General features: G+C 34.8%; 2 protein-coding genes across 2 annotated transcripts; both read left to right on the top strand.

Moving 5' to 3' along the window:
- The first annotated feature begins 49,080 nt into the window (after nucleotides 1-49,080).
- LOC124368375 lies at nucleotides 49,081-50,268 on the top strand. The gene has a single exon (XM_046825661.1). The coding sequence runs from the start codon at nucleotides 49,081-49,083 to the stop codon at nucleotides 50,266-50,268; it is 1,188 nt and encodes a 395-aa protein (XP_046681617.1).
- Nucleotides 50,269-53,662: 3,394 nt separating this feature from the next.
- LOC124368374 lies at nucleotides 53,663-54,872 on the top strand. The gene is made up of 3 exons (XM_046825659.1): nucleotides 53,663-53,692; nucleotides 53,875-54,249; nucleotides 54,333-54,872. Exons 1-3 carry the CDS (start codon nucleotides 53,663-53,665, stop codon nucleotides 54,843-54,845), a joined length of 918 nt encoding a protein of 305 aa, XP_046681615.1. The 3' UTR covers nucleotides 54,846-54,872.
- The last annotated feature ends 17,217 nt before the right edge of the window (nucleotides 54,873-72,089 follow it).

Below are 72,089 nucleotides of genomic sequence, written 5' to 3'. Positions count from 1 at the left end.
TTTTCTAACTTGTTACCAAACTCATTCCTTAAACTATCAAAATTGACATTATTTCGAATAATTTTATCTACATTTTGAATACTTTCTGTTTTAATTTGTGTTCCAAATACATAAAAAATATTTGATGAATCCATATTTATTAAGTAATAATTTGTTAACAACTTCTTTAAAATCTTTACCATCAGTCAACTCATTCAAAACCAAAACACATAAATGACCACAAATTGGGGGATCTTTATAGTCTTGAATTTGAGAATCATTATAATAAAGGTTAGATTTTTTCAAATATTGGATCAATTCTCTCGGTGGTTTATCCTCAATTCTTCCATACGAATCAAAACCTGCATTCTTATCATTTTCATAATAGCAAATCCAATGCGTTCCACTTCCCATAATCGAGTCTAAATTCACAATTCCACATTCAAATTTCTTAACCTTTTCAGGTACCTAATGCATCTCTCATGAAAATTCCTCTAAAATGTTTAATATTTTTTCAGATTTCTTCCAATTCCCTGAATGTGAATGGTTTGATTTCAAATTTTTTTTATGTTTAATTTCACGTAATTCAAAGTTTTTTCATCTAATCCAGATCCTGTAACATCTTCTAACTCTTTATCTAACCAATTTAAAATGTTTCGAACAATAGGAATCACGTCTTTTTTAACGATTGGAGCAGCTTTTCGAACATAAGGAACAACATTTTTAACAACTGGAATATTTTCTCCAAAATCTAATAAAACTTTCAAAAGTCCACCATTTTTGAGCTCTTTCAACTGGTTATAAGGAAATTCTATTCTGGTTTCTTTATTGTTTTTCGAGTGTATTGTATTGTATATTTGTTAAAAATATCTTATCTTTGCCATTTTCTAGTTGATCTATTTTAAATTAAATACTAACAGGTATTTTCTTCTTAAAAGCGGATTTTATTTTCTCTTTCTGAGTTTTACTGAAATTTACGTTCACCTCCATTTATATAGATAAAATTTCAAGTTCTCTTCGATTCCAATTCCTAGTTTTCTTTTTAAAATCATTGCTCCAACTGTTTGAAGTGCAGCAAATCTTTCACATAAACTAGCATCTTTTGATAAAAATCTAGCCATTGCCTTATCTTTTAAATTTTTATCTGCAATATGCCTAAAATTTGTGTCTTTATGTTTTGCATAAAAACTTTGTGGTCCATTGCAGCTTGATCTACTTTTTCACACCAGAATCTCCTCGTTTTAGTCTTTTTTCAAGCTTTTTCCCAGGCCCCAGATATTTATAGCCTGGTACGTGTAATTCAAAAGATAAATTGTTGATAAAATCATTCAAAAGCCCACTACCTTCAATCATAGATGAACTTATTGCGGGCAAAATTCGTTTTAAATATTTAATTCCATCAGGTTTTTCAATCATTTCATCAAGTTTATTCGAAATAAATCTTTAATTGCATTCTATTCATTAAAAAATTGTTATTTCCAGCCTTTTCCTGAGCATAAATATAATTAATAATTCCATCAAGTTTTGTCAAATCATCGATATATCTGTATTCAATCTTATTATCACTGTACTTTCTTACAGCAGATCCTTCGATTCGTTTTTCACAAATTGGTTTAATTAAATTCATATATCTTTTACCTCTACTTGATTTAGGCTTTTTAGTTGATGGATCATTATTTTTGTAAATTGAATCAGATTTCCATAAAATTTCAGTACACTTTTTCAAATCTTCTTCAGAATATAAATCGTCTTTTGCCTGTTTGTCTTTATTGTCTGTTAATAATCTCCACAATCCTTGAGTACCATCATACGTTTTTTTCATTAATAATTAATATCATTATGTTCAAAATTAACGGGTAAATTTCCAATCATAAAACTTCTTTTTTCTATCCCAATACAAACCAAATTTATCATCCTTTGCTCTAGGAAGGATTTTTTTTAACAATTACACCAATTATTTTATCCGTTGTCCCAGGACTTATTGGTTCAACTATTGTAGAATCTTCAATGATTCAGGGTCTAAATGGTGTAGAACATGGTAGTTTTGGCAATTCAAACTCTTCAGATTCTGGAATCGAAATATCAGCAAATTTTCGCACAACTGAAAATAAATCCATCATATTTTTATTTTGATTTAAAACATTTTCAATTTTACCTTTAACACTTTTAATTCCAAAAGTTAAAGGTTGATTAATTTTTTGAAGAAATAATTGTGCTTTTTCATCCAGTCTCATCTGTTCTTTAAATTCTTTTCGATTTGATCAAGTTTTTTTTGCTTCTTTAAAAGTTACGTTCGCCATTTATTTAGAACAAATATGAAACGTGAATGTTGAAAGTAAAAACGTGAACAGATTTACCGTTTTTCAGTTATCTTCATAATGTAAATAATAAGTAAAGATAATGTAAAAATAATTATAAAAAATATTTTATCGATTAAATTTGTCAGACCACAGAGCATTTATATTAGACAATTTATTCAAATATTTACCATGTTTAGGCTTCAAAGTTAGATTAATTGTTAAAAATCCGTAGTCTTCTTTCCAAATTTTATCACATAACTCATTAAAGTGGTTAAAAATCATATCAGATCCCACATAATTGTTGTAAATCTTTCTCGAATAGTGATAATCTTGCTTAAAAACACACAACATATTCAAATTATTTCTAATAACCTGTTTATCAATCTTTGAAAAGCATTGAGAAAGATAGATACAAGATATGTTTTGGTGACGAGACATTACGAAATATTCTTTAATAACATCCTGATTTTCTAAAATACAATCATCAAAAACGATCAAAGAATTGGGTTTACATTTGCTTAACGGAACAATATCCTCAGAAGCATTATAAAAATGTGATATTTTTTGCTTAAGTTCTTCTAAATATTTTCAAATCTTTCTTGCAATTTTTGTATGCGTCTTGTTCCATACAAATTTGAATAAGGAATCAACCTATTGTAGATAAAATTCAATAATAAAGTTGTCTTTCTACATACACTTGAACCAACAATTAACAATCTAATAGGTTGATCTTTCCTGTTTTCTTCAAACGTTTGTAGTTTTATTTGATCTTTTTGTTTTAAAAATTTCTCCATTTAAATAGCGAAAATGAAACTATTCAAATTGACTTCAGAAAGCTCTAAATTAGTTTTAAACTTAGAACATCCTATTCATTTAGACGAAGAATCAAATTATTTTATTGGTTTAAGTGGTTTTTATTCTGATAATTTTGTAATAAATTAATATTACACTAATGTAAAAGTTCTCCATATTGTATAGGATTTAGTGAAAAGAACATAACAAAATATTATGGTTTAAACAAATAATATTATACCTTCGATCAAATAAAAAAATTTCTTTAAAAATTATCTAAAAACATTCAAACAATCAGATAAATCTTTAAACTTTGACGAAAACAGCTTTGAAATTAAAAAAAAATATCTCTTTAACAAAATTCAAATAAAATCACCAGTAAGAATAATGTTTTCAGCAATTATAGTAGATATATTGGGGTTTGTTCAAGAAACTATTAAGCCAAATCAGGTATATTGAGGAAATAAAACGCCAAAAAGACTCTGAAGGAAATTTATTGAATAATGAGAGTAAAACAACAATTTATTTAAGATTGCAAGTTACTAATTAAACTAGAAAACTCTAAGCAAACTATGATAAATAATGTCGATAAAGACGAAAAAAATGCATTTAAATGTATAAATTACAAGAGTCTGTCCCATAGACTCTTTCAAAATCTTCATCCTGACACTATATTCGTTAATGAATCTGGACTTTATACTATTACTAGTTAAACTTTTGTCTATTTAAATGGAGTCAATTGTGGGTCTACTCAATAATCAACTCAAATTCAATAACAAACATATCTTTACGATTGTTGACGAAAATAATTCTTAATACATTGAGAAATACCTCCACGAATGCCTTTTTCAATCATCAAATACATATTATAATCGTGTATTACTTGCAGCTCGATTTTAGTTAATTTTAGCATAGCGTCCCATGCGAGACTTGGAGCAGTCAGATAATGTGCCGGATCAAGTTTATAGCAATTTAAGCAAATATTTCTGAAATTTTCAAATATACCAGCGAGTAATAGTACATCCTGGATATTGTACAAATCATAGTAATTTCCTAGATTTATTGTTTTATTTGTTCCAGACTATTAAGTAGTGTTGAAAATCCTTCACAGATATGTTCTCATCTGTCAAAAGTGAATAGAAATATTCAATTTTCAGGTCTTCTGTGTAATCAAGTTTTTCAATACTATCGATAAATTCGTATGGAAATATGCCTTTTCCAGACAATATTTTAAAAATCTCGTCTTCGTCATTTGGCAATCTTTCTAGAATTTCAATAAATATTCTTCCATCTTGTATGAAATGATTTGTATGCTTGAAGTCACCTTTCTTGAGGTTTTTAATTAATTTTTCAATAGACGATGCCATGAATCTAAACGTGTCTGAAAGAAAACTTAAAAAACTTTCTAGGTTTATCATTGTCAAACTCATAGCCATATCCAGAATGTACAGAATAATTTATATATTTTTCATCTGTGTTTGCGATCAAATCAACATTACCATATTGTTTAGCCAATTCTTTTATGTATAAATGAGTATCTTAATTTGACATATTGTTACAGAAATCCGGAATATTTTGTGGAAGTTTGAGATTCAGATTAAAACATAAATGAGCTGCGCCTCGAAATTTGCCGGTTAAATGACAATGATCTCTTACTTTTAATCTTTTTTCACCATCAAAACCTTCTGTTTCACAAATATGAGAAACGTTTGAATTTTGATATGAAATTTCTTCTTCTTCATTTAATTTCATAGGCTTCATGTTCTTTGAACTACATTTTTTAGCTATATACTACGATAATTTATTGAGTTCTTCAAACAATTGTTTTGGAACATTTCGCAAATCTTCTTCATTTTTGGCTCGATAACATATAGGTTTGTACATGCAATTGGTCACATTTGACACCAAATATAGAGTAAAACCATAAGGAATGTGTTTCTGAATCTTGTTTGTAGTCGATCTTTGTTGATTGTTCTTAAATGTCGAAATTTTCTCTAATATGCTCTCAAAACCCATATAAATAACGTACGGATGGCTAAACTTCTTTTGATAATTAGTAAAGTAAGTTGTTTGTCCTGGAAATGGCATAATTGGCTTACAAACTACATGTTGCTTGCAAATTTCTAAATGATCTGTTAAATCTCCAGATTTGTAGAAATGGCTTAAACATCTTGTGAGCATTTTTTGATAATTGAGAACTCGCTAATCTACTTAAATCTGTTATCAAAGCATAATGGGATTTATCATCTTGTTTAAAATACAATAAGACAATGTTTAACTCAGCATCATATTTTTCAGAAATTTGTAACGGAACAACCTTAAAATTTTCATCAAAACTGTAGACATTTATAGACATTTTAGGATACTTATACTTGGAATTGTAACTTCGTTTTTCAAATAACTGTATATCTTTTAAAGACATCGGATACACAAAGCCCGAAAATATCTCGTCATTTACAAATTTGTTAATATTGTTTTGATCTTTCGCAGTCTCTTTCAGGTTTTTCAATAGCGCATCGGATGGAATAAATAAAGCAATAGTCATCTTTATTTTTAATATTTAAACAAGCTTTTTTATCTTTGATTTTCTTTGGTAAATCGATATATGATCCTGCGTTCATCATTTCGTGTGCTCAAAACTAATTGTTTGCAGCTTTGAAATGTCCATCCAGAACCCTTATTTGGATGATCTGTTTGTTCACGATGTGTTAATTTATTAAATTGTTTGGTGATAAAATCGTTTACATCGAAGATTTTGTCTGCTTTTATAGTGAAATACATTGGACATGTTTGTGGTTCACTGTTCACTAAAGTTCGTTCATATTCACATTCCAAAGAGAGTTAACCCTTCATATTTTTAAAATTTTCTTGACATTTTTCTATTAAACTTTTAATTTCTGGCTGCATAATGGAAATATATTTGTAAATTTACATGGAATTATCGTTTAAATTTGTTAAAATGTATTGCTTGAAAAGACCGTGTATAGGGGATAAAACTTCGACATCAATGATATTTTTTTATTTTTGTTAAGAGTTTCGCCTATTCCTTCGATCATTTCAGACTTAGTTTTATCGTTTGTTTCAATGGATAGTTTTTCGGCGATTGAATAAATTTTTTCATCATTAAATAGCTCGAAATTTTTTTTTCCTTCTTAAAATTTCTCTTTAATTCTCTTAATTTTTCTATATTATACATGTTTTGGTGATCATCAATTTGATTTGCTCTAGCTCTAGTCCTCAAATAATTCAATTCTTTCTCATAAATGCCTTGGTTTTTTAGATGAATTTTAGAATTATAATGGTGATCATAATTATGTTTTAGGATTTCTTTCTTACTAAACGGACATGTTATTTTTTCGCGCTTCATTTATATAGGAAAAATTTTAATTAGAGATTTTCTAAATTCCAATTCTATAGTGAATTTTCGAGAAATATCGTTCAATTTAGCGACTATTAAGCTAAAACTTCGCAATAATTAGAGATAATTCGGTTAGATTTTTCAGGATTGTTAAAAAAAACTGTAGTACCAGTTTGTATGTACCTTAAAAAGATGATAATTTGAATGATATTTCTCGAAAAATCACTATAAAAATTGGAATTTCGAAAATCTCTAATTAAAATTTTTTCCTTTATAAATATAGCTACTAAAGGAATTAAATGAAGTTGTCGAACTAAGATTTAAAAAATAATATAAATTAATTGATTTAGAAGAAAATAAAAAATACAAAATTGTGACATTAGAGAAAATGAAAGATAAATTCGGGCTTACGATAATAGCAGAATTGGAAGATTTCAAAGTACATTTGCCAAATAGATTTTTGATTGTTTTGGATGAAAAAAGATTAAGGAATTTAATAAAAATGATAAATTACACTTGATTGTTACGGGTAAAACGATAATAAAAGACAAAGAATGTGTTACGATTAACTTTGTAGAATAAAGATTAAGATTTCGAAGATTTTACATTGATTCTAAAGAGATTTAACAACATGAGTAATAGATATTAAAACTGCTTAAGAAAGTAGAAGCAAACGGCTATATATTCGGTAATGTTTCATTCGTGATTTACTGTTTGATTTTACAGATTCGTTTATTGTCCTATAAACAGTATTTTCCATTGATTTTCGGTCGGCTCCAAAAGTGCGCTACATATATATATATATTATATATATATATATATATATATATATATATATATATATATATCACAAAAAAGGTATCTCAAAAAGGGTTGGACGTACATAAAATTACTTCGGACAAAAATTGAGAGAATTTTCCGTTGTACAATTTCTCTAACCACCTTCAAAGTCATTTAGCGTAAGGGAAACGAGATATTTGCAAAAAACTGATTTTCGTGAACTTTGACCTTAAATATCTAAAGACGCGTACATGTGATTATATAAGACTTTTGAGGTAAGTTTTATACCATCAAAATAAATACGTTTGCAAATGTTTAGCTTATTATCTTTCATTCCGAGGTTGCATCCTTATTTTGCCTTATTTTACTGAGTTATTCGGTTCATGAGAAACACACTGAATTAAAAACCTAGAAATAGAACTCAAACCAAGAACAAAAGACATAATCAAAATAAAATTTTAACAAATAAATGCCATAGGCAACAAGATTCCAATCAGCTGTATTTAGAATGTTTACATAGAAGTAAAAAGTTTGTTATAAGAAGGAAAAGAGAATCATCTTAGGTTCAACCCATCTGTTTGCCTTGATTTTAAAATTATTTGATGTGCGATTTCAACATTTCTTAAATTAATAAGATTAGTATTTTAATTGTGATTTGGCTCTAATGGTAAACTCCTTTTAGGCTGAAGCAATTTTCTAATTTATTTCGATTGTGTTGAATCGCATGAGCAGATAATGGTCTCTCATAATTTTGATGAATTAGATCAAATCGATGATTGGTCATTCTCACTCTTAATGGAGTGATGGTTTTTCCAATATAGTCTTTGGGACATAATTTACAGGTTAGTTGATAAATTATGATTTTGTAGTGAAATCAATGTTACCTTTAATAGGATATTCTTTTTCAGTTGTACTACTTTTAAATGATTTAGAATTTATTATTAACATGTTACAAATGCCGCATCTTGGCTTGTTACAAGGATTGCACACGTCACATTTGTTGTTATTACTTTTTGGATTGCATTCATAGTTTAATTTCGATCTAAAGAGAATGTTTTGTTAATTTGGAGGTTTTTAAAAAATTACTTTTGGGGGCTTAGAAAATAAATTTATATTTTATTTTTAGTTTTTTTATTAGGGAAGATTCAAAAATAGGAAAAGAATTTTGCTGATTTTATGAAGGCCAGGAAAATATTGGGTGATAAATTTAGTATCATTAGGATTAACAGCACTGGAATTGTTTTTATGTGCTTTGATTTTTCTATCAACAAGATGTTTTGGATACCCCCTTTCAAAATGCCTTCAAAGTAAAGGAACTGCTATGGGCACACGGATGGCGCCTTCTTACGCCAATTTTTTTATGGAACTATTAGAAAAGTATTTTTTAATTTAGAGAGCAAATATTAGTTTGGATGGTATAAGAAAGAAAAAACTCATTAGTTGTTTAGAATGATTTAATTAGTTCAAGAGGAGGGATTCCGACCTTTTTTATAGTATCTGGTATTGTAGGTATGAGAAGTTAGATGTAAAATGTTATATTAAAAAAAGATTTATTGAATTTTTAGAACATAAATTCATGAGAATCAGAGTAACGTTTGATTCAACTTTAAAAGCATCAAAAAAAGAAAATATTTGTGGTAAGTATCAGGCAGAATATAATGGTATTTTGTGAGCTAATGCTACATTATAGCTTCAGCTGTCCATAATATTGGCGGTACATCCAGATGGTGTCAAGCTACGGATATTGTCTCGTGATTGACTAACAAGCAATAACCAACAAATGTGGCGACCCTTCTGTATCCTCCACAGTAAGTAGCTCATAACACCTGCAATATCACGTGGGTGTAAACTGGTTCACCTTAAAAAAACCGCTATATTTTAGGTTGGTTTTTCTTTACGTATCCATTTAGTTTGACATATAAATGTTGTAATGACATCCATTGTGCAAAATAAAAATAAGTTTACGAAGTTAATAAGATTTTTGCATGTTATATAAGTTTACAAGAAACTATGTAGGGAAATAATAATGTGGAGTTTCATAGATATAAAATAAAATATCGAGGAGGGTTTTAGGTAATAATTTGTTAATTTGGGTTTTGCGTTGTCACGAAGGGTATACAAGTTTTACTAGGAAATGTGCAATTTACTAAAAGATTTCATGGTCACTAATGTTCATATTATAGGTATACAGGGTGATTGAAAAGTAAGTGGCATCCCCTCTTAACTCTTTTGTTACCTTAGATATATAAAATCTTTTTTGCGTCAATCACTAGGTAAATAGAGCTACACTAATAATGATGGTTTTCAAATTTTTTACCCTTAATGGAAAGGAAGGTAGGGGGCGACTCAAAATGTTCAAATATCACTTATAGTCTTGTAACATATAATTTTAAAGGTCTTGGTTAATGAATACAAATTACACTTAAAGAATCGACAGCTGTTCACTCTACATAAAATAGCAGCCCCAATCGGATAATGTTGAAAAGTAATTTGCATCAACTGCATACCTTGTTGCAATCATTCAGAATAAGACGTGAAAGGCTACAAGATCAATAATTCTTTAAAAACAGAGGGAACTTTCTTAGAGAAAACATTTTTCCAACTCATTTATATTGTTATACCTTTTACATTTATTATTTTTAAATTTATTAAAATGAAAATAAAACTATTACAAATTAAAATGTTTATTAAAATTAGTTATAAGTACTGGATACTGAATAGTTTTAGTAAATATTAAATTGTATAAGTTATCATCACTTCCATACCTCAACTGTTAGTTTGTGGTCCGTAGACCATGCAGTAATACATTATTTGTTCAAACATGTTTATGTCATTTAGAAATGTTTCATTACGAAAACTGTACACACTATTTATTGCCGTTACTTAAGTAAATAAACTTGTTTTAAGAAAGCAAGGAAAAGGCACACTCATTTATTAAAAAGTCCAAAATAAACTATATGTAATCTTAATTAATGTGTATTATTTGTTTAAGCATAATATAATTTTTATTTGTAAAAAATAGTTTTCTTCAGTTACTTATTTAGTTATGCAATTTAAGTGTGGGTAAATTATATTAGAAAGGTGTTAGTACCGAATGGACGAATCACATGGGGTTGTATATCGCTGAGGTCGTCGTAATGAATACTAGATTTACAAAGTTTCCTTACATGTTTAACTGTGGCAAATAAATATAAAGCATCGCTTCTAGATGTTAAAAATAAAATAATGTATTGCCATGTTGCTGCCAAATAAAACATCAATCAAGGTAAGTTACTTTACTATGTACAACATTACTTTATATTACAATCAAAATTAGATATCTCGCATTAATGGGCTAATTTATAATATGAGAATATAAAGTTTACTTACAGAAAGGCACGCGAGATGTTGCTCGGCAGCAGGAACGGCAGCTACAAAGTTCAGGAGAGAAAAAATTAATACGCGTGTCCATAATCATCAGGCTATTAAACCACGAAAAATTTAGTTCCAAGAACAGGAGTTAACTTATATTCACCAGTAACTAGTAACAGGGTTGCTAAAATATGTATTATATAAAATACTACTAAATAACGGTACAAGATATCAAATGTACTTGAACTACTGTTTTAATAATGGTATGTTTTATTCGTATATCAAAAATGAGAGAGACACACAGAATTTTAATTACACCTAGATCGAAGGTTAACATAGAAGAACCAAAGATACCATTTTTGCATCAAATTATCCTCAGGCATTTATGTATTGAAGTCATTAGCCAAGTATTACCCAACTCAGGTTCTAATAATGGATTATTATGACTTGATTTACCCCTATCTTACCTACGGAGTGGTTTAGTTGGTGGTCTGTGGAAACAACCATTAAATGAGAGTGTTCAAATTGCAGAAGCAAGCGATTCGAATAATCGCTCATTAGAATTTCAGAGAGTCGTGCAGAGAAACTTTCAAAAGGTTGCAGCTGTGCAACCTAATGTGCAAACACTTGTTGATACTTGCAACACTTGTTGCAACCTAATGTGCAAACACTTGTTTGAACGTTTTTTGGCATTATATAATGTAACTGAGTTCCTAAAATTAGACTGGGAGATTGATTTCGGGTGGATAATTGGCAGAGGATGTAAGATGCATGAATGTTGTTGAATTGAGGGTAGAATGAGCAAAAAATAATATCGACGTTTGCTATAAATCATGCCTTTGCAATAAATATTTATTGATGGATTCAATTAACAAACTATGATAGGGAATATAAAGACCATGATAATCCATCTGAACGATCTCCTAACATTCTTCATCGGTCAAAGTAAATCTATTATCACGAGCAAGATTAATGAATCTATATTTCCCTAGGTCATTACCTACCAACCAAAAGTGCGATAAGAACCGCGAAAGACCCTACCAGTTGAGTGTGGGCTCGCGCTATAGTTGGATCTGTAATACATTTTGTTAGTTATACAAATATTGTAACAACTGTGGAACATTAAAATATAGCACGTGACGTGACAATATGACCTGACGTAACTAGATGTCAACTGACCAGACTTGAGCTGACCGAAACTGACCTAAGCGAACATAACGTAACTTGACTTAACCTAACAAAAACTAACCTAACGTAACCTAACCTACTCATAATCTAACCTAACTTAATCCAACAAAAGTAATCTAACCTTAACTACCATACCCTACCCTAACGTAACCTAACTTAACCTAAAATATCCTAACATAACATCAACCAATCAACATACCCTAACCCTACCTATCCTGACCTCATCTAATCTAACCTAAACTAAGCTTACCTAAATTAGCCTAACGTAGCCCAAAGCAACAAAACCGAAATGATACAGTACAATTATTACAGTAAATCATTTTAACTTTTCTTATTGTTATAGCATAAATGTAAATTGCAAAATATAAATAAAATTTGATAAAATTAAAATAAACATTAATATAAAACTTTCGTGTTTGATCAGAATATAGATTAGTAGTTTATAGGAATACAACAACTGTTTTATGTGCTTTACATTGTAGCTCCCACTCAACTCCTGCAGTATCTTCACTTTAACTTCAACATCACTCAAGTGAATTTTTTAGTTATGATTTTTTTTAGTTTATCTGACATTCTGATAATAGTATCTGCAGCTTAAAAACATCAGTCAAAGACTTTAGTTTCTTGTTATGGCCAACATAATCATTTTCAGATACTTACATAAATAGTTTGGTTGTGAGTGATCTAAGAAGAGTCGATATCATTTTACTGATTATTCTTTCTCAACGTGATTTCAATGGGTATTGTTTGTTAGATTTCATTAACTTCGTTTGTAATCGTTGATTGTTGCTCTACAAAAAAATTTTATAATTTAGAATATTTTGTTTACAATTGTTTTGAATGGAAAAAACACGGTCAAGTTGTTGAAATGTATGAAAGTACAATAAGTAATGCAACAAGTAGGACTAAAACGCAGGTAACAAAATATTCCTGAAAAACGTTTAACAAATTAAGTTTGAGGAAGAAAATAAATCCGTAATTACAGTATTAAAACCCTCCATGAAATCATTGAAACCGAAGCAGGTATATTTAACTGTATAAGGAACGGTCCAGTAAACACTTTGAGACAATCAACCACACAGTTAGAGCACTGAGTGGACTGACAGACACTGTGTGTAACCCTGGATTTGTAAACTACTCCTGTGTTTGAGGTCGCTCTGACACAGCTTTACCTGTTCCTATAATGGAGGTGGGATATTCTCTTCTCATGTGGTTTTCTCTGATTTATTAGTAGGAACGATTTTCTGATAAATAATGTAACTTGAATCTAACTTCTATACTAATTACCCTGAATATTGGATTTTATATATTTTTACAATGTTTTATATAGGACCGAGTATTTTTCTTTAGCTGTTGTAGTACATTTGTATTAAATATAAATAAATGTATGTATATATGTATATATATATATATATATATATATATATATATATATAAGTAGATAATAATATGGGGTTCCTGGCGCACTTTCGGAGCCGACCGAAAAGCAATGTAAAATACTGTTCAATGTACCATAAAGGAAGCTGAGAAATAACACAGCAAATCTCAATGAAAAATTAACCGAATCTACAGTCGTTCGTCTCCAAAAGCGATCCAGGATCGGAACATTACTATCTACTCTGAGGAATGAAAAATTAACCAAATCTATAGCTGTTTGCTTCTACTTTCTTAAGCTGTTGGAAACTAATCTGATTTGTAAAATGTTGTCAAATCTGCTACGAATAAAGGATTTATCTTAATAAAATTTAATCAATTTAAAACATTTTTACTAAAAACATACTTTAATAAAAAACTTTTCTACTAAATAGTCACCAAACAACATGAACTCACCAAAGTCTCTACAATTTCTAGCATTAAAACAGTGCAACAAAGATGAATTCAGTGAATTGCCGGTTTATTTTCAACAACAGTTGATACCGTCTTCGATACTTTCCTTAAATGAAACAGAATTAAAAGAACTTGTAGAGTCTTTTGCAGAAAGAACGAAAACTGCACACGTGTACACACAAAAAACGAAAAAAATAAGGGATTATATATTTAATATAATTACGAAAGATATTGAAAAGAAAGTAAAAAATAAACAAACAGAGAGTTTTCATCGTTTTTTTTATGAAATTTTTCCCATATTATACGTCCTTTCAAGATAATCAAGACTTAATTGATGAATTTCTTAGGAATTTTTGTAAGTATCAAGATTTATCAACACAATTCATTAAAGAGCATTATAGAATTTTTCTTATAGAATATAGCCACATTTTGTGTGAAACAAAAGGTATTACTGTAGATAATATTCCATGTGATTCCTATGAAGAAAGACACCAACTATGGTTATCAAAACAGTACTATGACGTGGGGAGGGACTGCAAGTTTTAGAGCACAACCGAAAAGAAACATCTGGACAAAAAAAAGTAACCACACATTACTGAACTAACATGTTTTTCTTCTTTCCAAACAGCTGCTGATGATCAAAGCTGAAAAAAAACATATGGGAATGGGAGAAAAAAAGTAACTCTCATATGGAAGAATATTGATTTATTTTCAGTTAGGAAACAAACTCAAGGTCTCAGCGTTCCTAGTGGTAACGCATACGTCATGAAATTATTATGAAGTTAGTCGAGGTCACCGCGTTCCTAGTGGTAAACGCCTACGTCATAGTTAGTGAAACAAACAGTCGAGGTCACCGCGTTCCTAGTGGTAACGCCTACGTCATAGTTAGTGAAACAAACTCCCACAATGTTCATCACTCTTTCTTCCAAAATTCTTCATACTCTTTTTCTTTCAACATATTTGTAACATCCTTATGAATTCTCCACATTTTACCAATGTCTTTAACAATTCTGTAAAGTTTTAAAATATTCCGATGAATAATATAGAAAATACGATGATTTTTACTGAATTTCTTTAATATCGTTCTTAATCACATCATAGGCTAAAAATTTCTCAGAAACCACAACCACATAACAAATCGCGTTTGTAACAGCTTTTTGAAAATCCATATTGATAATTATATCGTTCTTTGAACCAGAAATATTTGTCAAACTCTTTGTTGTATCAATGACATAAATAGGTCTATTCGCTAAAAATTCTTTAGGATTGTAATACATTTCCTTATTATTACAGTAAACTTTCTTAAAATCTTGATACATCTGATACATGATTCTGAAAAGACCTCCTGAAATGTTTAAGTTTTGTAATTCATCTGGATAATAAGAACCGTTCAATTTTACTCTGATATTTTTACATTCAAACTATCAAACTTTGAAGGATTTTTCTCTTGATTATTCTGTCTATCTGTTTGAAAACCTATGATAACGAACTTGGGATTGAAGATATTTCTATAAATATTTGTGATATCGAACGAATAAGTTGTTCCGGAAATACCTTTTTGTTCAATACATTGCCAATCTAGAAAATTAAACATAATGTTTTGACTTTTTGTAATTTCATCAATCAACCTAATTTTACTCGTGGTTTTATAATCAATCATTGGAACTCTAATAAAAAAATCTGTAATTGTTATTTTTCCATCAACAGGCATAACATTTCCAGTTGCAGTCTTCAGAATCACATCATCGTCTTCTGCTCTTATAAAACTTAGATAAAATCCTCCTTTATAGATCGGAATAGTAACATTTTCAAAAAATCCTAATCCAAAATCAGATAAATTTCCAGCTGCTTCAAAAACACCAAATTTAAAATCTGATTCAAAGCCATTAGAAGTTTGAGAAATAACATCACTTTTTGAATACGAATTAGTTCCTTTAATTGTGCTTAATTGGCCACAGTTTTCGACTTCTTCTATCAATTTATTGTGTTTTCTTACTTCAATCTTAGAAAATAAAAACGGTATAAAATTATCGATTAATCTAACATTATCAGTTCCAAGATATGCTTGACCATCTTGTTTTGTTAAAGTTCCAGAAATATAAAACTGGAAGTTAGACGAGCAAAAGTTATCTCCAAAATCAATATTAAACTCAGTTCTTTTATTCGGTTCATTCAAATGTTGTTTACTAATTGGATAGAAATTTTTAAACTCCGCCCTTTCAATATCACTAGCATATTTTCTGTAGTCCGCCATTTAATAAGAGAAAATTTAGAAATTTTAAACATCATGTATAAGAAAGATATCATTTTTTCATCGATCTAATGTACGTTTTTATAAGAAAAGATATAAATTTTAGTAAAATAATTAAAAAGATTAGAGTCATTTTTAATGATCTACTTCGTCATATTCAGGATTCTCTTCCTTAAATTTTGCGATCTCGGTCACATATTTCAATAAAATTTGCACAGGATAGTAACCGCTATCTATAATATTGTTCCAATCAACTGTATCTTTATTTTCATCCAAAAACTTTATACTCAAGTGTTGATAGAGACAAAGAACAGACATATGATCTTTTAATTGATAATGTATATTTTCTTGAATGAACTCTGGGGACAGAGTTTGATATTTTGCAACGTTATATACCAATTCAATTTGTTTACGTATAATCTCATCATATCTTCGGATAATTCATATTTTTGAGAAATGTCATCCCAATGTTCTTTTTTCAAATCTCTTTCGTGTTGCATGATAAAAAGATCGAAAGCACTGTAATGTCCCGCCATCTCTATTTATTAGGAAAAAATTTCAAATCAAGTTTTTATAAATTGGCTCTTTTTAGCGTTACATTCAGCACATTTTCCAGAAACTCTTTTAAGTCCATTGATGTTTGCATAGTATTTTATATCATTTGTTTCAGTTTTTGCCTTACACCTCACACAATATATGAGCGCCATTTATTTAGGGAAAATTTAAAATGAATCATCATAACCGCCTAATCTATTAAATCTGTTATCAATGTTTTCAAAAGATTTATTAACATGTTCTTTAAATTTATTAAAGTTTTCTTCTATTTTATTTACTTTATCGAGATATAAAGAGTATTGATCATCTATTCTTTTAAGTAATTCATTATTATGTGTTACTTTCTCATTGAAACGTGTACCAAAATTTTCAAAAAAGTTTACTTTCTCATTGAAATGTGTATCAAAATTTTCCAGAATTTTTGTAACTACTTCACTAACTAATTCATTAACATTATTTTTATATGTATTAAAGTTTTCTTCTAGTTTATTTACTTTATCGAGTAATTCACCAACATCGTCTACTGATCTTTTACTTCTTTCATCAAGTTTTTTCATAGACTTCTGTTGTAAAATCTTTAACATGCTGTTTATGATTCTCATAATTTTGTTTTAGTTCATTAAACATTTTAATAGGATCTTCTAATTGAATCATTACAACAACATCAAATGGATTAATTCCTTTACTAACACTGCTAATTCTTTTTCCTTTAAAATCTAAGGCATTTTTAACATTCGGATCATGTAAATCAACAATATCGATGTTTTCTGATAATTTTAGAGGTTTTAAAATTTGTTCTTTAACAACAACATCATGTTTGTCAATACCAGGTCGAACACCGACAATTCTTTTTTTATTAGCCAAACTAACATAATTCTTTTCAACTTTGATCGCTTCAGTAATTTTATCAGCTTTTTCGATATGAGACATTAAATTGGTAAATAATTTTTTTACACCATCATCAACTTCTTTTTCCAATGTTTTTATTTTATCAGTAACTTCATTTGAACTCATGAAATTTGCAAGTTTGTTATCATATTCTGCTTTAAAATCTTCAATCTCGACAGCAAACATATCTGAATCTGGAAGGTTTTGTAATAAATTTTCTAACTTGTTATCAAACTCATTTCTCAAACTATCAAAATTCAAACTATTATCTACATTTTGAATAATTTGTGTTCCAAATACGTCAAAAATATTTTGTGAATCCATATTTATTAAGTAATAATTTGTTAACAACTTCTTTAAAATCTTTACCATCACTCAGTTCATTCAACACAAAAAATACATAAATGACCACAAATTGGGGGATCTTTATAGTCTTGAATCTGAGAATCATTGTAGTAGACGCTTGATTTTTTCAAATATTTAATCAATTCTATAGGTGGTTTGTCCTCAATTCTTCCATACGAATCAAAATAACATGCATTCTTATCATTTTTATAATAACAAATCCAATGCGTTCCACTTCCCATAATCGAGTCTAAATTCACAATTCCACATTCAAATTTCTTAACTATTTCAGGTAATGTATCTCTCATGAAGATTCCTCTAAAATGTTTAATATTTTTGCAGATTTCTCCCAATTCCCCGAATGTTAAAGGTTAAAATTTTTTTTTCAATGTTTGATTTCACGTAATTCAAAGTTTTTTCATCTAATCCAGATCCTGTAACATCTTCCAACTCTTTATCTAACCAATTTAAAATGTTTCGAACAATAGGAATCACATCCTTTTTAACGATTGGAGCAGCTTTACGAACATAAGGAACAACATTTTTAACAACTGGAATATTTTCTCCAAAATCTAATAAATCTTTCAAAAGTCCACCATTTTTAAGTTCTTTCAACTGATTATAAGAAAATTCTATTCTGGTTCCTTTATTGTTTTTCTTATGTTTTTCGAGTTTATTGTATTGTCTATTTGTTAAAAATATCTTATCTTCGCCATTTTTTAGTTGATATATTTTAAATTGAATACTAACGGGTATTTTCTTCTTAAAAGCGGATTTTATTTTTTCTTTCTGATTTTTGCTGAAGTTTACGTTCACCTCCATTTATATAGTTAAAATTTCAAGTTCTCTTCGATTCCCATTCCTAGTTTTCTCTTCAAAAACATTGCTCCAGCTGTTGGAAGCGCAACAAATCTTTCACCTAAACTAGCATCTTTTGATAAAAATCTATCCATTGCCTTATCTTGCAAAACTTTATCTGCTATATGTCTGGAATTTGTGTCTCTATGTTTTGCATAAAAAATATCGTGTTCCATAGCAGCTTGATCTAATTTATTTATACCAGTATCTCCTCTTTTTAGTCTTTTTTCGAGTTTTGTGCCGGGCCCCAGATACTGATAAGTTGGTACGTGTAATTCAAAAGGTAAATTGTTGATAAAATCATTCAAAAGTCCGCTACCTTCAATCATAGATGAACTTATTGCCGGCAAAACTCGTTTTAAATATTTAATTCCATCAGGTTTTTCAATCATTTCATCAAGTTTGTTCGAAATAAAATCTTTAATCGCTTTCTTTTCGTTCAAAAAATTGTTGTTTCCAGCCTTTTCTTGAGCATAAATATAATTTATAATTCCATCGAGTTTTGTCAAATCGTCGATATATCTGTACTCAATCTTATTATCACTGTATTTTCTTATACCAGATCCTTCGATTCGTTTTTCCCAAATTGGTTTAATTAATTTAATATATTTTTTACCTCTACTTGACTTAGGCTTCTTAGTTGATGGATCATTATTTTTGTAAATTGAGTCAGATTCCCATAAAATTTCTGTATACTTTTTCAAATCTTCTTCAGAATATAAATTATCTTTTGGAGCGTCATAGTCTGTTAATAATATCCATAAACCTTGAGTTCCTTTATATGTTTTTTTCATTAATAATGATATCATTATGCTCAAAATTAACGGGTAAATTTCCAATCATAAAACTTTTCTTTTTTTATCCCAATACAAACCAAATTTATCATCTTTTACTCTAGGAAGGAATTTTTTACCAATTTCACCAATTATTATATCCGTTGTTCCAGGACTTATTGGTTCAACTATGGTAGAGTCTTCAATGATTCGAGGTCTAAATGGTGTTGAAGATGGTAATTTTGGCAATTCAAACTCTTCCACTTCAGATTCTGGAATTGAAATATCGGCAAATTGTCGTACAACTGGAACCAAATTCATCAAATTTTGATTATCGCTTAAAACGATTTCAATTTTACCTTCAACATTTTTAATTGCAAAAGTTACAGGTTGATTGATTTTTTGAATAAATTCTTGTTCTTTTTCATCAATTCGAATCTGTTCTTTAAATTCTTTGATTAATTTCTTTTCGATTTGATCAAGTTTTTTCGCTTCTTCAGAAGTTACGTTCACCATTTAATTAGAAAAATTTTGAAACGTGAACGTGGAACGTAAAACGTGAACACGAAACGTAAAACGTGAACGTGGAACGTAAAAACGTGAACACGAAACGTAAAAACATGACCGTGGAACGTAAAAACGTGAACAAGAACCGTAAAAACATGAACGTGAAAGGTAAACACGAACGTGAAACATGAACGTGGAACATAAAACGTGAACACGAACCGTAAAACATGAATGTGAAACGTGAACACGAAACGTAAAACATGTACGTGGAACGTAAAACGTGAACACGAACCGTGAAACACGAACGTGAATCGTAAACACGAACGTGAAACATGAACGTGAACAGATTTACCGTTTTTCTGTTATTTTCATAATGTAAATAAAAATTAAAGATAATATAAAAATAGTTGTAACAAATATTTTATCAAGTAGACCACTGAGCAGCATTTATATTAGAAAATTTATTCAAATATTTTCCATTTTTAGGCTTCAAAGTTAGATTAATAGTTAAAAAACCGTAGTCTTCCTTCCAAATTTTATCACATAGCTCATTAAATTGGTTTAAAACTCATATCAGATCCCACATAATTGTTATAAATCTTTCTCGAATAGTGATCATCTTGCTTAAAAATACACAACATATTCAGATTATTTCTTATAACTTGTTTATCAACCTTTGAAAAGCATTGAGAAAGATAGATACAGGATATATTTTTGTGACGAGACATTACGAAATATTCCTTGATAACGTCTTGATTTTCCAAAATACAATCATCAAAAACGATTAAAGAATTCGGTTTACATTCGCTTAATGGAACTATGTCCTCGGAAGCATTATAAAAATGTGATATTTTTTTGTTTAAGTTTTTCTCAATATTTTCAAATCTTTCTTGTAATTTTTTATAGGCGTCTTGTTCTAAAGATTTACTAAAAACATACAAATTGGAATAAGGAATCAACCTATTGTAGATAAAATTCAATAATAAAGTTGTTTTTCCACATCCACTTGAACCAACAATTAACAATCTGATTGGTTGATCTTTCTTACTTTCTTCAAACGTTTGAAGTTTTATCTGATCTTTTTGCTTTAAAAATTTCTCCATTTAAATAGCGAAAATGAAGCTGTTCAAGTTGACTTCAGAAAGCTCTCAATTATTTTTAAACTTGGAACATCCTATACACTTAGAGGAAGAATCAAATTATTTTATCGGTTTAAGCGGTTTTTATTCTGACAATTTTGTAATAAATATTAGTGAAAGTTCTCCTTATTGTATAGGATTTAGTGAGAAGAACATAACAAAATATTATGGTTTAAACAAAGGATATTATACTTTCGATCAAATTAAAAATTCCCTTAAAAATTATCTGAAAACATTCAAACAATCAGATAAATCTTTAAACTTTGACGAAAACAAGTTTGAAATGCAAAAAAAATTATCTCTCTAATAAAATTCAAATAAAATCACCAGTAAGAATAATGTTTTCAGCAATTATTGTAGATTTATTAGGGTTTGTTCAAGAAACTATTGAGCCAAATCAGGTATATTTAGGAAATAAAACGCCAAAATTTAGACCGTTCGATGTAATTGAAGTACATTGTAATCTCGTTGAACCTAGTTTTGAAAATCATACCGAACATCTTCACAAAGAATCTGAAATTTTGTACACATTTTTCCCAAATGTTGCTTATGGATCAAAAATCAGTGAAAAACCGAATGAAATCGATTATATTCCAATTAGAAAAAATAATAACAGAATTCAAAAAAATCTCTCTAACTATACAAGACTCTGAGGGAAATTTATTAAATAATGAGAGTAAAACAACAATATATTTAAGATTGAAGAAAGAATGATGAATCAGACGAGCTATTGAATAGCTTACCTTCAAACTTTCAAAAAGACACCGTTTTTATCAATGAATCTGGACTTTACACTCAAAATAAAAATTACTAGTTAAATTTATTTTCTATCTAAATGGAGACAGTTGTAGATCTAATAAATAATCAACTCAAATTCAATAATACAGAAATTTTTACGATTGTTGACGAAAATAACGAAATTTGGTTCAAAGCAAAAGATGTTGCAGAAATTTTAGAATATGAAAATACGAGACAAGCTATCATAAATAATGTCGATAATGACGATAAAACAACTTTTGAATGTATAAATTACAGGAGTCTATCCCATAGACCCCGAGAAAATATTCAAAAACATACTATTTTCGTTAATGAATCTGGTTTATATTCTTTAATTTTGAGATCTAATAAGCCAGAATCGAAATTGTTTAAAAAGTGGGTTACAAAAGAAGTTTTGCCAAGTATTCGTAAATTTGGTGAGTACAAACTTGAAAACAAGATTAAATATTTGGAGGACGAAGTTAAAACACTTGCAAATTAAAGATGAAATAAAAACGGAAATAATCGCAAAACAAAGTGTAAAAATTGACTTAATGAAACCAGACCTTGTTTGTAAAGATTTTGCTAAGAAAAAACACCATGTTTTTGTATTAATTAAGAAGAATCACATGTGGGAATATCCTTATTACGTTATCAGAGCTCAAAAGAGAGAAATACCGAAAAGATTGAAAGAACTTGAAATTGATTACCCAGAAATGGAAATTTTATTAAGACAAGGAGATCCAAATAGTATAAATCTCTACAACCAAATGAAAGAATCTTTGAATATTTTATACAACGGAAATCATTTTACTACAAATATGGCAGAATCTCGACTGATTTATAGAATATCTAAATTACACGATGAAAATGTTTCTAAATTTTACTAAAAACTCTCAATTTATTATATTTTGTTTGTAAATGTTTAGCATAACTAGGTAACCATCGTAGAATTTTTTTTTCATATTCACAAGGCATTTCGTTTTTATAACTTTCGCTGAAAATTTTTTTAGCACAATCTTTGCAAAAAGCATCTTTTCTATCATTACTATACTGCCAGTTATTAAATTCAGAAATATTTTTAATTTCTTTACAAAAGTAACACTTTTTCTCTTCTAAAGTTAATTTGTTCATTTTATCATATAATTCCTTACAATAACAGTCTTTTCTATTCTTTTCCTTATAAAATTCTTGACACTTTGTACATTTCTTTTGAGACTCCATTTATATAGAAAAAATTATTACACGATGAAAATGTTACTAAATTTTATTAAAAACTCTTGACTTATGATATTTTGTTTGTAAATGTTTAGCATAACTAGGTAACCATTGAAGAACTCTTCCACATTCGCAATGAGTCGGTTTATTTTGACTTTCTCGGAAAATTCTTATAGCACAATCCTTACAAAAAGCTTGTTTTTTATCTTTACTATAATGCCAGTTGTGAAATTCTGAAATATTCTTAATTTCTTTACAAACGCAACATTTTTTCTCTTCTAACGTTAATTTTTCTATTTTTTCGTATAATTCTCTCTCATATTTACTACGGCAATCCTTACACATAGACCCTAATCCTTCTTTTTTATTCTTATTTTTATAAAAAGCTTCAAAATCTTTAAATTCTTGACACTGTGTACATTTCTTTTGAGACTCCATTTATATAGAAAAAATTACAGCTTTGACTTTCTCAATTCATATTCATAGAAATTTCCGGTTATTTCTTCATTATTTAAATCTTTTATACTATAAGTTACAGGATCTGTGTTATTAATTTGATAAATTACAAATATTTCTCTTGACCAATTGTTCTTATATTTGTTCGAAAATGTTTGTTTTTTACTAACAATTCTTACATGATCATTGACTTTAAATTTAGTTTTCGTGTGAATTTCTGGTGGAACATACTTAAAAACCGACTCTAATAACTCTTTTTCTGCATCTTTATCTACGTCTTTAGGCTTCATTTTGATTGTGCTATGAACAGTATCGTTATATTTCTTTACGATTACTTGAAGAATATCGATCCATTTAAAGTTTTTAGTAATCTCAAAAAGAACCTTCATTCTTTCATTTTGAGTTCTGTTATATATCTCTACAATACTTGATTTCTCTTCGTTTTCAGTATGATAAATCTTAATGTTGTATTTTCTCAAAACTTCGTTAAATTCTTTATTTTTAAACTCTAAACCCTTATCTGTATGAAGTAGATTTGGTGGTTTGTGATTGATCTTTATCGCGTCTTTTACTATATCTTCGAAGGATTTTGAAACATCTTTACCGTTTTTTCTTTTGATAGCTCTTGACCAAGCATATTTTGAGAAAGTATCAATAACATTTAACATATACTTGAATCCATCATTTTGATCCGAATAGTTAGACATTATTACTAAATCTGCTGCCCATAAATCGTCAATTCCTAAAGTTATAATTTTTCTCTTTTTAAACTTTTTTCGTACTGGTGCATGAATTTCTCTAGCTTCAATCTCTATTTCTTCTTTATTCTTCAATTCTTTCTTTACTTGTTTTTCATAAGGATTCTTTATAAATTTACTCTTATTTGTCTTACATTTTGAACATTTTGCTGCAATTCTATACAATCCGTTTTGAGTTTGAACAATCTTAGAATCTATATCTTTCGTTTTCTTTTTAAACTTGTGACAGTGAATTAAATCATCTTCCATTTACATATCAAAGTTTCCAAGTTTGTTTAACTCTTCTAAAATATCTGTTTTAATTTCGCCTTTATATCCATACGGTACTGTATCGATCTTATTTTCTAGGAAAATTCTCTTATCATCTTTAGCGTTCAGTGCTAACTTGTTTTATAGTGACGGTGTACAACTCATGTTTGTAGCTTTTGATTACTGTCATCTCCCTAAATTCTTCTTTATCTTCGAACAAACATTTCTTCAAGTTTTCGATATTTATTGTTTTATTTACAACGCTTCTCTTAATCCCTTTGCATCTTACTGGATGTTTGTCTAGATATTTGTACGAGTACATTTTCGATCTCAATCCACAAAATTCTTCTAAGATTTCGCCATTTAGCTCGTCTTTAAATTTTCCAATAACTTTCTTGTTTTTAGTAGCAAAACAGTCGTGATCTTTTGGAAAATCGCTTGTATCAAAGTCATCTATATTTTCTTTAATAATTTTGTAAGGATCACGTTTCAATTCTAGAAAATAACTGTCTGTATCCATGTAACACAGATTCAAATCTGGATCAAAACTCTTTAATTTTTTCATAATAAAATTTATACATTAACAACTTTGACAAATCAAGTACTGAAAACCCTATGTAAATCGGCTTGTTAAATTTTACTTTCTGTTTGTACATGTGACTCGCTATACAGTTGTCGTCAAAGATAGTGAAGCTTTTGAAGTTCGTTTTCTTGGCCTGTTTCATTGAAAATTCTTCATTTCCTAGTCTAATATCGCATCTATTTCGCACATTTTCCATACTTTTTCCAAAAACTGAGTTGTTCATCAGCTTATAAAAATCCTTCTCAAAGTCACTTGTAGCTTTGGTCCTCATATTAGTATTAAAATCAATGTACTCTTTCATAAAAGGCTTCTGATCGAATGCAATAACTCTATTCACATGTTTCAAAATCATACCTTGTTCCAAATAGAACTTCAAATTTCTCGAATGAACAACGTATTCAGTTTTATCCAGTAGAGTTGTGCAAAGTTTGTTTTTAAAATGTTCTGGAGCAAGAGGTAAATCCTTGTGATGTTCGTGTAAATTCGTTGGATATCCAAGATCAACTTCGAGAATATAGCCATAATCTTCGTCGCCAGTGAGTTCCAAAATTGTTTCTTTCCATTCTGCAGTTGTGTAAGTTTTTGGATCCATCCACTTGATATCACTAAACGGCAGTTTTTGCATTAGGCCATACCCATAAAGGTTATTAGCATCAACGTATAACAAATAGTTTTCGGGCTTTGTCTTATCGAAATCTTTCAAATATTTGTTATTTGCTTTAACATATCGCTTAATACACTGAGAAATGCCCCCGCGAATGCCTTTTTCAATCATCAAATACATATTATAATCGTTAATTAGCTGAAGCTCAATTTTCGTTAATTTTAACATTGCGTCCCATGCGAGACTGGGAGCTGTTAGATAGTGTGCCGGATCGAGTTTATAACAATTAAGGCAAATGTTTCTGAAATTTTCGAATATATCAGCAAGCAATAAAACATCTAGAATGTTGTACAAATCAGAGTAATTCCCTAGATTTTTCTCTTTTAATTTGTTCCATACATTTAAGTAGTGTTGATAATCTTTCTCAGATATGCTCTCGTCTGTCAAAAGTGAATAGAAATCTTGAATTTTCAGCTCTTCTTTGTAATCAAGTTTTTCAATATTATCGATAAATTCATAGGGAAATATTCCTTTTCCAGACAATATTTTAAAAATCTCGTCGTCGTCATTTGGCTGTCTTTCTATAATTTCATTCAATCCATCCTGTATAAAATGATTTGTATGTTTGAAGTCTTCTTTCTTTAAATTTTTCGCTAATTTTTCAATAGATGAGGCCATAAATCTGAATGTATCTACAAACGAAAACTTTACAAACTTTCTTGGCTTATAATTGTCGAACTCATAGCCATATCCAGAATTTACTGAATAATTTATATATTTTTCTTCTGAGTTTGCGATCAAATCAACGTTTCCATATTTCTTAGCTAATTCTTTTATGTACAAATGTGTGTCATAGTTACTCATATTGTGACAGAAAACTGGAATGTTTTGTGGAAATTTCAAATTCAGATTGCAACATGCATGAGCTGCGCCTCGAAACTTGCCGGTTAAATGACAATGATCTCTTACTTTATTATAACTCTTATCTTTCCAACTATCAGGAGTAAAAACCATACTGAACTGACCCAATATCATAAGCAGACCATTCACAGATATGACAAACGTTTGAATTTTGATATGAAATTTCTTCTTCTTCTGTCAATTTCATAGGCTTCGTATTCTTTGAATTATATTTTTGGCTATGTACTTTGATAATTTATCGAGTTCTTCAAACAATTTTGTCGGGACGTTTTTCAAATCTTCTTCATTTTTGGCACGATAACATATCGGTTTGTACATGCGATTGGTCACATTCGACACTAAATATAGAGTAAAACCATAAGGAATATGCTTCTGAATCTTGGTTGTAGTTGAGCTTTCTGGATTGTTCTTACATGTCGAAATCTTTTCCAATATGCTCTCAAAGTCCATATAAATTACGTACGGATGGTTAAATTTCTTTCGATAATTAGTAAATTTAGTTGTTTGACCTGGAAATGGCATAATTGGCTTACAAACTTCATGATTTTTACAAATTTCTAAGTGATCTGTTAAATCTCCAGATTTGTAAAAATGGCTTAAACATCTTCTACACAAAAATTTTCTTTCTTTATGTTTAGACAACTGCGAAGAAACAAGCTTATTTAAATCGGTTATCAAAACATAATGAGATTTATTATCTTGTTTAACATACAATAAATCAATGTTTGTTTCAGCGTCATATTTTTCAGAAATTTGTAACGGAACAATGTTAATATTTTCATCAAAACTGTAGACATTGATAGACATTGTTGGATACTTATACTTGGAATTGTAGTTTCGTTTTTCAAATATTTGTATATCTTTCAGAGACATTGGATACTCAAAACCTGAAAATATTTCGTCATTCACAAATTTTTCGTATTGCTTTACACGTTCACAGTCTCTTTCTGGTTTTTCAATAGCACATCTTATTGAGTAAATAAAGCAAAAATCATCTCTATTTTTTATATTTATACAAGCTTTTTTATCTTTGATATTCTTTGGTAAATCGATGTATGATCCTGCATTCATCATTTCGTGTTTGTTAAGGCTCAAAACTAGTTGTTTACAACTTTTAAATGTCCATCCGGAACCTTTATTTGGATTATTCGTTTGTTCTCGATGTGTTAATTTATTAAATTTCTTAGTAATAAAGTCGTTTACGTCAAAGATTTCGTCTGCTTTGATAGTAAAATACATTGGACATGTTTGCGGTTCACCATTCACTAAAGTTCGTTCGTATTCACATTCCAAAGAGAGATAGCCCTTCATATTTTTAACATTTTCTTGAAATTTTTCTATTAAATCTTTAATTTCTGGGCGCATAATTGAAAGATATTTGTAAATTGACATAAAATTATCGCTCAAATTCGTTAAAATGTATTGCTTGAAAAGACCTTTCACAGAGGATAAAACTTCAACATCTATGATATTTTCAGGTTTTTCGTGAAGAGTTTTATCAATGTTTTCAATGATTTCAGACTTGGTTTTATCGTTAGTACCGATAGCCAACTTTTCAGCTATTGAATGAAGTTTTTCATCATTAAATAGGTCGAGATTTTTCTTTTCAACTTTGAAATTTCTCTTTAATTCACGTAATTTCTCAATATTAAACATGTTTTCGTGATCGGCAATTTTATTTTCTCTAGCCCATTGTCTTAAATAATTTAGTTCATTATCGTAAATTTGCTTGTTTTTTTCGTGACTTTTAAAATTATAATGGCGATCATAGTTTTTTCTTAAAATTTCTCTTTTGCAGAACGGACATGATATTTTTTCGCGCTCCATTTATATAGAAAAATTTATTTAACTAAATGGTGCTTGTAAACCAACGATTGCGCCTCTCACGGCGTGATATCACTAACGGATACGACGCGGGCGAAGCGATTATCGGGCCTCGTGTCAATTTCCTAAATTTTTACTTCTCGATTGGATGACTGAGAAATGGTTTTGCACTTTTATGACTTTGAAAAGCCAGCTTCAATAATTGATTAAATTCATGTTATTCTCTTTCATTCCTTCTAATACTTCAAAAATATACTCTTTCGCTACTGAAAAATCTCGATTTCTTCCGTAATAATCTTTGTAATCATAGACAAAATATCCTAAATAGTTGTACAATAGAATGAAATTATTTCTATTTATCTCTGTTGTAGAAATGTAAACATAAACATTTGTGCTGAAAAATTTATATCTCGGTAGACTTAGTTCCATAATCTCCATTTATAAAAAAATCTTTTTTTGTTTAAATGGAAGAGTACAATGCCAACTGTTACAAGTGTTATAATAGAGGAGAAATTATTGATAAAAAATATTTAGTTTGTAGAGATTGTAATTTAATTTTGTATGAAAGACCTAAACCTAAGAAATTTCGAAATAAACTAACACATTTGAATAATCTGCTTATGAAATTACAATACGGAGGTGAGAAACAAACAAAATTTGTTACAGAATTTAGAAAACAGAATAAAAATTTTTACTTATCTCTTGGAACCGTTGAAAAAATTATTTTCCTTTTCAAAGAATACATTAGGTTTGTAGGTATCGATACACACGTTTATTATGACAAGATTTTACCTATAATCTTTCACTATTTGGATATTGAATTTGATTACGATTTTAAGCCTGAAATCTTTGATGATTTTATAGTACATTTGGAGAAATTAAACGAAGAACCTCGTGAAAAGAATGCGGTTTTACTCACATTCTCCCTGACTTCTCGAGTGATTGTTAGCAAATTTCATTTTTTCCGTCTTTAAATTTTTTCTATTTAAATGGAGTTCTTGAAAGAGTTAAATGATATTGGAGAATGTAAGTTTAAAGAGTATAAGAAGTTAAATGAATTGGAAGAAAGGAAGAAACATAGAATCTTGAATTTGGAGAAAATGAAAGATAAATTCGGGTTTACAATAATTGCCGAGTTGGAAGATTGTAAAGTACACTTGCCGAACAGATTTTTGACTGTTTTGGATGAAAAAAAGATTAAAGAATTAAACAAAAATAAAAAATTACACTTGATTGTTACTGGAAAGAAGACTATAAAAGATAAAGAAATTATAACAATTAACTTTGTAGAATAAAGTCTTTTCAGTTGTGCTCTAAAACTTGCAGTCCCTCCCCACGTCATAGTACTGTTTTGATAACCATAGTTGGTGTCTTTCTTCATAGGAATCACATGGAATATTATCTACAGTAATACCTTTTGTTTCACACAAAATGTGGCTATATTCTATAAGAAAAATTCTATAATGCTCTTTAATGAATTGTGTTGATAAATCTTCATACTTACAAAAATTCCTAAGAAATTCATCAATTAAGTCTTGATTATCTTGAAAGGACGTATAATATGGGAAAAATTTCATAAAAAAAAACGATGAAAACTCTCTGTTTGTTTATTTTTTACTTTCTTTTCAATATCTTTCGTAATTATATTAAATATATAATCCCTTATTTTTTTCGTTTTTTGTGTGTACACGTGTGCAGTTTTCGTTCTTTCTGCAAAAGACTCTACAAGTTCTTTTAATTCTGTTTCATTTAAGGAAAGTATCGAAGACGGTATCAACTGTTGTTGAAAATAAACCGGCAATTCACTGAATTCATCTTTGTTGCACTGTTTTAATGCTAGAAATTGTAGAGACTTTGGTGAGTTCATGTTGTTTGGTGACTATTTAGTAGAAAAGTTTTTTATTAAAGTATGTTTTTAGTAAAAATGTTTTAAATTGATTAAATTTTATTAAGATAAATCCTTTATTCGTAGCAGATTTGACAACATTTTACAAATCAGATTAGTTTCCAACAGCTTAAGAAAGTAGAAGCAAACAGCTATAGATTTGGTTAATTTTTCATTCCTCAGAGTAGATAGTAATGTGCCGATCCTGGATCGCTTTTGGAGACGAACGACTGTAGATTCGGTTAATTTTTCATTGAGATTTGCTGTGTTATTTCTCAGCTTCCTTTATGGTACATTGAACAGTATTTTACATTGCTTTTCGGTTGGCTCCGAAAGTGCGCCAGGAACCCCATATTATTATCTACTTATATATATATATATATATATATATATATATATATATATATATATATATATAATAAAATAGGATATTAAAAACATAAATTAATTATTTTACAAATTATAAGTTTAACGGCTATTGAATTCCTAGATTTCGAATTTTTTTACTCTATATGAATAAATAAAGTATATGTCGAGTCTAGTGGACCCTGAAAATTTATGTAAGCCTCAAATTTATATAGCTTTCCAAAATCAAACAATTGTATAAGCTTATGAGAATAGAGTAAACGCTAATTTATGACATTACTCAGCTTTCCAGTTTAGTTTCCATGACTGTACACTATAACATGGTATATAATTATATAGTTAACAGCAATACTTATAATTTTTTAAATGACGTATCTTAGGGGTTAAAATAATATGACTTCTTTAATAATTATTGAATACACATTTAGGTAACCCTTTATATTTACATTATTTTGTGATGGAATTTATGCAACTGCCACTGATATAGTGTGTGTGTGTGTGTGTGTGTGTGTGTGTGTGTGTGTGTGTGTGTGTGTTTTTATTTTTTGTCTATTATTGACATACAAAATCAAACAACAAATATTTAAAAAAAATACAAAAGATTGTACATTTTGCCGCAAAACGTATATTTCCTTCCCAACAGCAGAAAACCGCCATAAATATGTTTTTTCTAAAACCCATTTCAATACTTTATAATATTTCTTTAAAACCTCTTTCTTTAATTCCTAATATTGTTATATATTATAATTGTCTACAGTACTTGAAAATCTTATTAAGTGTTCTTAAAACAATTTTAATTTTGCACATTCGATTTCATTGTAACATTTAGTTGTGAAACGAAATAAATTACATTTAGTGATTTTTAAATCATAGAAATCCTTAAATTAAGAGTTTTTAGGATAAACCAAATGCTTCACACGTGCTATTGCAGGAGTTATGAGCTACGTCCTGTATATGATACAGATGGGTCGCCACAATATTATGGACAGCTGAAGCTATATGGCAGCATTAGTTCACACAATACCATTATGTTCTGCCTGATACTGAGCACAAAGCTCTTCGTTTGGGCTCTCAATAATTATCGATACGTCAGCTTTCTTGCACGTAATACAGTGCAATGAAAGTATTAAACCATTTTTGTTTTGTTTTAATGTTTGTAACACGGTTTCATACTCTTGAGCGTTACACTCTGTTCCATCAAATTTTTGTTCTAACTATTCAACAAATGTTTGTGAAAGAATTTTGAAAGATTTTAAATCTAACTTTACATATCCACAACTCCAGATAGTCTAAAGAAAGTTGTAATTGCCTCTCTTCAACTAACTAAATCGTTCTCAACAACTAATGTGTTTTTTCAGTTCTCAAAACTAATATTTGCTCTCCTTCTCACAGTTCTCTATTTGATTCTCAATAGAGTTTAACATTTAAAGCTCGATCACTGATTATATTTTGAAAATAACATATGTTATATAGACAATGTTATATAGATTGTTATATAGATGTTGTACAATGTTATATAGATGACATGGACTAGACTTCAAAGTAATATTGAAAGTATTAATATTCATATTTATCACGTGCAAAGGAACCCCAAATGATAAATTATTGATTTGAGATAAACTGAAGGAGAAGAGATTCATTACTAATCGATAGACACACTACATCAGTATTAGTCACGTCAATAACTGTTATAATCAGAGTCAAACAGCCACCAGTACAAGTTACGGAAAATTGTGAGTTCTGGTTATTTGTGCAACCACTTTAGATACAATAATCTTATTTTTAATTTTAAAATGAATTCTATTTTATTTTTAGTATTCTGTCGTGAAGAAATATTTGCAAATTTAAATAAATCTTAGGAGGATTTGTTTCTTTGGTATATGTTGTAATCTTAAAAAAAATGTATAAACTAATAGATCTTTTCAAAATATTGCAATGTATCATTATCCTTTGCACAATATTATTATTACATATTTGTTGTAAAATTCTATAGTTACAATAAATTTTGTCATAAATCAATACTTTCTGGTATAATTTAGAGGAAACATTAATACATATTGTATAATTTTCTTGTTTAACGATACTCTATTTACTGCAAAACGAAGAAACTTTAAAATATACAAGCGTACAAAAACTATGCCTGATCACAGTGTTATAGTTTCTATGCTTTGTACTCTATCTTTGCTGTACAATTTAAATAATTTATTTTAGTATAAGTCTCCGTTTGTAAACTACTAAGCTTTTATTGTGCATATTATGCATGAAATTTGATTAATTTCTCTTAAAAGTGCAAATAATTAAAAGGTTATATTTTATATGAATGGAACATATAGTACTATCAACAAAATTTACCAGTAACCCTAACTAATAGCTTGTATTTTCGTTTAAGAACAAATAAGTTTTTATATAATGAATGATTATAGCCTCTTTTTAACTGAGAAACTTACAGGTTTTGCTACTTTTAATTTTGTTTTACGGATCTTTACAGGTAAAATTAACGGTTTTTTTACTGGAAGCAACACCCACAATTCCCACAGCACTATGTACAAAATGTTTACAGTTAACTTAAGTGGATTTATAATAAAACAATTCTTTATAATAATTTTACTTCATAATTTACTTATTTATTTTTTATAGCAATATGTGCTATACTGTAGCTTTAGGAATAAACAGTAACCAAACATCCTCTTGTATAGAATCTATTTTTAGTAGGAAACTTCCAATGAACGTAAGTTACCTACAAACACTCAGCGGAACAAAAGTTTAATTGGTAGCCTTAACCTTAAGTTGAGACAAATTAGAGTACTCTTACCTGAAGTTGCAAAGATTCAAGGCTTTGATAGATCTAATTATTTTTTACTATTCCAGTCATACCTATACAGTTATACCAATTTATTGGAATCCTTACAATCTATAGATAATTGGTAGATGGATAGCTAGGCAGAGTGAAGGAAAATTTTGCAGGACCCTTAAGTGGTAGGCTACGGTAATGCTCAGTCAAATACCATGAACCACGATCATATGCACTGGCAGAATTAAAAAGAGCATTTAACCAAAAATGTATTTTTACAAGATGTAAGTATCAATATAATAACAATGTTCATCAGTGTGAAATGAAAATAAACCAAAAGTTATTAATCTAAAACTATACATTCTAAATCTATGAATCATAAAATTACCGAGGGATAAAATGTTCGAATATTAAAAAAAAACTAACAATTTGTAGAGGTGCAACTTGATGTAAGTGGTTTGCATTGTTTTCAACAGTTAAGCATATTACATTAGAACGATGTTTATTTAATTAGACACAACTACTTAAATTCATCGCTTTGCAAATTCAAATACGAGTAGAAATGTTCCGCGAATGGCAATGTATCTCAACAAAACCAATTACTGGGGTGTAACGGGTTGTAAGTGGTTGCCATTGCTCGTAAAAGCCGACATCAGAATTGCACTTATTCTACTTACAAATATAAATAAAAATGATATCTTACTTATAAATCGATCCCTTTGTATAAATAAATGAAATATTTTCCTTATTGTGCAAGGAGTTAGATTCTTATCTTTTCAAGTTCTCAAATCTTATAATTCAGAAACTGAGATAATTGTTGTTTACACACTTTAATTAATTCAATATTGAACCATACAAGAGATCGCAGAGTTTATTTTATTGTTTCATACTTTCAAGAGAATATTTAACAGAAAATATATTACTAAAGAGTTTAACATTAAACGAAAACATTGAGTAATTATATTTTATCAGTAATTGTTATGAACATGTATCGTAGGATTTTTTCGAAAATATAAATGATAAGAAACAAAACATATTTATCTTTACCAAAATATTATGTTCAAAGGATGGTCGTAAATGATTTACACACTTTAATTATTTCAATATCGAACCATACAAGAGCTCGCAGAGTTTATTTTATTGTTTCATACTTTCAAGAGAATGTTTAACAGAAAATATATTACTAAAGAGTTTAACATTAAACGAAAAAATTGAGTAATTATATCTTATCAGTAATTGTTTGAAACATGTATCGTAGGATTTTTTCGAAAACATAAATGATAAGAAACAAAACATATTTATCTTTAGTAGAGTAACCCGGAGGATAGCCCCGCGCTCTGATTGGTCGAGAGCAGGTCACGTGATCCAAGATGGCGGCTAAGCCCCGCCCCCTGACGTCACTCCCCACACGCTGACGGGAAAAATTCCCTCGCACGCGGGAAAAAATGCGGGAAAAATCCCTCAAATTGCGGGAACAAAAAAAAGTGGCGGGAAAATGAAATACTTACATAGAAAAAAACTTGTTTATTTTGTACTATAAGAGTATACTGCACTACAAGAGTCAGCCGTCAGCTGTACCCGTAGCCACCTGAAACAAAATACAGTAATCAGTAAAGCAGTCGCGTCCGGCTCGAGCCCACCACATCCGCGAAGGTCAACAGCACTCCCGTCTGGGAATGCCGCCTGTCTGGGAATGCGGTCTGTCTGGGAATGCCGCCCACCCAGGGTCACCGCGTCCGGGAAGCGCAGTCGCTAATCAAATTCGCAACCAACGCCTCATCCTGCTCCGGTTCCGCTTGGCAAGATTACCCGTCCGCCCAGGGTCAACGAGGCCATTGCCATATCCTGGATCCTTGTGACCGGGGCTTTATAAGAGACCGAAATTATTCCCTTCCAGTCAGTTGCGGTAGAGGCACGCTAGATTGCAGCACACCACAGCAACACATCCAAGTAATAGTCGATAGTATCGAAATCTAACCGACTAACCCACTAACTAGGTAGTACTAAGCATTCCTAACACTATACTATACTATACTTATACAGTTACTACAGTTATACAATTACTATACTTATACAGTTATATACAGAGATGGAGCCCGTACATGTAGTGTGTACCGACGAGACCTATGTTACAAGGTTTCGAGTCCGTGGTACTAAAGTGACTTTTAAATTTAATTCTGTCCCTGAAGGGGTTACGGAACTCGACTGGGTAAGACGGGGGTTCGCCGAAATCATGGACCGAATGAAGGCCGATGCCGAAGACACAGACCAACTCGGTTTCACTCTGAGGTCCCTAAATTTAAAATTCAAAGAGCCGGGGTACGTAGCATTCCGACCCGCCAGTGAGCTGGACAGTGACGTGTTGTGGACCATATTCGGAGGGATCGTCCAGAGCAATGCCGAAGCCCTCACCTCCAGCGATACATTCCAAGTAGAATGCACTAGAGTAAATATTCCGGTAGGAACGGGTAGAGTGAGACCTGGCTTGTACAATACTTTTTACGAAGAGTGTAAGTCCCGTAAGGGTATCGTAGTTATTAATAATAGCGACAACCTATGTTTACCGCGGGCGTTGGTTGTGGCCGAAGCCTACGCCAAGAAAGATCCTCAAATTAAAGCAATAAGGCAGGATAAGGGTAAGCGACAAACTTGTAGAGCCCAAAAACTGATGACCAAAGCCGGTGTCCAAATTCCAGAACTGGGAGCGGGGATCCCCGAACTTTCAAAATTCCAAGACCACCTGAAAGATTACAACATTACAGTCTACAGCTATGGAAACAAAGGCCGGATTGTGTACTTTAATGGTAACAACTCTGATGCTCAGTACAAAATCAACCTGCTTTATCACGATGGACACTACAATGTGATTACATCTCTCACTGCGGCTTTTGTATGCACCTACTTCTGCGAGCCTTGCCATACCCCTTATGACCACAAGGGTGAACACAGGTGTTCCAATATCTGCCCTGCGTGTCAGACTGTATCTCCACCATGTAAAGGGGAGCATGGAGGAATAGTTTGTCCAAATTGTAACATCAAATTCAAAAACCAAATTTGCTTCGCAGCCCACAAGGGTGAGCGTTGCAAGTCAGTAAAGAAATGTAAAGACTGTCAAAAACTCGTATATTTAAAAAATCGTAAGTCAAAACACGTGTGCGGTGAAGAGTTTTGCAAAACTTGTAACGATTATATGCTACCAAACCATCAATGTTACATGCGGGTTGACACAAACAAACCCAAAACTAAAGATTTCCTGTTCATTTTCTTCGACCTTGAGACCCGCCAAGATGAAATTTTAACCGAAAACTCAAAAATTCATAAAGTCAATCTCTGTGTATCGCAGCAATTTTGTTGGAAATGCATTGATAAGGGAAATTGCCAAAATTGCAACAACCGCACCAGGGTCTTTAGACAAGACCCGACCAATCATTTCATGGAGTACGTAATGGAGGAGAGAAAAAAATTCAAAAATGTATGCGTCATTGCTCATAATGGCCAAGGTTTCGATTTTCAATTTCTGCTAAAGTACGTTCTCGAAAAAAACAAATTCACTCCAGAGCTAATTATGCGTGGCACTAAAGTCATACTTATGGAGTTGGACAATGTGCGATTTATCGATTCGCTAAACTATTTCCCCATGGCCCTCTCTGCATTACCCAAAGCCTTTGACCTTCCCCCGGAGAAGAAGAAGGGCTACTTCCCTCACCTCTTCAACACATTGGCAAACCAAAATTATGTAGGCCCCATACCATCCAAGGAGTACTACAGCCCTGAAACCATGTTCGAAAAAACCCACAGAGATTTTGAAAATTGGTATAACGAACAAGTCGCTAACAATGTAGTTTTTCATTTTCAAAAAGAGTTGATCGAGTACTGTATTTCAGATGTAGACATACTGGCGCAAGCGTGCATTAAATTCAGAGACATGTTCTTGAAAGATTGCAATGTTGACCCCTTCATGGAAGCCGTTACCATTGCAAGCGCATGCAATCTGGCTTTCAGACGCAACTTCCTAAAACCAAACACCATCGGTCTGATCCCTAAGAATGGATACCGTCTTGTGGACATTCAGTCGCCTATCGCTTTGCAATGGCTGTCTTGGGAGGAAGAAAAGCGCGGTGTTCAAATTCAGCACGCGGGGCGGGGGAGAGAAATCAAAATTGAGGGGCTAAAAGTAGACGGTTTTGACGGAGAACGAATCTATGAATTTCAGGGCTGTTACTTCCACGGGTGTCCTAATTGCTTTCCTTTTAAAAGGGAAGAGCCCCTTACAGATGACCCTTCCGATACTCTGCATTTAAGGTTCGAGAGAACCAAATCTAAAATTTCTCGACTTGAGAATGCAGGGTATGAAGTAGTTGAAATGTGGGAGTGTCAGTTCCAAAAACTGAAGAAAGAACAACAATTGGATTATCTAAATTTTCTCCCCATTCTAAACACACTCCCGCTCAACCCCAGAGATGCCTTCTTCGGGGGAAGTACAGGAAATGCAAAATCATATCACAAGTGCGAGGACGGGGAAACTATCCAGTACGTGGACGTATGCTCACTCTACCCGTACGTCTGTAAACGTGGAATGTATCCTCGGGGGCACCCAAAAATCTGTGTAGGGGACAAGGAGTGTAGAGAAAGAGGCTTGAAGGCCGAAGGCCTCCTCAAGTGTAAAGTCCTGCCTCCTCTAAATTTGTATCATCCCGTCCTTCCAGCACGTATAAACAACAAATTAATGTTTGTTTTATGCCGTAAATGTGGTCTAGAAATGTCAAACACAGAGTGTAATCACAACATCGAGGAAAGATCATTGACAGGGACATGGACAATGCAGGAAATACGCAAGGCTGTGGAAAAGGGATACGAAATTGTAGAAATGTACGAGCTCTGGGAGTACGAGGTGGCAAGATACGAGACAGGGGGTCTATTCACAGACTTCATAAATAAGTTTCTAAAAATCAAACAAGAGGCATCAGGTTACCCCTCCTGGTGCCTAACTGAAGAAGACAAGGCCAAGTACATTCATAGTTACCACGAACTTGAAGGTATTCACCTGGACCCGACCAAAATTGAGAAGAACGGGGGTCTTCGCTCCCTAGCTAAATTAATGTTAAATTCTTTCTGGGGTAAATTCGGTCAAAGAGAGAACCAAACAAAGACATCAATTGTTAGAGAACCATGCGACCTGTACAAATTACTTACAAGTCCGGGGGTCCAAGTAAACACGTTACAAGAAATAAATGAAAATGTACTCCTTGTTAATTGGCAACATATTGACGAAGTCGGGGAATCCTTGAGAACAGTTAACGTCGTACTAGCTGCCTACACCACCTCCCAAGCAAGACTCAAGCTGTACGAACATCTGGAAGCTCTGGAGAACCAGGTCCTCTATTACGACACAGACAGTGTCCTCTACGTACAAAGGGAAGGTATGTACAAGGTCCCCACAGGGGATTACTTGGGCGAGATGACCGATGAACTGGTTGACTACGGCCCCGGCTCTCACATCGTTGAATTTGTTTCAGGCGGCCCCAAGACTTACGCCTATCTTGTCTGGTCAACAAATAAAAACACACTAGTTGAAGTTTGTAAGATAAAAGGCCTTACTCTAAATTTAAAAACTAGCCAAACATTAAACTTTTCCAAATTAAAAGAAATGGTGCTGAGTGAGACCGATGTAAGCTTGGAGATAGTTGAAAACAGAATAAGACGTACTAAAGAAAAGAACATTGTTACCGTGGAGGAGCACAAATTATTTAAAATTACTGGACCCAAAAGGAAACTCGAAGGACCCTATGACACTTTACCTTTTGGCTTTAAAAAGCATAAAAACTAACACATTACATACAGCAAGACTTACCTGACTCGTCCCACACACCCTTGAGGATCGGTAGCAAACCACGTGGTCCCGACTCTTCAAAATGATGAAGCAACCCCTCTCTACTGTCGAATCTTCTGCATACCTGAAGAGCGGCCAGGGCTTGGAGAGTTGGGACCTCGTCCCACGGGAGCCAGGCCGGGATGACACAGGGGTCAGGTAGGGGCTTCCACAACTCAGAAACGGTGAAGTCGTACTCCACTACCTGACGGGTGCGCGAGCGGTTACCTCGACGTGACCTCCCAAAATAAAGCCGCCGCTCACGCCGTGCATCCCGCTCCAGCTGACGGTGAGCCCGACTCCATGCCCAGGCAGAGATGGATGGCTGCTGTGGCGGCGGGTCTGTCCATGCCAGGAGCTTAGACAATTTTACAATCACTTGCAGAATCGTTAGAAGTGAGGTCAACATTGTAACTAACTGTGTTTCAGAGCACGGGAGCTCAGCGTCCAAGTGGAGGGGAGGTCACATGACCGGTCATGTGATCTCACAAGCCTACATCCTGGGAGGTATCCAGTATAGCTCCAACCATTCCTACATCCAGTCCACTCTCGCTCTCAGTGCGGTCACCTGCAGAGATGGCTTCTACCCGATCACCGGACGAATGCGAGATCTGGCAAATAAGTTGTGACGACGGGTTCATGTTTATACCACATTATGCCAAAATACGGGTGTTGTAACGACTGTGAGCGCTGTTATAGGGCGATGAGATGTATTAGAAAACTCTCTGGGGTATTCCGCTTACAGCGTGGACCCTATGCGCGAAATCCCTAAAACTCTTGCCAGTGAGCGCAGGGACATTGTGGATAGCCTGTATAGGTTTTTAAATTTTTGGCAGGCTCAACCGCGTGACGAAGAAGAATGGGAACTGCACAATGAACAATTGGAAGAGGCCCTTCTACACGATGCTATAGAAAGAGAATACTGGGAAGGTGTGGTGAACGAGGTAGACTATCTCCTAGCCTGGGAGGTAGAATTCAAAAAGCACCTCAAACGAAAAGGGTCCTGCTCGGCGTCCGAACAACCAAAAATCGCCAAGTTGTAAACACCCATCCTTCGTCCTGCACACTTCCAGTCGTCTTCATCACCCTTCTTTCCAACCGTCCCTGTGCAAATGGGTATGTATGAATGTGGGAGCTCAGTAAGGGGTTTGGACTTGGGCATGGAGATGAACAAGACTAGGCCCTCGAACGGTTCGGTACGAATGTGGTCCTTCGGGGTGGGCTAAACCCCATAAGTCCCTGAGACCGTGAATGTATGTGTAATGTCTAAGAATAAGGGATGGGGCATTATTGGGTCAAGGAGTATCAACCAGTCACTTCTGGACGGACTTCCAAACCCAATAATGTTTAACCTGGGCGTCAGACACTCGCGTGCCTGACGTGGATGTTTCCAAAACCACACCACTTAGACATTTATAAATACACTTGTATTACCACCTAAGGATCACTTCCCAACATGGACGCTATAGCGAGAGAACTGCACAAACCGGCTAGACGAAATTATCCTAGACGCAAGGTCACGCTGAAAGGACTTAACGATCTCTATCAGGCCGACCTTGTAGAGATGATTCCGCATGCAAGAGCGAACAAAGGGTACAAGTATATATTAACGATGCTCAACTGTTTCACAAAATTCGCATTCGCCATACCCATAAAAAACAAATCCGGTGCAGAGGTCGCAGCCGCACTAGGGTCCATACTAGCTAAACATAAGATGAAAAACTTACAAACGGACCAAGGTAAAGAGTGGTACAACATCCACGTCAACAAACTCATACGGAAACACAACATTAACCTGTACTCCACCCAATCACATTTGAAAAGTTCCATTGTAGAACGACTAAACAGAACTCTTAAAGAAAAAATGTATAAAATGTTTACGGCACGCGGTAGCTACGAATGGTTAAGCATCCTACCTATTATAGTTAATGAGTACAACAGTACCGTACACAGGACGACCGGCATGAAACCAAAAGACGTTAGACGGAAACATGTAAAACAGATTCTCGACCGAATAAACAAAAGTAGACCCATCAAGCCGACAAAACCTAAATACAATGTAAACGATCAGGTTAGGATAAGCAGACACAAAGGAGTTTTCAAAAAGGGTTATTTACCCAATTGGTCAAACGAGACGTTTACAATCTTTGCAATAAAACCTACAAAACCTGTAACATATATTTTACAAGATATACGAGGCAAAATTTTGCAAGGCGGATTCTATGAGCAGGAACTGATAAGAACCGCAACAGGAAACGTCTATCTCGTCGATAAAGTTCTTAGGCGGAAAGGCCTCAAGGCCTTGGTGCGGTGGCGTGGCTTTGACCATACCCACGATAGCTGGGTAAACTCCAAAGACATTATTCGCCCAAACACAGTAAAATATAAAAGGTGACGCGGTGTCTTGGAAACTCCATTACCAAAATGAAGGTCGCAAAGCAAGGTATAATGTTTAAAGTCTGCAATATGGACGAGTTTATAGGTAGCGGATTAGGTCGCAAAAACAAGAACGGTCCGCTCCTACCCGACACTATAAGGAGCCTGATTGTAGGCCCCTCGAACTGTGGCAAGACAAACGTACTATTCAATCTACTTGTAGATCCGAACGGATTACGGTTCGAGAATGTGTACGTATTTTCAAAATCTCTGTATCAGCCAAAGTACCAACTACTGTCAAAGGTAATGCCGAAGGAAGTTGGATATTTCGCCTTTGATGATAACTCGCAGGTCATTACGACGGACGAGGCCAAAGAGAACTCAGTTATGGTTTTTGACGATATAGCTTGCGAAAAACACGATAACATCCGTAAACTACTTCACTATGGGCAGACACAAGAACATAGACACGTTTTATCTCGGGCAAACGTACACGCACATACCTAAACAGCTTATCAGGGACAATGCCAACTTTATAATACTGTTCAAACAAGACGACATAAACCTGCGTTACGCCTATAGCGATCACGTAAATACCGACATGGACCTGGAAAAATTCAAGCAGTTGTGCAGTATGGCTTGGAAGGACAGACACGGGTTTATAGTCATAAGCAAGGACGATGACATTGATAATGGAAGGTACCGCGTAGGACTCGACAGTTTTGTTCAAGATCTATAATGGTTAGGATCTACACTTATAACGACATTAGACGGTTCTCGAACCAGAGACTCCACAAAGTCAATTCAAATCTGTGTACATGGTACTACCCAGGCAAGAAAAAATTTTGCGGTAATTACTGTAGCAGACGACCACCACACGGCTTTCTATTCAATAGAAGGTGTTGGAGACACAAACGCCAAGGACAGTACAGTGCAACCATTCCTCCTGTAATTCTGCTAATGATCTCGTCCAGCGAACGCTTTTATAACCGCGATATCTGGATAGAATTTTTGAAAAAGAGCCAAGAGAAAGGTGTACCATTTGAACTAGTTGTGTATCACGAAGACATGTTAAAGTGTACTGTGCGGGAATCACAGAACTTCTTGTCCAGATTCAGACCATTTCCAGATCAATTCGGAAAGCTTGTACCGCTGAGAAACGCGCACGGTGGTATACACTTTGCCCAAGTCTGTATAAAAATGTTAGAGTACGGTTGTAAAATCCCACACGCCTCACGTTGCATCATTCTCACGGAGCGAACTATACCTATTAGGAAACCTGTTACAATCTACAGACACGTACTGGCATCAAAGTGTTACAGTGACATCAGCTACAACGTAGCGTACGGCCCGGTCCCTGACGGACTGCCGAGAGGCGAGAGGAACAAAGTGTTTGCAGGCGTAAACAATCTGTGTCAGAGTCTCTTTACATCCGAATTTCTCAAGGCGGCTCTACCAACGGTGCCCATGTATTGCGACAGATTCGGAATAAGTCTGCGGGACGGGGTGTATAGCATTAAAGACCGTAAGCAGTTTGAGGCGTGGAGGCGGTTCACAGGAGCCAATCCGAGTGAGTTCTGGCTACTCAACTCTTACCTAATTCACATACACGGTACAGTGAGAAACCCCATCGCACAGTTAAAAGGGTTTATGGATAAGACTGTAGAGAACGACAAGTATACAGTGGCCGAGATCCCCCAGTGGAGGGACGGCTGGAAGAGAACCTTTGTGTTCAGATCACGGGGACGAGTACAGATACCGAGATCGGTATACTTCAAGAAACTGGGTACGGAAGCGTCACTTTGTGAAATCATTCACTTCCTTCGTAAAAACAAAAAAGGGCAATGTTCTTCAGACAAGTCTAACTACCTTGAAAATTGAGTGTATATAAGTGTTAAACGGACAGATGGTGTCATCATTGATAAAAATGGAGCGGAACGAGAAACAGCTAAAGGCCGAGATATCAAAGTTAAGAACGGCTATTAAACGAAAGTACAAGGAGTTCAAACAAGGAAACCTGTCCTCCGAAGTCCGTCTGGAAAAATAGTACAAACCCCTCCTCTCGGAACTGCGAAAGCAAACCAAGGACCCCGATATTAAAGGGTAACCAAAAGAAGAGCATGACGAGGACGGTATAAAAGACGAACCAACCAAGTTTTCTCCACCCGTAACGTCTTCTCCGACAGTACCAGCTGTACACAATAAAGTGCTGGAAACCACAGTACCCGACGTAAGCACGGCCCTCTCCACGGCCGAAGGTCAGCTGGAGGCCTCACAGTGGGTCAAAGATTCATTCCAGAACGCGTTGACTGTCAAGTACATGAAGGCACTAATGAAGGACATTCCCAGCAATAGAAAAGATTGATTCCATATACGGTCCACGCTACGAAAACAGTACACTAATGGTCGGGAACAAACCGTTAACCTTCGATAATGACGGCAGTATAGTCATAGATGACGTACACTACACGCCTACAAAGGGTCTTTATGAATTGCTCTTCAAACGTGCACCACTCAAGGAAGAGTACGACGAAAAACGATTTACACGCTTACAGGGATATAATGAAGCGGACACAGGCGCACAAAAGAGGTTACAATTATAAAAGCAACATAAACCGTAACAACTCCACAAAATATGAGCTCGTAATTTCAAAGTTATTCCCCAAAACACACACTGGTAAGGGATTCAAGGACCTGTCACGTCCTGACCCTGTGTACTATGACGACCCGAATGAATTGTGTGAGAGGCTAAGAGTGTTGGTAAGCTCCGCTGAGGCCGGTAATACGGGGCATAAAAACGAGATTATTAACATCGTAGAAGAGCTGAGGGAGCTAAAACTCATAAGCGGTAGTGGTAACGCCAGATACAGAGCTCTGGTATAAATGTATAGACAAAACCCCGTAATGTACAGTTTCGAAATGAGCGTGGACAAGTTTGGTCGCACCGGTAGTGAGGCCGGTAAGAGAGGTCCGCCTGGACAAGGATTCAGTCTCACAGTCGACGGCAACTACGATATCAAAGGCAAACGGTTATGTAACGTGGCCGATGCGCAGCAGAGTCTAGACGTTGTAAACTTGCAGACCTTGAAAAATAATGTGGATAGCGCAGTCCTCAAGACTGTGTCTGACGTTTCGCTTGTATCCAAGAAAAATGTGATGGACGCTAAAGGTAACAGGATTAGCAACATAGGTGATGCTATACTCTGGACCGATGCTCTGACTCTTCGCCGTCTTGCTAGTGAGGTGCCCTATAAGGACACGGACAGCAAATATTACAGGTTTGACAACTACAGATTGCGCATGATAGGTGATCCCGCTGGGGATACAGATGCAGTGACGCTAAAATATCTTAAAACGAACACTCTAAAAAGAAGTAGTGATGGTAACGTCTGGGAATGTGATAACAAAAGACTCGGACAGATGGCTGATCCTCTTCTCGCTGGCGACGGGGTAAACCTGCAGACCTTGGACAAGAAATTAAAAGACACCAAAACAGATATGACCCGGTCTATGCTCAAGACACTAAATGCGAATAAACTCGATGCCAGAAATAATAGACTACCTAACGTAGCTGACCCCACGAACGAAGCGGACGCCGTCAACTTGCGAACGCTAAACAAAAGAACACTAAAGTTCGATACTGAGATAATAGACGCTAAAAAGAGAAGAATAATCAACTTGAGCGATGGTGAGGGACTGGGCGATGCTGTGACTCTGTCACAACTACGTACCCTTACACCTATCAAGAGTATTACAGATTCTACCGTTACATTCGATAATTTCAGACTCTGCATGGTTGGATGGCCAGTCGAGCCTACGGACGCTACGACTAAACGATATGTAGATAGGGCACTATCACTTCTACCTCAGATGAAAGACGGCTACTGGAGTTTTGGACGTTTGCGTCTGAGCGAGATAGAAGAGCCTCTATACGAGGGCGAAGCTGTTAATCTGAAATACTTTCAAAAACACGCCATGAACAGAGCGGGGCGAAATTGGAACGCACAAACCGGTAAAGTCACTAATCTGGGAGATCCTACCGAAATGAGTGACGCGGTGTCCATGAATTACCTAGTGAGAGTACTGAGCGAAGTCTATTACGGTATGTACAAACTACTGGCTCCGACGCTGGACGCTATACACTTAACCGATAAAGACGAGTGGATCAGCTTCAACATTGTCAACCCATACTTTAGAGATCCAGTGAGCAGGGTTAGATCGAAACCGTGATGGTTTTATTTATATGTGAGTTGCTGACATTTTTACCGTCAGTTTACTTTAGAACCTGGCGAGATGCGGGTCTTGGTATTTATTCTATGTGTAGCTCCTCTGATTGCTGCTAATAAAACTTTGCTGTACTTGGAGAGATACGGCTATCTCGATACTAATACCTCAGAGCTATCCACAGACATTACACAGGCGATCGTTAGGTTTCAAGAGACGTTCGGCTTGAATGTGACCGGATATGTAAATGAGGAGACGACTAACTTAATGAACCACCCCAGATGCGACAATTCAGACGAGTTAATAGCGTCTTTCACTGCAAACCCAAACTACGGATGGCGGAAAAACGATATTACCTGGTTTATGTACGGTAGTAATTATCAGTATGACCAACTATGTCGGGATGCGTTCGCCCTATTCTGAAGACATTCCAACCTGACCTTCCGGCGGGACCCTATAAGTCCCACAATCAATTTAAGTATCACTCCCAGGAAACATCTTTCGTATTATCTACGGAAAAATTGCAGTAGAGTGTTTGATGGTAGGGGTGGATTAGTGGGTCACGCCTTTCTCCCTATATTGGGGATGAACCAGACAGATGTTCATATGGACGGTGAAGAAGATTGGGATTATACAATGGATCTACCTGCGCCCGGAAAAGTTTCCTTCTTTTTGGTTCTATTACACGAAATTGGACACGCTCTAGGCTTGCAACATTCATCACTTTCGTCGTCTATAATGTATCCTTTTTATTTTGTACCACATGGTATTTCAAATCTTTACCAATATGATTTAGACAGAGATGATCAAATGGCAATACAGTATATTTACGGACCACCGACCCCCTCCACCTCAACATCCACTACAACATCTACAACACCATCCACAACAACAACATCAACTACGACGACAACATCGGTTACCAATAGACCAATAGAGGTCACGCCTACGCCTACACCTACAGATTTGGACATTTGTAATTTAAGACACAAACTCAACACGTTCTTAGTAGTGAGAAACAGACTATACGCGTTTTACGGTAAATACGTTTGGATACTAAGCCTGAACGAAGCCCATAGAACGCGTGAAGAGTTTACCAATCCTATGATAATTACAGAGTGGTTGACTTTCTTACCGTCAGACTTTACTAACGTTTCGGCCGTGTACCAGAGACCGAACGGGGACGTAGTCATGATCGTAGACAGAACTCTATACGTTATAGATTACCCGTCACTTAGACTGTCCAATCAAAGACCCATTAGCATAATCGTACATACCAGAGTTAAGAAAGTCAATGCAGCGTTAAACAGTAATACGGGTAAAACCTACGTCTTCGTCGATGACAAGTTTGTTGTAGAGTTGAACGAATGCACCCTCACAGGCACCATGTTTGGGATGACTTCAAGCGTACTCCCCGGTGTTCCAGGGTCCATAAAGGGAGGTTTCAGATATAAAAACGGTCGTATTTATTTTATAACAGACAGTTACGTGCTGGAGTTTGACGAGTTTACCGGTACTGTCACAAAATCCGAGGCGGACATCTTCGACGTACTGCAGATTACTTGTGTGCGTGAATCGCTACTCAAACAGTTGTATAAAGTGATACGGTATATAAATGGCGAACCACAAACGTAATTCAAACAGAGTGAAACGAGCTGTCAAGCGGGGTAGAGGTATAGTGACCAGCGTACTGAACAACGCACTGCCCGCTGTAGGCACCATAATAAACCGTGCTGTTGACGCGTTACCTGTCGAATTACACCTTCCCGGCGGCTATCAGTACTGTGGGCCAGGTACGAGATTAGGGGTGAGATTGGCAAGGGGTGATAGGGGTATTAACAAACTCGATTCTGCCTGTAAGCTCCACGATATAGCGTACTCGAAATACACGGATTTAGAACACCGGCGAGAGGCCGACAAGGAATTGGCCGAAAGAGCTTGGCAAAGGGTGAAATCGGGAGACGCTAGTGTAGGAGAAAGGGCCGCGGCCTTAGCAGTGACGGCAGCAATGAAAGCTAAAACAGCGTTTGGGGGTGGGAGAAAGAAAAAACCAAAGACAAAGCGAGGGAGGGGTAAACCTAAGGGCAGAGGGCTCTACCTGAAACCGTATCCAAAGAGGGGAGGTGGTGGTGGGGTTAGAAAAAAGAAGAGGTATTGTAAAAAAAACAACAATCTCGATACCGATAAAACCTCTAACAAACCACGAATTGATCCGTTATGCGAGGTTACTCAATATTCCAAACTTTCGAGGTGTCTACATGAGGGACACACTGCCCAAGACCCCGCGACAGTACGAGTCGGCCATAGTTAACCTGGACAGTTCCCACGGTGAAGGTACGCACTGGGTCTGTTATAAGAAACTCGGAGACAGAGTGTACTACTTTGACAGCTTTGGAAATCTGAGACCGCCGATAGAACTCGTATCCTACTTTGGATCAGGGGTGAGCGTACAGTATAACTATGAGCGTAAACAGTCTGAGGACTCAGTAGTCTGCGGTCACTTGTGTTTAAAGTTTCTGGCGCGTAATGTTTTCACTTAACGGAGCTGCTCCGCACGTATCTTGCGAGGTCTTTCCACCAATGGATTTGAGCGATGGAGAGTACGAGATTGGTCTAATTGATCTCTCGACGTACTATACGATACCAAACATTGAAAGAGGTGTGAATGACATGTTCCACTACGGAGTCGACAAAGAAATAGTGATAGACGAGGGGTCGTATGAAATTAAAAACATAGAAGAATATATCAAGTCGCACATTGACGGAAGTGTGACGTTCAGTCTTAAGGCAAACAATAGCACGCTAAAGTCCGAAGTATCGTGCAGTGAAGCGATACATTTTGAAAAGCCGAATTCGGTAGCCTCAGTACTTGGTTTCACCGCTAAGGAACTGGAGCCTCATAAGACCCACATGTCCGACCTCCCCGTCAGTATTATGGCGGTAAACACGATACGTGTCGAGTGCAACATTGCACGCGGTTCCTTTCAAAACGGTATGGAAGGACACGTGTTGCACGAGTTCTACCCCGATGTGGCTCCCGGGTATAAAATATTTGAGAAACCGAGCACTGTCATCTATTTACCGGTGAACGCCCGCAGAGTGAACAATATAGAGGTCTCTCTCAGAGACCAAAACGGCGATTTAATCAACTTTAGAAACGAACCCGTCTCGTTACGCTTGCACATTAGGAAGCGGCAATGGGTCTAGTATTTAGAGAAGTGTCTGCTCAGGCATTGGCCAGTAAACACCGGAAGACGGTAGTGTTAACATCGCGAAACATTCGGTTTCTAGCGTCACTGGGGTTCAAATATGGCGCTACTGGCAATAGAGTCGGCCGCAGAGTATGATGAAGTTGTTACAGGTTGGGAGTTTCACTCTCATAAGCCTTACGCCTCGTCAACTCTGAAGAACAACGACGAAATCAGAATTCCGATAAGTCAACAGGATATAATTACGGCACCGTTCGAAAGCAGTATACACATCACTGGTAAAGTGAGTGCTAAGAAAGCTGACGGGAGCGAGGCCAGTATCTCACTAATAAACAATGCCATCGCATTTTTATTCGACGATGTAAGGTACGAGATAGGCGGTATAGAGGTTGACAGGACGAAAAATGTAGGTATAACGAGTACTATAAAAGGACTACTCTCCATTAGGGATGAAGAGCAAAAGTGTCTCGTAAACGCGTGCTGGCTCGGTCCCAATACGACAAATGAGGCCGGTGAATTTACGTATTCGGTGCCTCTGAAACTTTTGATGGGTTTTGCCGAGGATTACAAGAGAATTGTTGCGAATGTTAAGCAAGAGCTTGTTCTCTTGAGGTCAGCTACGGATGTCAACGCCGTTATCTCACCGGACGCGTCAAACCTCGACTTTCAGATTACATCGCTCGAGTGGCGTGTACCACATGTTACAGTGTCAGATAGTTACAAATTAAAATTATTGCGCGTGATTGAGAAAGATACTTTGATTCACCTACCGTTTCGGTCCTGGGAACTTCACGAGTATCCTTCACTACCGCAAACGACTCGACAGAGCTGGACAATAAAAACGAGTTCGCAAATTGAAAAGCCTCGGTACGTGGTGCTGGCCTTTCAGACCGGTAGAAAGAACGACCTAAGAAAGGACGCCTCTACTTTTGACCGTTGTGCCCTTACGAATGTTAAACTTTATCTGAATTCACAGTACTACCCTTACGACAATGTCCACAGCGATCTCTGTATATTTTACGACATGTACACACGATTCCAAAGTTCGTACTATCAAAAACCAGGGTCTCCGCTGGTTGACTTTAAAACATTCACATCTCATGTGCCTCTGTACGTGATTGATTGTTCCAAGCAGAACTATTCGATCAAGTCGGGACCTGTAGATGTTAGGTTGGAATTTGAAGCTAAGGAGAATTTCCCGCCAAACACAGCTGCATACTGTCTCCTACTGCATGACTCTCACATGGCGTACACAGTGCTCACCGGTTCGGTACAACGTATAATGTAGGAGCGGTGGTGGTGGTGGGGGAACTCTTATAAATAGCTGAATTTTGTACGTGTGTCTCATTCTGTGTCATGGAGGAGCTAAACAGTTTTCTAAACGAGCCTGACTCGCTCGATGCGATCCGATACCTAAAATTAAAGACCGAACTACTCTGCATGGTCGAGGGTATGCGAAGACTCTTTGCTCAATTTAGACCTACAGTTAGAGTACCCAGTGACCCTTATAATTACGACCATTTCAAGGAATGCGTGTGGTCACGACCCGAGGCTACGTCAGGTCCTGACACTTGTCAGTGCTACTATATGGATTCATACATTGGGGGTTCGATTACGATTTTGGATCAGTTAGTTGGTATGTACGACCCGTTTCTTTCGAGATTACAGGCTCTACTTGAACCCTTCCGTGATAACGCAACACAGTATTGTTAGGGTGGGGGTAATTGTATAAATTGAGGGTTCCTGATGCTAGACTTCATTAGCTCAATCATGTCTGACCGGGAGTGGCCTAAACAGTGTACCGTAACTATTCGACTGCTTAAAGATAACGAAACTGTTAGCACTAATAAGTTAGATGTGGAAGAGGGTGAGTCTGATTACGGAGATGATTACCATGTAAGCAAACTCCCAGAGTTTGATGCATTTAGGATCACATTTGAGAGATATGAACCTGTTAGCGAAGGATACAACGAGACTGTTCTTGAGGATTTTGCTAATGTAATATTCAAGAAAGAGGGTTGCTCTGTTGGCCAACTACTCATTAATGTGAAAGAGTGGAATCTGTTCCACTCTAAAATATTTTACGTCAAGGATTTTCCCGCCTTTGACGGTTTCGTGTTGGCGTATCTACAACACACTATTGATGATGGTTTGGAGTATTGCATGTATTGTAGCGATTACACATACGAGGTCCGTTACAATTAGAAAATTTAAATCTAACCGTATTTCCTAGCCCTCTTATTGGTCAAAATAAGCACGTCGCTGATTGGTCTAAATTGGGTATATAAGGGAGTAGTGTGAGGGGCTACGGTCAGACGGGACCTGGACTTCATTGGGTGCTGGAATTCATTAGCTCTCATCCACTCGGTGACATTCAAAATGGGCGTCGAAGCGTTTGTAACTGTTTACTTTTACAAAAACGGGAAATTATTAAAAAAAGGCCACATTAATTGCTACAAGTTTTCTTCCAATGCCGATATATACGATGTGAAGGACTACGACCAAATTAGGGTTAGGTTTTCCTCAGAATACGATTCAGACTTTGACTCTGACGAAGAGGAGGAGGAGGAGGAAGAGGAGGTAGACGCGGAAACGGAACCCTTACTTCGTTAATTTGCTGCTTTCCATTGGTCGAAATAAGCACGTCGCTGATTGGTCTAAATTGGGTGGTATATAAGGGGTAGTGTGAGGGGTTACGGTCAGACGGGACCATGCAGGCTTCAGTGATGGACGTGGAACCTGCGAAGGTTCCCAGGCGTAAGGAACGCATAAATTCGTTAACGGGTATTTTCCTAAAGTCGGTTTACTTTTTAGGTAGCGATCTATCAAAGTGTGTAATTGTGGGGTTGTTTAAAGACAGAGGCGATTCTCTCGGGGTGCTATTCCATGGTAAGAAGGGGAGCGTTTACTGGTCGCACGATGTATTTAATCAGTTTGCTCCGAATTTCAACTGTATAACTCAGGCTTTGGAGACCTCGCAGAGGTTGAATATCAAGGTGGACAGTGGGGAGGATGTCAGGGTTTCGAACGTCTTTGGTCAAATGCATGCGTATCTCTATGACGGGGAACGTTCTTTAACGCTTAACAAGACCGAGTGGGTTCAGTTCGTTAACAACCTCCCGTCGGTCTACATCGCACTACGGGATCTCTTTTCCATCGAGGTGTCAGCTAAGAGTGTTGTTCGGTGTCTGCTGGCTGGCGAGAAGGAGGAGGAGGAGGACGTGGAGTATAACGACATCCCTAGTCCCGTACTTTGCAGACTGGTCCAGGAAGTTGACCTTTTTAAACGTTGGCCAAATGGAAGCGATAGTGGAGTTTCATGCATTCAAGGATAATGAGAACCGGTTTATTGTGAAGGAGTTTGTTGTGGTCAGTCATCTGTTTCGCTCACACATAGTGTTCAAACCCCCGTACAGCGTAACCGAATTAGATTCAAAAGCGGCTAGAACCGCCCGTTGGTTGGTGCGTCACTTTCATCATATTAATTGGAATGACGGAGGGATCCCTTTTGACGAAGATATCGTCCGCGCTCTCTGTAAACCCTTCGCTACTGTATATACTACGGGGTTAGAAAAAGTTCGATTTTTGTCTCGTTTTCACGATAACGTAGTTGATAGGAATATTGTAGATAGTAAGGAGGCTATTGTTTCCGATGCTCAATGTATTTTACCTCAACATAATAGTGACTGTACATATGCTTGTGCTTTAAAAAAGGCTCTAGGGCGGGGTGAGTGAGTGGCAAGCCCCTAAGGCTGGCGTAAAACCTGTAAGTCCTGGGGTTTTCAACTGCTCTTACGGCTGGCCTAAACTCCGTAAGTCCGGGGGCGGTTGTGTGTGTGTGTGTTTGGATACCTCTATGGCAGGCCTAACCTCCGTAAGTCCAGGGGTACGAGCCTCGCTCTAGTTGCTAAAAAAGAGATGTAAAAAATATACTAAAAAACAAAATGTTTCTTTGCGAGTGTTTTACGGGTTGCATTGAAAGGCTTCTCCGAGTAAAGCGGCTTGTTACACTAGCAAGGATTACAAAAAAAAATACAAAAGTTGTAAAATAAAAAAAAAAATATGTTGGGAGGTAGCAAGTTTGTTATGGAGTGGCTACCACCGTAAAGAGCGATGGTTGGGGCTCTTTACACACACGTGGATAGGCCTACTGGGGAAGGAGCCACGTAAAATATCTCCTAACGCGCCGGGACCCTACCCCTTGGGTGGTGTGGAAACTTGGGTCACGTTGCAACAAGGACAAACGCACGTGTGGTGGGGGGTACGCTGCGCTTGCATATAAGCGACTGCTGCGAATGTATCCAGCATTGTGCAATCATGTACAGTTGCAGGCACCTTGCGTTGGCGTTTTCCGTGGGAGTTATGACTGTGTCTACGGCCTTGATAGCGATTCTCTGCAGAGCACGCCTTCCTCCCGGAGTCGGCTACACTCGCTTGATGCTGATACTGGTGGGCCTTCTTGTCGTTGCAGCACCCCTCGTTGCTGGTGACGACGACGGACCGCCTCCGCGGAAAGCCCCTCGATTGGTGGTAATGTTATTATTACTATTATAGAATTAATAATTAGATTCCGTTTTTCCGATTGGGTACAATTTGTTTTTGTTTTTTGAAGGGCAACGACGATGACCCCCGGCCCGATCCCCACCCCGAGGTACAGGACTCCCCATTGTCGCCTGACCCTGATGACAGTGTGGAGGTACGTGTGCGCTTGTGTTGGTTTTGTGTTTGTATGCGTGTTTGTTTGCGTTACGGGCTGAATAGTTTTTTCTTTCCAGGAGTATGACTCGGATGCCACCGTGGAGAACCTGATACCCGGTGTAAGTACAATTGGCTTCCTTGTTTTGTCCGTCTCGTGTTTTTTGCTATTTTCCTACGGTTTGTTTTTTTTTTGCAGTCTCCTGACCCGTGGGCTTTTGGACCGAGGCCGAGGCAGAGGCCTCTCAATGACACAGCGGTTGAGGACCTTCTGCTGGGACCCTGGGAAGTGTTGGAGGCTGCCATCACGGGTATGCCACTACCACCGTCTCCATCACCGCCCCGGGCCGCAGCCCGCAGGCTCCCTCTCCAGACGATGCCGCTTCCTCAGCCGCGGCGACTCCCGAGGATAAGTATCGCCCCGGCCCAGGCCCCCTCGACGTCCCGGTCCTCTGGTGGGTCCAATGTAGCGACCGTCGCCCCGGCCCCCTCGACGTCCCGGTCCTCTGCTGGGCCCAATGTCGACTCGACCCAACCCTCTACCTCAACGGGTCGAACCGGCGCTTGTAGAAGGGTAAGTGTCCACCGGTAGTAGTGGTAGTAGTAGTAGTAGTAAGTAGTATTAGTAGTAGTGGTGATACCTTACTTGCTTTTCAGCCTCCTACAGCTGCATCAGGAGTAGATGTGGCACGGCAGAGGTTACGGGAACTGGTGCTGGACCATTTCCTTCAAGTATTTGTTTCGCCGGCGCACGCTCCCGTGGCGTGCACTGTGGGGGCGTTGGTTGCGATGTCCACCCTGAGGGCCGAGCTCAGGGATATGCTCTGGCTCGTCGACCATCTTCTCGACGAGACGCCCCGTGACCAGAGCCTCGTGATAGCGTACGCGCTTTGGAGGGAAGTGCGCTCGTCGTTGGAGGGTCTGCTCATCGGCATCGGCGAGAGCATGGAGTCGGCGGCCTTGAGGGATCCCTACGACATCGACCCTGAGGAACCGGAACCGTCGCCCCCGGCTAGGCACGTTCGCTGCTGTGTCTGTATGGACAGATTGCCGACGGTAGGGTTGAGGCCTTGTGGACACACTCTGTGCCCACAATGTGCCCATAGGCTCTTACGTTGTCCAATCTGTCGGGTGATCATCCACGGGAGGATGCCATTGTTTTTTTCTTAAAATTTTTAAAATAAACAAGTTTTTTTTTTCTATGTAAGTATTTGATTTTTCAAAGTTCCCGCCACTTTTTTTTTTGTTCCCGCATTTGAGGGAATTTTTCCCGCGCGTGAGGGATTTTTCCCGCATTTTTTCCCGCGTGCGAGGGAATTTTTCCCGTCAGCGTGTGGGGAGTGACGTCAGGGGGCGGGGCTTAGCCGCCATCTTGGATCACGTGACCTGCTCTCGACCAATCAGAGCGCGGGGCTATCCTCCGGGTTACTCTACTATCTTTACCAAAATATTATGTTCAAAGGATGGTCGTAAATGATTTACACACTTTAATTATTTCAATATCGAACCATACAAGAGCTCGCAGAGTTTATTTTATTGTTTCATACTTTCAAGAGAATGTTTAACAGAAAATATATTACTAAAGAGTTTAACATTAAACGAAAAAATTGAGTAATTATATCTTATCAGTAATTGTTTGAAACATGTATCGTAGGATTTTTTCGAAAACATAAATGATAAGAAACAAAACATATTTATCTTTACCAAAATATTATGTTCAAAGGATGGTCATTAAATAAAAGACTTTCTTCAAATTTATCATATTATGGATAGGAGACTTCTTATTCCACCTCTTGGGAGACTAATTGTATAATATATGATGCATTTTCTGGATTAATTAAAATCTAAATACTCCCAATGAACATAATTTATGTAAAATAAATAAGTCCCTGAGGTAGTGACAGGAGTTATTTTGACAATGTAAAGTAAAATATTTTGAAATAATGTCACGCAGTGCCTAAAACTGTAGAAACATTTTAACTCAGTATGATATTGTTTTAAAGAGACTTTATTACATATAATTACAACTTTAAACTATATATTATTATTAATATTAAGATACATTTATTATTAAACAAAATTTGCTTTTTTGTTAAATCTTGTGATAGATATTCGGGTTTGAAGCACATTTTCGTTCAACGAATTTGGACTTCAACATACAACATACGCCTGAAGCAGAGATTTGTTAAGAACATACTGTACTGTTTTTTATGTTATGAATGTGTTTATAAATGGCTTTAGTCTATGCAGTATTCAAGCGAAAATAGATGTAGATATCGCAGTAAACCCACCATGTTGCAGAATTTAATAGGAATATTAAAACTAGTATAATGCAAGACGAAAAGTATAATGGTAGTTTATAACCTATCCACTGTTTGAATATTTAAATAAACACAATTTTGTTGTAAATATATTTTTTCCTGTTCGCAGGGGATTGAAAAGTCCTCATAGACACCCAGACGCCCATACTTTAGGATGTGCCGGTCTCTTACCGACTAAGAAACCACAATTTTCTTTCTTCTGCTAAGGTGGAACCACTACCTTATGCTTTCAGAAGTGTCTAGCCTTTGTAAGCATACTTAGACGGGCATATTGTCACAGCTTTCACAGGCCTCCCCTCAGCATCTCATCCTTTATATTTTTGTGGAGAATGTCATGTACAAATCTCCTCGTTGCCATTCCATGTGTCTTCATTTTTCAACATATGGAGCACAGTCTGGGTCTAGTTGATGATTTGAAATCAAGTTCCTTAAATTATAAATACTTACGAGGCTAAGGACTCACTATCCTTATATTATTTTATGTGAATATAATATGATGCCTGGAGCGTTACAGACGGACATACAGGCCAAAGTACGTCTGTAGTTGTACCTTGTAAAGACTTTAGAGCGACGTACAAGACGTACAATAGTGAAATTTAAGACTAAATTATTTTATTACCTCAGTGTCAAATTTACCTAAAATTTAGCAATATTCCATATTACAGCAGTTTTAAACATAAAATATCGAACATTTTAAATTAATAGATAGAATATAAAATCAATAATTTAGGTAAACTTATAAAATTACCCTTATTTTACCGATTGAAATAAAATCAAACGTTATTATCTCTAGTAATAACTTAGAAGAACTACATTCCCGATAATATAGAGATTAACGAAAAGATAGCTTTATGTGAAATTTAGAATTTTTGTAAAATCTAATTCAGTCAATTATTGGTTAAAGTAAATTGCACGGAAGTAGTAAACATGCAATTGTTCAATTATTAATGATCCATTTGTAAAACAAAACATATATCAACACTTTTTTATTTATAAAAAATATCTTTAACTTATATTGAAAACGTTTTCTCTTGTAGTCGTGTTTCTAGAATTTTGCTTTATTTCCAATCAGTCTTTAAACGGTTAATATTTTGAAACCGTTAGCAATATACTTTTTCAGCTTTATTTTAGTCCTAATAACAAACTCATAATTACATTTACACCGTGTGCAAGATAAGGTAAAAACATAATTAGATAGTAGGTTTTATAATTAGAAGTAATGACATAAGGACAGACAGACTCTTCACGGAGCGAAGTAGACCATATATGTAGAGATACACGTTGTTAGTTTCATATATTTAAAATACTTCACTCCAGATTTAAACACCTGGAAGGAAGTACAAGGAAGAGCCACTGTAACAGTTGTCTGATTTTTGTTTTAGCTATAAACGCAGTACATAATATTTTAAAACCTGTTTTAATTAAATTTTTGTTGACAGTAAAATGTAATTTAACGAATTATAACACTTTTTAGTAAGGATAATAAAAAAGCAGGATTCATCTACAGAACGTTTCTAAAGAAAGCTACTAACTCTCTCATTATCGCAGATAGGAGATTAATGAAGACGCAAGAAAACATTGTGATAATGGTGATAAGATGGCCGGAGGGAGGGCACACAATTGGTTCTGGTGTATTTTTGGAAATACAGGTATCTCATGAAAATTTATTGGTTCAGCAGATATTTCACAGTAATAAGATATTGAATTATTTTGTTTTAAAAGCAGTAGTTTCAGTTTAAATTTAATTTACGTGTTCGTTTAAATTATTTCCATTATAAGATGTGTCAATACATTGTTTCACATTTATCCATATCAATGAATGGCAATTCACCATTTAAAAATATTTAGATTAATGACGGGTGAATGGAATTACATAAATAATAACTAGTAAGGATTTGCATTTTCCTGTAGATTAATAATTAAAAATCCGGTCAACTCAAATACCCTGTAAAACATCTATAAACATTACTATATCATAAATAAAATGAGAAGAATACAATTTATAGAATATTATAAACCAGAAACGGAGATAGTCTATGATAGGTTGTAATAACAAAGTTAGTTGTAGAGAGACAGTTACAGCAACTAATATAACTACAAATTAACGGAACACATACATTAAAGATGTTGCCTGCCTCTTAAATGATGACACTGGTATAAAATCAATCAAGATCTGCACAGTCTGCATTTATAATCCTCGTCAATGTAGGTACCTTTCTGTGGAAAAGATAGTTTCATGATCGAGTTATGATGGATAGCCCTGGATTCAATGGTAAGTAAAACTAAGTATTCGTACAATTTTCATAATCATGACATAATGAATCATTTTCAATCATCTCTCGACGCCTTCCGAAAAATAGTGAAAGGACTCAAAGTTTTCAACGTCAGTTTCCATACTTACCAGTTAAAGCATGCACATGCACATGCACATGCATACTGTATTTGTATTGAAAACTTAAACAGAGTGATTTAAGAATACGGGCACAAACAAAATATTCCTATTCATCATTATATATTGTAGTAAGTAATTTTATTGAAAACCATGTAAACTCTAGAAATTACAGCTGCAAATATCTTAGTACAAGAATATTTCCTTTCGCAAATAACGTTAATGTCAAAATGGCCAAACAATTCACCCTAGTCGGATAACAAGAAATTCTGTTCTATGTAAATACTCCGTCGTCTGATTTAGGAGAATCATTATTATATTTTAACATGTTTCTGTCTAACCAGTCAGTATTTACTCCTATACGAGCAAAACTATAAATATAAAAAAGTAAAATATAGGCCTTGGCCAAAATTTCACATATACTTTGATTTGTACTGTTTAAGTCGCCAAATTAAATAATTTATGTGTAAACTTTACTTTTGGTATTTTTTATTTTAATATAAGTCTCCGTTTGTAAACTACTAAGTTTTTCTTCTTAAATAAATTTGATTCATTTTTATTATAACTGTAAATGTTTATAAATTAATTATTTTTATGGATTTAACGAATCATATAGTATTATCCATAAATTTTAGGTGAAACCCTAACTAGTCGCTTTAATTATCGTTTATTAACATAACAAATAATTTATTAAGTAAAGATTGATTGTAATCTTTTTAACTAAGTAACAGAAGCCTTTTCAACCATCACATACAAAATAAATGTTTTTTTTAAATTGAACCAATACACACAACTCTCACAGTACAAGGACCATAATTAGTTAATACAATTTTAATTAAGACGGTTCTTAACAAAATGATTCATTATAGTAATTAAACTTCATAATTGAATTATGCTTAATAATGAATAGGAATACTGTATATATTATACTGTAGGTTTCTGAATAAGCTGTAATCAAACCTAGTATTATAGAGCCTATTTTTCTTAACAAACATCCAATGAACGGAAGTTAACTTAGAGACGACTCAGCGGAACAAAAGTTTAATTGGTGTTTAACTTAAGTTGAGATAAATTAGAGAACTCTTAGGTGAAGTTACAAGATCCAAGACTTTTGAGAGATCTAAGCATTGTTTCCTATTTCAGTTAAGAATTCGTCTTTCAAAAACTTGTTCAAAAGCAAACAGTGCACCGACACGTTATTCATTGTAATCTACCCAAGAATCGCAGCAGGCTTCTCTTAGGTTTCATGCAAACTTTTGAACGTAAAGCTCATTTAGTTCTCCAGATTTACTACTGAGATATTATCAGACCTTATACAGTACGCAGACAAACAATGGCGCATCATAGTTCTCTTGGAGAAACTAAGTTTCATGCACAAAGAAATAGGTCACTTAATCTGGTCACAAAATATCAATTTCACCTAAAAATGTATAAGACTGCCTGTTTGGTAAACAGTCAGCGCGTGTTTTATACAAAACTTTACTTTATCGGTATCGAATTATAATTCTACTCGATACTTTGAAGGTTTCACAATCTTACTAAAATATTTATTAGGGAATTTTCAACTAATATCACCTTCATGAAATACCATATAATCACTATAAGGTCCAAAACAGTATGCAGGATAAAAGCCTACGGAAATATAATCTATACATCGGTCTAGACTGAAAAATACAGGTCAAAACCGGCAGTTTATACTTACTTTCCAATACACTGATATAGTGGATAGTTGTTTTCAGTATTAATTTTTAAGTAATTGATTTATAGTAATTATCTGTGCTAAATATGTAACCACTTGTAGGGCTTTGTAACACATGTAGCAACACACTAAAACATTGATATAAACGGCAATTTTATAATAAAAGTCTGAAAGTATCGTATGGTAAGACAATTCGAGGAAGATTACATATGTAACTTTAAATTTTGCATTTATTTGACTCCCACGTGTCACTAAAGGAATAGTAATTATTTCAAATTTTAGTTCAATCTATATTTACATTGTTATCGAAACGGTAAAATAGTTACTAACAAAACCCATTGACTGCTAATGATATACATATTGAATATGTTTAAAAATACTTGTCTTCTAATAGAACACAATTATTTCAATCTCCTAAAGGCAATCGTTTTAATAAAAGCATTAATAAATAAACAGCGACTTCGTAATGTGAACTGATTCCCCACCATACTGTGATGCTATTGAACGTTATGTAACGCACAGAAAGTTATTTTAAATGGATTGGTGAAATGATTCAAATGTGTTTTTTTATTTAGAACCCAAAAATTTTAATATTATTAACAGTAAAAGGCTTCTGAAGGAAAAAGTATTTTTTCCCCGATATTTGCCACCATTCAGTGATACAATAAATCTAAAACAATATTTTTCGAAATCTGCAGTCTGATCTTTTCTTCAGGTAAATAACTAACCTAACACATAAATTTATTATACATGTAGTAAAGAAGATAGAATAACTAAAAACACCTTTGTTGGCAATTTTTTCTAGCATTTTTATATCAAAATGCTTTTTATGACATAACTTTTCATCTTCTCAGGGCCAATAACAATCCAATATTTGTTGATATACTGATGTCAATTTAGGCTATTAAAAATGGTGTTTCATTGAAATCTAGTTTAAAATAAACTTTTAAGTTTCTGCTCCCTCATAAAGTATATTCTGAGTCGTCTGGTAGCAACAAATGCCTCCTGAAAACCTTATCCTGAGGTTGTTTTGTTTTCGGTCATAAACATAAACACACGAATGCCAATCTTTCGGCCAAGCCTAACTTATTGCTTTGTTTTTTTATACCAAAGTATTACAATTACTATATATAGAAAATTTTGCAACACGTAATTGTAAGATATACCTTATATATTTAAACTATATGCCTATGTAATGCGTTAAACAGATCAAATTGATAAACCTGGCTTTCTTTTAGGATTTCATAATTTTACTATTTTTTTTTTTTTGGAAGTGGAGGACCTCTCATTAACTTCGTAGTCACTTCTATAAACACGTATGAATTATATACAAGAAAAGTATTTGAAAAAAGTATCATGTTTCTAATTAAATATTTTTTAATAGAGAAATCTATGTCAATGTTGATACAAATTTCAGCTCTAATGATAACATAAGAATCTAAACGCAACGATATTAAAAATAATTCTTTAAAATGTGCAAAATATTATTTTTATTTTCTCAAATTAACCTCTATTATACATTTTTTTACGTTGAGCAAACGTAACAGGAACAAGAACTTCATACACATTTCCATTGCAATTACGCACATTCAAATTGCGTTGTGTATGTAAATTGCTGATATAACCCGGTTTCTCTTGAAGTAAATCACGACGACCTAAACAGATGTATGACATTACAATGTACGGTAACTATGGTCCACCGTAGCACATACATACGGTCCAGCATTGTTACACATACTGCCACACACACACACACTCGCGCACGCACACCTCTGTTTAGTTCAGGTGTAACCAATGAAACCTTTCAAAGATTTCAGATAAAAATTCACTTACTATTTCGTTCGAAATCCACTTTGTAAATGACTTAAATATTTGAAAAAATATTCACAGCATCTTAAAGCATGTCAAATCGAGTACTAATATATTGCCTATAATATGAATTGCTCCTTAATATTAACGGAATGAATTCCGTATAAACGGGAGTATTACACTGTTCTTTTAACAACTGGTAATAAATCTGACATGTAATAATTTAATTTAAGAATATTGCTAGAGACCTTTCACCATATAAATCATTTAAAAAAGAAACTACAGGGAGACGTTACATGAGATTGCATCGTTATTTAATTTCAGTTTATATAATAACAGTGTAAAATAGAGAATTTAAATAAAGGCAAAGCTCGACCTATCTCTACATTCGGAAATCTTTAAGAAGGTGACCTCTAATCCCTCCCCAAATGGTCATTTTATTGTATATTTCTGCTTCAACAATTATTTTCCCGAATTTTTTGGGGTCTAAATATAGCAGTTTTTTTTCAAATAGGGAAGGTAGTTTTTCGGTTTAGCCGTTAAACATATCTGATGGGTGGTCTATCTCACCCTGTATAACAAGCGATTCCATCCGAGATAACGCTCGAAATTTGGCAGTGGAATGTTGTATTAGCATTATACATTTTGGGTGCCAACGTATAGGTTCATCCAACCCACTGAGAACAAAAAACCAGTTCTACCAGATAAATTTATTCTATAATTCCACTACATTCAAAGATGTAAAGAAGCAAGACCAAACACTAGAAACAACGGCAACATAAACAAACAACTGACTAGTTGGTTTTTAATAACCAATGTACTTTGATCCAAAAAGAGTTATCGAAGAAAAACACAGATTATATAATAGATACATGTGCCTTAAATACAGCTTCCAAGATAACCTGTTATTTTTGGACTTTAACACTTTGAGTACCGTTATACGCGTCCGTGTAGATCGTTACAACGTGATATTACAACGTAAAAATATTGTATTATTAGCTGTATAAAATATCTAAAATATACCAGGTATACTTAATTTCTTCACTTTTGTCTATCTACACTTTGAAACAAAAATTTCAAAATGTATGAAGTCCTAATTAAAGTCAGGTTTATGAATCTTTCATTTCTTATGTATTACATAGGCATACAGTTTGAATATAGATTGTATGTCTTACAGTTACGTTTTATAAGTTGTTTTCTTTCCAATAATTGTAATACTTGAATAACCAAAACCTAGCAATAAGTTTTTGGCTAAAATATGGGCTTCTCTGTGTTTGTTTTGTCCGCAAACAAAACTAAAATTGCATTGTTGGATCTAGGACTGAAGTTTTTCATAGACTAAAATTAGCGTGCATTACGTTGCTTTTTCTTACAAAAATGTGTTTCCAAAATTTGATCACCTATAAATCAGAGCTATTTCAGTTTAGGTGTAGGCCTTATGAACAATGGAAAGAGAAATATAGTCAATGGAAGCACTGTACTATAAATTCTACTTGTGAATGTGTGACATCACTACAATCGCCGCAATCAGAGAGCGGGACGTGACACGTAACTGAATCGATTACCGTTGTAGATGTTACCGTAGCCCACAGTATCAGGGTATCAGGATGTATTTGGCACTGCCAGGAGATTGATGTCAGCTCTGACGTCACCACAATCTCAGCAATAAGAGAGCGAGACGTAACAACACAATTGAATCGATTTCTACTGTAGAGGTTATCATAGACCTCAGTATCTGGGTATCAGGAGGTACTTTACTACCAGAACCTGTATAAAAGACCGGGGACTGGAAACAATATTTAGTTTGATTGTTAAAAAATAGATTTCTTTAATTATATCTCACCACATTACTACCTGATAATAAATAGTTACTTCCTCCAAGACAATAAATATGCTATATAGTGGAGCTGGACGTGTTGCGCAATCGAATAATTTGCTACTGTGGAAGTAACCAAAGGCCACGGTATCAGGGTATCAGGAGGTACGTTACCACCTGGAGACTATATGAGAGAACGGGGACTCCAAACAATATTAAGTTCGATTGTCAAACTGGTTTTTTATATTATATTTCAACAAAGTATCACCTGATAATGAATAGGGACTTCCTCCAAGACAAAACAAGCTGTATAGTGAGGTGGGACGTATTACGCTACCTAATCAACTGTTAAGGTTGCGGCGAGTGTCACTAAAGATTCGAATTTGGCGAGCTGGAGAAAACTCGCATGCCAATGGTGGAGTAGGCATTCCAGTATTTAAAAAAGGCTTCTCATTTTTCCCAGCTGGACCTTGTAAGCACCTATAATCAAATTCCTCTTGATGATAATTAGAAAAAGAATATAGCTTTTGTCACAAGCACAGGTTGTTACGAGTATAACTATCTGCCCTTCGGTTTAGCATCCGGTAGTTTGGCAAATCTACTTGACAAAGTCTTTGGAGATATAAAATTAAAATTTCTTTTTGTTTATTTTGATGGCCTAGTTGTCTTCAGTAACAGTTTCAACGAGCTTGTACAGAATTTTCAAATAGTGTCAGACAGGCTTAGAGATCTGGTCTGACTGTTATTTCTGAAAAAATGGTTTTGCATCTCCTAAAATCGAATTCTTGGGTCAAATACTTCATAATGGTAAAATCAGTCTAAATTCAGGCAAAATTAAATCTATCGATTCCTACCCAACACCAAAGAATTTAAAACAACTTTCTAGTTTTCTGGGAATGTGCTCATATTACTCGAAATTTATTAAAAGTTTTTCTCAGATTTCGGAACCTTAAAATTCTTTGAAAAGGACGGGCGTTCCAGGGATCTTCTCAGGAGGAGACATTCAAAACCCTTAAAGCAATTTTAGTATCTTCACCTATATTGAGGCTACCCGGCTTTGAAAAACCCTTCACGTTGCAGACCGATGCCTCCGGCACGGCTGTGGGTGTTGTCTTGTCCCAGGAAACTTTGGATGGCAGCTTTGCACCTGTTGCTTACGCTAGTCGTGCTTAAATACGTGCTAGTATTTAAGATAAACACATTTAAATTTCAAGTCAGTCACATTAAGGGCAAAGAGAACGTTGTTGCAGACTGCCTCTCTCGATTGTACGAGGAAGACCCCACAACTCCCCAACAACATTAAATAAGTTCAACCCCTTCCCTCGACAAGCAAATCCAATCTCAAAATGTTTGATTATTTTCTATCTGCCAGAAGCCTTCCAAGATATAAGAGAACATCAAGCCCTAGACCCAGAATTAAAGAATATAATTCAGTCAATGAAGTCTGGACAACATCCTCCAATCTATGTAATAATTGATAATGTTAGTTTATAACGCCCTTCTCAGAGCATACCGCGTGTTGTTGTTGCTATTTGCCATGTATCACACAACACCAGTTGAATCTCCAAAACACTAAATCGGTTGAAAGGAAAATTTAGTACTGATCTTACAACAACAATAAATAACATGGTTAAATCATGCTTACAGTGCCAGCTCTGTAAGCAAGCCCCAAACACAAAATACGGTTATCTATCGTCATATCTAGCACGAAGACCTTTTGAAAAGATCATGATTGACTTTATTGGTCCTCTCCCTAGAACTAAACGTGGTCACCAATGGCTACTAACCATTGTAGACGCGTTTAGCAAATTTTCAGTTATGATCCCAACTAAAAATTCAACAGCTCTAATTACAGTAGATGCTACAGTAAACGAGGTCTGTTTTCCTACTTCGGGTTTCCCCAATCTATTACCTCTGATTCTGGCAGTTGTTTCAAATCTCATCAGTTCAAAAACATGTGCGATGAGCTTGGGATTAAACACATTAGGACTTCTCCTTATTACCCGAAAAGTTCGCACGCTGAACGTGTGAACTAAAGTATCGGGGTTGCCTTGCGAATTTTCAACCACAAATACAATACTCAGTGGGATAAAAACCTACATTTTTTCAAACCGCCTTTAATTCTTCTAAACACGAGAGCACTGGCACATCACCCTCTGAAATATTTTTGGGATACACTATCCGCACTCCTTTGGACAATAAATGGAATCTTGACCAACTTCTAGAATCTAAATCTGAACCAAGAACCATGGAACCGAGATGGAAATAAAGCTCTAAACAATCTGATCCGTGCTAAGGATAAAGTATCCAAACAGTATAATAAACGTCGATCTCAAGTTCTCTTCAGAGTGGGTGATAAAGTAATCTATTGAATATTTAACCTGAGTAGTGCACCCAAACACGTCTTAGCCAAATTGCAGCCTATGTGGTCTAAACCGTTGGAAACTGAAAGCTGTACATCCCCTGTAACAGTTGCCTTGCGTGACCCAAAAACCCAGAAATTTCCCAGATGAAAAAAACCCAGAAAACCCCAGATGTGTGTGTGAGGTCAGCACATGTATCTCATATTAAAAAGTGCATTCTCCCAACTCCACGAAAATGATCTGTTACTAAAGATATCCTCTATTCCGAAAAAGCCATTATGATATAAGGTTTAATTTTGATTTATTTTCATTATTCTTTCTTATAACACCTTACAAAATAACATTTCATTTTCTTCTTCCACTCTTCATTAGGACCCCGTATTGGTGGCTCTGCCTGACACTGGGGTGGATTTGACTAAAGAGTTCACCTCCTTCTACCTGGTGTTTGGTATAAACTGTCTACTATACACTTAATCGGGGATGGGAGGTTATGATGTCTGCCGTTTAGTTTTTGTTTGTTTTTTTGAAGTATTTACATTTTCCATGAATTGATATTTGTTTATATATTTTTTCTGTAATAAATATTGGGAGCAGCAACAGTCTCATTGCCTCCTATGCACAACCCCAAACACACTTCATTAACACATCTTTAACTATCTATCACCTATCGATTTGTTTTTTGTTAAGTTATAACGTAAGGTAATTAGGAATAGAGCATAATCTTTAATGATAAATGTTATAAGAACCGAACATAACATTTTAAATAACATAAAATTTCCGTTTGGGAATGTTATTATTTAACATTTCCCTTTTAGTCAACTAATCAACTAAGTAATCTCCTATTCTAAGCTAAAGCTATAGCGAAGCACACACGCCAGTTAGTCAAACTTTATTTATCGCTATAAACGTTTATCTCTGTGCAATTTAGTGTTCGTGTATGGTGTTTTGTTAATAAATATTACTTTGTATTTTCGAGCATGCGTGTTAATTTACGACCATATAATGGTCAGTTATATTTATATTTATTTTTATGTGTTTGGTATATAGAATGGTTATCCTATCCACAAATTAATGGTTATTACCAATTCTATCCTGGCCAATTAACTTATCATAACTCTGAGCCAACAGAAGTTTTTATTATATTGTAGTTATTGTTTGTTGGCCCGATCCTTCTCGATCTTAACACTCCATTTAGGGAAAATTGCTCGCCATATGTCACCAAACAATCTTGAGAAACTAATAGGTTAGACAATTTTAAAGAACTGTGTTAGCAGAACGATTCTTCACTTCTCCTTGCCTCTATGACTAGAGACCTCATAGGTTAAATTTGAATTTTAATTTCCAATAGCTACATCATCTTTTCACCACCTTGCCTGTATTTTTAATATTGAAAAAAATTAAAAAAATAATTATATATGTTCTTCCATAGAGGTCTTGGGGACCTTTCACTCCCACTTCCTTCTGCGTCCGGTTGCTTCGCTTATTGGTATCAGGCTTGTCTCCCGTTGCGGGAGGAGGGAGGGAAGTAAGGGGAACAGAACTAGGATAATGGCCAGCTTCGAAAAAATAAATATTCTAATGAGCAGCATAAGTATTATATATCTTTAACTTCTTCTTTCCAACTTGGCCTCTTTTGGGAAAGATATCCGAGTCTGATGAAAGGACTGAATGAAGGTTGTCATTCTCAGACAAACACGGTTTCCAGAATCCTGAATACTTTAACTTGGATTTTCTTCTATAAATTAAATAAACCTTTTAGAGATGCCCAACTTAACGTTGGAAGGGTTAGAAGTATATAGCAGGCATGTGACATATTGGTGATAGATAGCTCTTCGTTGCTTTCCAGTTATGGATTGAAATCGTCTTGAGGGCTGTGGAGGTGTTCAACGAGAATGGGCGCGGTTTCTGCACCGACTTTTGCATGGTAGTTTTTTGGAAAATTTTAGCAAGCTCTGCTTTCTAGTTTAGGAGATATGGCTCGATTTACCTACAGCTGATTCACTTCTATCCAGCTGCCATTCCTCATACTCATTCTACCACTCTTAATGGCTAACCAAATTTCCTTCGAACTCCTCGGAAAAGAAGGGGAGGATGCGACGAGTGCCACTATAAATTTGAATTTGGCGTTCGTAATCTATTAGTAGCCGCGAACACGATAGCCAGCTGCGCCGACTTTAGGTCATAGATTAAACAATGGGAGCATCCTCCCATAGTAATCCGGAATGTTTCTGGACAGATTCTGGTAGGATTTTTCCTGCCTAGGTTAGCAAGCAGAGAGCGGAGGTTGTGTCGTAGTCATTGTGCGGCTATCGGGTAGATTAGACCGGGTAAGAAGTGGATTTACTTTGTCTAGGCTTAATTACAATAGTTAGGAAACTTTCGGAACCGTATCTAAATTATTAGTTTATATTTTCTCATCAAAGGTGGTTGGGTTTGGATAGAGAAAATTTAGTAGCGGATCCACGGTTAATTATTAGTCCTCTGGAAAGGTGCCCTCTTCCGGTCGCGATGACACGAGGTTGCAAGGTAGAGACTATCTTAATCCACAGTTGATAATAAAGTTTTTATCAATATATCATTATACTGTATCTGGATATGATTAAGAGTATTTACCTTGAATTCTGCAGTATACTTTTACCTCATAAATAGTTTGCTTTATGAATAAAAAACACGATATGAAATACTTTTTTCCTTTCAAACAATAAATGTGGTGTATCAGGCGCAAAAATAAAAGTTATTCACTAATTGCAAATTATTTAGATACTATTGTACATTACCATATACATTACACATCAAGTATGTACAGTATCAGGATATTAGCAGATATTTTTTATTATTCTAGGAATGGTGAGTTTATTATATAATGTATATTAATTAGTCGTAGCTTAACACAGACTATGCGTAAAGATAAATGAGTATACCACCTGAAGATATCTGAAGTGTGAGCTATTGGCCGCATCTCCCTCTGAATACTCATGAAGTTCATGTTCATTGAAAATGGTTTATCTGTATTGGATGTCCTATTGATCGGTGTGTGCTGTAGGCTTCCCAGAATAAGTCATCTGATAGACATTGAAAATGCTCTGTTACACCACTTGCCGGGCTGCAGTCAAGGTTTGATCATGGGAGCTGTATAGACCTGTGAGGCGACCACCACGAGTACATTTTATCAGAATTTGTACTTTTTTGTAAAAAACATATACAATTTTGTACCAATCACTGAAAAAAGTGATTAACCATTTAAAAGTCGACTCACAGGTCTACGTTTTCAAAAAAAAACTCCAGCTGATAAGTTGCTGGCACGTGATGAACTTACCGCACAGTCACTTGCCAGCCGTGGTGTCACTTTCAGTTTAAGGTGATTTATTTTGTTTAATTTGTACTTGGCTAGTTTTCTGTAGGAGGTTAGACCATTTTTATTGGAAAGTTCCTATGATTTATTTTGAACACAACTAAACACTCTATTATAAACTCCGTAAAATATTATAGAATCCTTAAACAAGAATCAGTCCATACAAAAAGAGCATTTTTAACTATCTTTATCAAATAGTTTACTTTGTATTATATACTAAATAGAAATTTGATGTACTCTAAAATCAGCAACAAGTAAAACTTCAATTTAATTAAAAAAAATACAAATAGATACTTATGTTTTAAAAAGTTAATCTGTTGAAGTTCGTATTTATCATTAAGATCATAATAATATTCCAGCATACGTAATTGTATATAAATAAATAATATTTCAACTTAACTACTACTGTAAACTGTTATAGTAAATAGAATAAATAATATGTAAAATGTAAACATAAAGCATTAAAATCAATTTCATTTCAAAAAGTCGAGGTATTGAGTTTTTCAGTATATAGAATAGATGGCATTTTAAACTGTCTTTTGTTGCGTACGGCAGTTTTTTGGCCTTAAGCTCGTCACAAGTTTCCCACAAACCATCACGTCCCAATGTATGTGCTACGTAAAGGCCAATATCAGAAATAGACCTAATAAATTTGTGCATCCTTTCAAAGTGAAACTTTTTCTTCAACATTAATCGTTTTCGGTATTTAATTTAATTTAGCACGAATTGTAATAATTTATTTTGTTTGTCTATAGGCTCTATTAACAGATAGTCTGTTACAGATTGCATAGAACTCTGCATTTTAATAATTTCAGTAAATATATATGAATATACAAATATATTAACAGGGAATCTAAAATTTAATTTAGAAATGTCTTATAAAACATCTAACAATAACATACAATAGACAATAGACAGTTTCTTAATTCATGTACGTAGAGTTACAGAATTGGCATCGAGTAGGTAAAGATAATAATTTAGAATATCAGTCAGCAATGTAGAAAACAGTGGATAAACCATTTTAAGCACTATGATTAATGGTTCCTCCAGTTTATAAATTCTTCAAGGGAGTAAAATATCCTCTGTAGAAACCATTCTTGGAGTTTCTTCTTGAAGCATTTCTGTCCACTGTTTATTTTCATATGGTTTGGAAGAATATTGATTAGTTTAGGTCCTGCATAGCTTGGCTTCCTCTCGTACAAAGCAAGGCAATGAATTGGCAGAGCATAGTTCATGGCGTTCCGGGTGTTGTAATGGTGCATTTCTCCCATTCTTGTAATGTTCTGTGAGACTGCATAGCAGATCACTTCTGTCACAAACAGAGATATCACAGTCAACATTTTAAGATTTTGAAATGCTTGCCTACAGGTAGCCTTTGGGTCTAGTCCTGCCAATGTTCTCACAGCTTTCTTATGAAGTATTAGTACACGTTGGAGATTCCCGTTGGAAAAGTTTCCCCATACCATTAATCTATATCTTAGATGTGCTTCAAAGAGTGAGAAATAAGCACTACATAAGGACTACATGTGGAGTCCAGGTTAGATTGTCGTCAATGATGATTCCTAGGCAGTTAGCTTCATTTTTCAATTAAATATGTGGCAAGCCATGTATTACTGCACTCGCTCCTTCCTAAGTTCAGTTGTTGGGTTTTGCGGTCATTTAATATAAGATTGTTTTGGGGACAGTATTGCTTTGCCATGTCCAGGGCTACAAAGGAAGATATTTCAAGTTCTGGTATTTGTTTCTCGGCCACCAGCAAGGTGTCATCAGCTTACATCATGACTTGGCAGAACTCTTGTAGATATTTTGGGAGGTCATTGGTTAACAGAATAAAAAGCATTGGTCCAAGAACTGAGCCTTGGGGAACACCTCTGTCAATTAAAGGTGGTGGCGAACTAGTTTTATAAATTGTATTGTTTAATGTATATGCTATCTCTCTTGTTTGTGACCTGCCTTTTAGATAACTTGACATTCAATTTCTAGAGATCCCTCTTATCCCCATGTTCTTCATCTTTTCTAATATAAGATCATTCTCCAAACAATCGAACGCCCTACTGAAATCCAGGAAAAATACACTGATGGCAGTTCCTTCCTCTATTTCATTCAGCACAAGCTCAGTGAAATTTATTATGGCAGAATTTGTTGATCTGCCTTTGAGGAACCCATGTTGCTGGCTTTTGATGATGTTGTTTACTGTCAGGTGGTTCAAAAGCCTGACAAGGATAATTTTCTCAATTACTTTGGATATCGTTGATAGGAGGGATATGGGGCGGTAGTTATCGATTGAGGTGCTCGGATTCTTTTTGAGTTTAGGAAAGACTTTTGCTTTTTTTAATGCTTTGGGAAAGATTCCTTGGGTGAAAGATAGGTTTATGATGAATGTGAGTGGAGGTGCAATTCTTCCTTACAGTGTTTTAGTAGTATGGAGGACACTTCATCAATTCCAAAGGACGGTTTGGATTTAACAGGCGATTTTTCGTACAGAACGACGCGGACTCCTTTCCATTGTGACTCGCACTGCATCAACATTTTCTGGGATTCGAACAGTCACTATACGCCCAGTAGGTAGATTCTTTAAGGTCGAACCAGTCTCTTCAAAATTCCGAACCCATGATGATATTGCATGTGAGGAAGGAACTTGTAATACGCTCTCACGGCAACGGCA

The sequence above is a fragment of the Homalodisca vitripennis genome, chromosome 8, assembly GCF_021130785.1.
Source record: "Homalodisca vitripennis isolate AUS2020 chromosome 8, UT_GWSS_2.1, whole genome shotgun sequence".
In the NCBI taxonomy this organism is placed as follows: Eukaryota; Metazoa; Arthropoda; class Insecta; order Hemiptera; family Cicadellidae; genus Homalodisca; species Homalodisca vitripennis.
The sequence above is the reverse complement of the archived record's forward strand: the minus strand, read 5'-3'. Positions and strand labels throughout refer to the sequence as shown.

What these genes read in the sequence shown, in the direction of transcription:
- LOC124368375 (XM_046825661.1), top strand. Translation starts at nt 49,081, where the DNA reads ATGGCGCTACTGGCAATAGAGTCGGCCGCAGAGTATGATGAAGTTGTT.
- LOC124368374 (XM_046825659.1), top strand. Translation starts at nt 53,663, where the DNA reads ATGACAGTGTGGAGGTACGTGTGCGCTTGT. An exon ending in GGAGGTACGTGTGCGCTTGT is followed by an intron (nt 53,693 to 53,874) that starts GTTGGTTTTGTG and finishes TTTTTTTTGCAG; the next exon opens with TCTCCTGACCCGTGGGCTTT. An exon ending in GAACCGGCGCTTGTAGAAGG is followed by an intron (nt 54,250 to 54,332) that starts GTAAGTGTCCAC and finishes CTTGCTTTTCAG; the next exon opens with CCTCCTACAGCTGCATCAGG.